Source organism: Capra hircus, chromosome 15, assembly GCF_001704415.2.
Source record: "Capra hircus breed San Clemente chromosome 15, ASM170441v1, whole genome shotgun sequence".
In the NCBI taxonomy this organism is placed as follows: domain Eukaryota; kingdom Metazoa; phylum Chordata; class Mammalia; order Artiodactyla; family Bovidae; genus Capra; species Capra hircus.
Genome location: NC_030822.1, coordinates 36,485,310 through 36,557,398, shown reverse-complemented (window position 1 = coordinate 36,557,398; position 72,089 = coordinate 36,485,310). Strand labels below are relative to the sequence as shown.

Sequence of the window (72,089 nt, the reverse complement as noted above, 5' to 3'; positions counted from 1 at the left end):
TGTTTTATTCTAAGTAACCATGAGTTCAGAATTTCATCTTGTAGGCATATCACACAGGGGTTGGAGTTGTCTTGTGAACTGTGCATAACCCTTAGCTAACCAGTTCAGCATGTCTTTAACAAGCTCTGATCTTTGCTCCATGTTCTGTATGGTTTGGACATTTACGTTGAGTAGGGTGGTTGGGTGCTCAAGTGCATCTCTTTCTCTTTACATGGATCATAGTTGCATCATTCATGTTTGATTGTTGGTATTCATATGTATCGTTATGGGTTTCATTATGGGTAATGTAAGTTGTTTTAAACAACATGCTGTACATTGGAGTACAGCAGATGGTTTTTACTTTTGGGTGAGTTGTTTTTATCAGTGTATGCAAATAAACCCTCACAAGCTATTAAAACTACTTACCAGTAAAGGCATTTCCATGTTCACATTTTTTACTGGGCAGTTTGGATAACAATTCTGGTGGGTTTGGGTGGTTAAAACTGGAGGGGACCTTTTGAGGAAAGCATATTTAAAGAACATTTTGGGGAGGAAATTAGTGGAAACTTCTCTGCTGTGTTTATTGGTACTATTATCAGGGAGAAGGAAGCATCTTCATAAAATTTATTTCACAAATTGTAGTTTGAGAGCATTGTGCTAGATAGATACTCTGCTGTATAAGTCAAAATGTCCTGGAGACACCTGGAAAGCATGGAAAACATTTGGCTGAGAGGTCTGTCAACATTTATGAGTATTCCTGAGTGTCAGGCAAAGGAATATAAACGTGAGAGATTGTCCTTATACTCATCTATTAGATTTGCATGTAAAATACAATTAACAATATTTTCTTAAATGCTTTAGCGGCAATATATGCCCAAGATATGCGTGACAAAGGCTAGTGAACTTAGCTTTGTCTATGGGAATCAGAGAGGGTTTCTAGAAGGAAAACATTAGCACTGTATTCCAGAGAATACAACTAGAGCTGAATCTTGAAAGATAAGTTGAAATTAACTTAGTATAGGGAGGAAGCTATGAGATGGAGGAATTTTAGACAGAAAAGATTGTGTAAAGATACAAGGCTTAATCATAAATTCTGCCATTTATTGTACATTTATTCAGTGTGAGTTATATTTTTCACTCAGAAAATAAAAGTAATTTTATAAGAGCTTTTAATTCTCCCTGAGAAATCATTCATCACCAAATAGATCAGATAATTTCCATTTAAGTTGATTTCAATATTTTTTTTTGTTATGTTTTATTATCTTTGCTCATTATTCCTTTCCTAGGAACTATTTTAATCTCTGTGTTAAACATTATTTTTTAAAATTTACTTATTTTATATAACTCTTTTCAAGTTATACCTTTATATTTTAGAGAAGTAATATGCAAATTTTTTAACTTCTTGATATTTTGGATTCATACTGAGATTGAAACTCTTAGTCTGATACTTAAATAGTTGTGACAATGGAATAAGTTACTTGCTTTTTTTGAAACAAGTATCCTATTTTAAAAATTGTGATGAAACCAGAGAGGAATAACTGATACTGTATTTTAAAATGTATAACTCATATTGGCCTATCAATAAATGTTAGCTGTTTAATTCACCCTGCTTCTTGGGAGGAGATAGCATTTATTAGATTTCTCATGTTACAATTATAGCAAACATCCTTGAGAATTCTATACAACCCATCCTCCACTTTGAATCGAAAGAGATACTATAGAAAGATCAAACAGTTCCCAGAATGGGAGTAATTGGCTCATGTAATTTAAATTCTATTATATATCAAAATACATTAAATCTGGTTATGCATATGTTATATTATTATATTGCATCCCATTTACAGATTATTAAATATAAGGATAGATATTTAAAGCTGTTCAGTAGCAGGCACAGGATTTGAATACAGGTTTTTTAACTTCTAAATTGTTGAAGAGAATGAAAAAAGACTATGCTTAGAAAAACTAGAAATGCATGATATAAGGAAAAAGAAAATTGACCAGTGTGACAACTGTTGATATGCACTCAACTGTTGGAGTATGGAAAGATGGAGACTGGAAAGATAAGCTTGAGCTGGGTTACACATAGGCTAAGAACATGTTAAGAACATACTTTCATTCTGCAGATGAGGGTGAATTGTAAGGATTTAGGACATCATTTTAATGGATCATTACATGCATATTTAGAAAGAACTCCAGAGACGGTGAGAAGGATGAATGAGAGTGGAGCCTATATAGAAGTCTTTATAGTATGACTGGCTTCCCAGGTGGCACTAGTGGTAAAGAACCCGCCTCCCAATGCAGGAGACACAAGAGACATGGGTTTGATCCTGGGTTAGGAAGATTCCCTGGAGGAGAGAATTCTACTATTCTTGCCTGAAAGTTCCCGTAGACAGAGGAGCCTGGTGAGATACAGTCCATAGGGCTGCACAGAGTCGGACACGACTAAAGCAACTTAGCACACACACTTAGTATGACCAAAGGCTGGGAGACCAGTTAGGAGGCCAGTTATTACTAGTAATAATTCTCATGGGAGATATAAGCCAATACTCAAGTTTCATTGCCACAAGAGTGATATATTGAAATCTTGACAATGGTGGAATCTCTAAGAAATAGTACACAAGAAAAATAGAAGAGGACCAACTACTGAACTCCCAGGACAGGTACAGTTTAAATGAACTTGGTAAATAGTACAAAGAATCTCCACTTAGACATGTAGGGAGATAGCGAAGGAATCCATGATTATGTACGGCAAGATGATAAAAAGTTTCAAGAGCAAAATTCCTTTTACCCAAGCATCAAAGAAAATCTGAGGAGCATTTGATTTCCATAAGAATCTCTAGAGACCAAGAGCTGGGACCAAGTCTGGGATTACTGGGTTCTGTTGGAACTCCTCCCACCCTCTGTCCAGACCTCAGTTTGCAGAATCATAGTCACTGAGAGCTCAAAGGGACCCTGGAGACCCATGGGTAAAAGCTTGGAATCTCTGCTAAAAGGAAGTTAATTCTCTCTCCCTATCCTCAGCTCTCTATAGGCTGAGCTCTGTTCTCACTGGCTTCTATCTTCAGTCTCTTCCACCCCTGGGGCTGCAGACTAACCAGCCAATTAATGAGCAGTCACAGGCTGTGCCCTCATTAAAAAGTTGTTAATGAGACATACTGCTGTTCAGGGAGTACAGCTGAGGGAGGCTCCCAGGGGCCTCTCTGGGGGCCTGAAGGGAGAGCTTAGATGAAGAGAGAGGATCAGATCTGGGGAGAGGGTAATGAACTCAGGCTGCACATTCACACCTAATGAAATCCTGCTGTAAGCAGGCCAACTCTGAAGCTCAAGCCCCTGATAGCCTGCAGGCTTACAGGACTGGGTGGGATCCAGAGGAGCAGTGATTTCCCTCTTATCAGTCAGGTCTGCTTAATGCTTCCTCTGCTGACCCATTTTGAGGGAGGGCTTCAAAATCTGAGATTAAGAAGTAATTTTGTGTTGCCCTGAGTTTATGGCTCATTGACAATTGTATCTGTCTCACAGGCTTTGTTTCTTTGCCACTTATTCTCCACAACCAGGGCAGTCTTTCCAAACACATAGCTGATTGTTACTTCGTGCTCAAAATTTTTTAGGGAGATGGTTCACAGAGTGAGATTCACAGTCCTAGCAAAGAAAACTTGAATATTTGGTCCCTGTCTATCTCCCCACCCCAATCTTCTCTAGACTTCTCTCCCATCTTATCATTTTCATTGTTATTACCGCTGTTATCACCATCATCATTGTCAGGATTATACCAGCATACTTAACATTTCCATAGCACTTTTTAGTCTTCAACAGTGTTTTATACGTATTAATTCATTTAAATCTCACAGCAACGTAAGGCAATAGGTGCCGTGATTATCTGCATTTTTTAGATCAAATTGCCAACATCCATTGGCTCATAGAAAAAGCAAGAAAATTACATAAAACGTTTACTTTTGCCTCATTGATTATGCTGAAGCCTTTGACTATGTGGATCACAAAAAACTGTGGGAAAATCTTAAGGAGATAGGAATACCAGACCACCTTACCTGCTTCCTGAGAAACCTGTATACAGGTCAAGAAGCAACAGTTAGAACCAGACATGGAACAACAGACTAGTTAAAAATTGGGGAAGGAGTACATCAAGGCTGTGTATTGTTACCCTGCTTATTTAACTTACACACAGAGTACCTCATGTGAAATGCCATGTTGGATGAGGCACAAGCTGGAATCATGAATGCTAGGAGAAATATCAACAACCTCAGATATGCAGATGACACACCACCCTTATGGTGGAAAGTGAAGAGGAACTAAAGAGCCTCTTGAAGGTGAAAGAGGAAAGTGAAAAAGCTGGCTTAAAACTCAACATTCAAGAAACATGGCATCTGGTTCCATCACTTCATGGCAAATAGATGGGGAAACAATGGAAACAGTGAGAGACTTTATTTTCTTGGGTTCCAAAATCACTGCAGATGGTGACTGCATCCATGAAATTAAGATACTTGCTTCCTGGAAGAAAAGTTATGACCAACCTAGACAGCATATTAAAAAGCAGAGACGTTACTTTGCCCAGAAAGATCAATCTAGTCAGAGCTTTTTCCTGTAGTCATGTATGGATGTAAGAGTTGGACTATAAAGAAATCTGAGACCCAAAGAATTGATGCTTTCGAAATGTGGTGTTAGAGAAGACTCTTGAGAGTCCCTTGGACTGCAATGAGATCCAACCTGTCAATCTTAAAGGAAATCAGTCCTGAATATTCATTGGACTATTCATTGGATGCTAAAGCTCCAATACTTTGGCCACCTAATGCGATGAGCCGACTCATTAGAAAAGACACTGATGCTGGGAAAGATTGAAGGCAGGAGAAGAAGGGGACAACAGAGAATGAGATGGTCAGATGGCATCACAGACTCGATGGACATGAGCAAGCTCCGGGAGCTGGTGATGGACAGGGAAGCCTGGCATGCTGCCATCCATGGGGTCGCAAAGGGTTGGACACAAAAGCGACTGAACAGCAACAGTAGATAACGTGGAGTCAAGATATGCTGTGCAACTTGTCCAGTATCTTACAGCTACTCAGGAAGAGAGGCAGGATTACAATCCAGGCATTTAGGCCTCTGAGTTTATGCTTTTACACACTAGGAATACTTGCTTCTGTTACCTTTTACACTTACTACTCATTTGTCTTGGAATGCTTATCTCACATACAATTTTAAACCTTGACTCCTTCTCACACTTCTTACATTGGTACTACTTCTAATCATTACGCATGTGTTATTATCTATTGTCCTAATGTTTATATGTCAGCCTGCTCCCCTTTGGACTGAAAGTTCTTGCACTTGGATTGAGCTGGGCTCAGTAATCATTACTGGGAAAATGTTAGTCGCTAGGTCGTGTCCGTTTTGACCCCATGGACTGTAGCCTGCCAGGCTCCTCTTGAAATTCTCCAGGCAAGAATACTGGAGTGGGTTGTCATTTCCTTCTCCAGGGGATTTTCCCAACCCGAGGATGGAACCCAGGTCTCCTGTATTACAGGCAAATTCTTTACCATCTGGGTCACCAAGGAAGCCAAACATTACTGTGGTCTTAAGTGAATCTTTGAGTATTTATTATATTATTTTAAACACATACTATATTGTATTCTCTCTGAGAAATTATAAACTAAATTCTTGACCTCTCTCCCACAGCCATGTCCCTATAGCCATCCGCATATGCTCTTTCTCCTTACTTTCCCATTTCAATAAAAAGTATCTCTATCAATATGATTCATTATGTAAGAAATTTGAGTATAGACATTGGCACCTTCCCAATACTAAATCATTATCAGCTCTGATCTACTGCCATTTCATACTAGTCTCTTTCCTTACATTCTTGCCACCTACAATAAATTCTTCACCCAAGAGACATAGTTATCTTTTTTAAATAATTGCCTCTTGCTTAATATGCTTCAATGGTGGTCTATGTAATTTAGATTAACATTTAAACTCTATAACATGATCAAAAAGAAGTTCTGAATGGTCTGACCTTTTCTTGCTTGTATAGGTAATTTTTACTTCTCTTGTCCTTATTCAGAAGCAGATTTTTTTTTTTTTTCCTTCTGGTTTTGGTGTCAGGGTAACACTGACCTTACATAATGAGTTGGGATATGTTCCCTCCTCATATATTTTGGAAGAGGCTGAGGAGGATTGCTATTGATTCTTTTTTAAATGTTTGGTAGAATTGACCAGTGAAGCTGTCTGGTCCTGAACTTTTGTTTTTTGAGATTTTTCATTAATGATTCAAGCTCCTAGCTAGAAACTGGTCTGTTCAGATTTTCTGTAACTTCATTACTCAATCTTGGAAAATTGTATGTTTCTGGAAATTTTTCTATTTCTTCTAGGTTGTCCAGTTTGTTGACATGTGATTATTTGTAGTAATCCCTTATGAGCCTTTATATTTCTGTAATATCAGTTGCAATGTGTTATGCCCAAGGTCCCAATCCCCAGAACTGAGAGAACAAGACATCCACAGCAATGCAAACGCAAAAAGGGAATTTATTTCTAGCTCGAGCCAGGACCCAAGTTTCATCCAATGCAATGGAGTGGAACAAGGGCCCCGAGCCCAGAATTACAGCAGTGTTTATAGAGTTAAAACAAAGACAGGGAGTTGACAGGGGCGGATTGGTTGCAAGGGTTCCTTAGCATTTGCTAATTGGCTAGATTTTCACGTGCACGGGCTTTCTCAGGGGAGGTTTCGTCCTTGTCCTGATAAGCTTGAACCAGGCTACAGGGAGTATACTGATTGGTCGAGTCCTGGCGCCTGCAGAGGATGATCTCAGCTCCTCCTTGGCAATAACTCAGCCCCTCTGTAAAGGAGACTTAGGCCTACCTTGGCCCCCTGAAGCCTGTCATGGCACCTGTTTGGTCCTAACATTCCCCCCTGTGTTTTGATCCTTGAGAGGAATCTTCTTCTCCATTCTGAGACAGTGCCTGATATTGTTGCCTCAGTACCATTACCTGAACGGTACTGATTTGTTCTCTTACAAAGATTATCAATTTATTTAAAATACATGGGCCAAAAGTTAGAATGAGTAGGAGTATAATGAGCGGTCCGAGTAGGGTAGAAATTAGTGTTGTTAGCCAAGGAGACTGATGGAACCAAGACTCGAACCACCCCTGCTGGGCTTCTTGCTCTCTCTTCTGCTGTGCTAATCTTTTTCTTACTTTTGCCATAGACTTTCTCTCCACCCCAGTGTGGTCTGCATAAAAGCAACATTCTTCTCCCAAAGTCACACATAATCCGCCTTGGTGTAGGGAGATCAAGTCTAGGCCCCTTCTGTTTTGTAAAACTACTTCTGACAGTGAAGTTAGGGATTATTCAAGGTGGCTGATTGACTGTTCTATACGGGTAATGTCTTTATCTATTGCCGCTCGTAGGGAAGTGAATCCCTGATTTTGCATAGTCAGGGATGTTATTCTTGTCCCTGCCCCGGCAATCCCGAGACCGAACATGTTCACTAGTGTGATGGTTGTGATAGGCTCTCTCTTAACTCTGTTTTTCCCCAACTGATCTATAGTCTCCTTGGCCCAATAGTCATACATAGCTTCTTCTGGGTGATATAAGATTTTGGGCATCACAGTCACTAATACATAAAACTCTCTATTTGGATTAAAGACCGGTGCATATAGACATGGAGTCAGCCCGGTATGTGAGCAGACCCACCATCCCCCTGCCTCAGGCACAATCCATTTTATTTGGTCCAGTTCTGTGAGATTGACTGTTCAGGCGCACAAGGGAGTCTTTTCAAGTGGAACTTTACCTAAGCAAAGTCCTCTTCCCCAAACTTCTTTCATAGTGAGAACGACCCTATGTTTTCTCCAGTGACATTGAGGTGGATCTGAGCTGGTGGACAGACTGTAAGAAACATCTAAGCCTATTGCTTCATAAAAGGGAGGGTAAAGAGTGTAGCAGAGCCAACAAGATTGAGTTGCTCTGGGGTTAGAATGGTTTAAGGCTTTAAAGGCTGCTTTAGCTAGATCCCATAACGGGTCCAACGTTTCAAGGTTGGAGGTGGAGGACAAGGGGTTGAGAGCCTCTGCTATATTAGGCTGGCCTCCTGGTCAAGAAACGGAGGGCGTAGGGCTCAGAATTGTAGTCCTCTGAGTTGGATCTGCCTTAAACACCCTTTGTGGGCCCGGATTTTCAATCTGATTGGGGCCTACACTTTGGGTTTGGATAGGTTCTATGATCTGACTCACAATCAAGATTCCCCCAGGGTTTACACTGAACCCATCGGCCTGTAGCTGGAAGCCCCAAGATAATCCAGACACCCAAGACTTTTCCTGCATAGCCAACTTCTGGTTGAAAGTTAATTTTACCTGAGCAATCTCATCTTTAGGTATGTCATCTTCCTGATTATAGAATTCATAGAATTCCTCTCTTGACGCAGGCTGAGTGAAGGAGAAGTTGACTAAATCTCGGTTGCTAATTTTCCATCTCCCTACCCCAGCATTTGAAGTCACACAGCTCCATGACCTACAGAAATAAAGTTGTATACTCCCACAAGTTTCCTCGTCACTTTTATGACCAGGACATGCCCCAAAACCTCTAAATCGGACCAAAAGCCCTGACCAAGGGGTGTCCACTAAGTCCTTAAAGTCAAAATATAAGTCAGGCCACCAGGTGGTGTTCGGAGGATGTATCTCAGTGGTTGTATTGAGTACCTCTCGCGTCAGCCCATTTTGAAGTCTCCAGGTAATCTTGACAGGTTGATGTGGGTCAGTGCTGGCAGTTTCGGGGTCGAGGAGGACAGCCATCATCAGGAGAGTCAGAGTGATCCGTCTGAGATCTGCTGTCGGACGAGCTTCAATTTTAAGGGATTGGAGGGATGCAGTGTTGACTTCCATCCTCTTTGAGCCCTCTCTTGTTCCTCTGGAGTGGCGTGTCGCATGTGGTTGCAATGTACCCAGGGTCCAATTCCGTCTACCTTGAGGGCAGTAGGGGTGGTAAGAAGAACAACATAAGGGCCCTTCCATCTTGGTTCTAAGGTCCTTGACTGGTGTCTTTTAACCCAGACCCAATCTCCCAGGCCTATATTATGAGACGGGATTGTTCCTTCATTTTGGCCCTCATGAATTTCCCGTACCAATGACCAGATATGTTTCTGCACCTTACTCAAAGCTAGCATCTCCTGTTGGAAAGCACGTAGCGAGAGAGGTGGTTTGGTCTTTTCCTCAAATGCTGGACAAACGGGGGGCAGACTTCCATATACAATTTCAAAGGGAGTCAAACCCAGTTTATAGGGGGTGTTTTGTGCCTGAAAAAGCGCGAAGGGAAGGAGGGTAACCCAGTCCCCGTCAGTCTCTATTGCCAGTTTTGTTAAAGTTTCTTTTAGGGTCCGATTCATTCTTTCTACCTGTCCTGAGCTCTGGGGACTGTATTCGCAATGTAACTTCCATTTGGTCCCCAGGGCTGAGGCCAGTCCCTGAACAATTTTACCCACAAATGCAGGTCCATTATCAGAGCCGATAGATGCCAGCAGCCCAAACCTAGGTATAATCTCTTCTAGGAGCTTCTTAGCTACTACTATCGCTGTCTCCTTCTTAGTAGGGTAAGCTTCTACCCACCCAGAAAACGTATCAACCAAAACTAACAGGTAACGGTACCCATACTTGCCTGGCCTTACCTCAGTGAAATCTATCTCCCAATGATGTCCTGGCCTTTCCCCCCGATATCTTACACCTGTGTGCTGTCCTTTTCCCGGTCTCATCATCTGGCAGGCCTTGCAGGTGAGGACTATATCCTGGATAGTTTTCTTCTGTTGGGGAAAGCGCAGCTGCGCTGTTTGTAGGAGTGTCAAAGTCTTTTTCTCTCCCAAATGGGTAGTTTGATGTAAATGGGTACAGAGATGCCTGCCCAGATCAGCAGGAAGCAACAAGTTGTCATCTTGGTCCCGATACCATCCGTTTTTGCCAGCAGGACGGGTGGTATTATCTTGCACCCAGCTCAAATCAGAGGGGGAGTATACGGGGCTTGGGGGAAGTGTTCCCATCCCACAGTCAGTATATGGGCTTCGTGGTCTCCAGCAGCTGCCTCACGGGCTGCTGCATCGGCAGCACGGTTGCCTCGGGCTCTGGCATCCTCTCCTTTCTGGTGTCCCGGGACAGGCACTATGGATACTGCCCGGGGCAAGTGGACCGCTGCCAAGAGTCTGCATATCTCAGGCACATTTTTAATCTCTTTTCCCTCCGCCGTCGAGAGCCCCCGCTCTTTATATATGGGGCCTTGAATGTGCACAGTGCCGAAAGCATATCGGCTGTCAGTGTAAATACTGATTCTTTTTCCTTTTGCCCTCTCTAGTGCTGGTATCATAGCTATCAGTTCTGCTTTTTGGGCTGAAGTTCCAGGGGGCAAGGCCTCAGCCCAGATGATCCTTCCAGTGTCATCTACTATGGCTGCCCCCACTTTTCTCTGTCCATCCTTTATATAACTGCTCCCGTCCGTGAACCATACCAGCTCACTGTTTTCTAATGGCAAGTCGCTGAGGTCTTTTCGTATGGCGGTTACCTCAGCTAACACTTCAACACAGTCATGGAGGGGCCCATCCTTCTCCGGGATGGGTAGCAAAGTGGCAGGGTTCAGAAAACAAGGTGTTTGAAAGTGTATCCAGGGAGCATCCAGCAGCAGGGCCTGGTAATGGGTTAAGCCAGCATTAGAAATCCACTTACCAGGTGGCTGTTTGAGGATTCCCTCTATGGCATGAGGAGTGTAGACCAGGAGACGCTGTCCATAAGTCAGCTTGTCAGCATCATGGACAAGGAGAGCAGTGGCCACGATGATATGGAGACAGGGTGGCCATCCCACAGCTACTGGGTCCAGTTGTTTAGAGAGATATGCCACAGGCCATCTCCACGGTCCCCATTGCTGCGTCAGGACTCCCTTCCCTACTTCCTGCTTTTCATCCACAAACAGTTGAAACGGCTTAGCTGGGTCCGGAAGAGCAAGGGCTGGGGCTTCCAGTAACGCCTGTCGAAGTTCCTGAAATGCCCGCCTCACTGGCTCAGTCCAAGTCCAGTCTCTATTTTCTCTGCTTCCTTCATATAGAGGTCAGGCCTTTTCAGCAAACCCCATAATCCATAGCCTGCAGTACCCAACCGTCCCTAGAAACTCCCTCACCTGCCGGGGAGTTGAAGGCTCAGGGATCTGTAGAATAGTCTCTTTCATAGCCTGAGTCAACCATCTTTGTCCCTGTTTTATTTTATATCCCAAATAAATGACTTCCTGTCTAGCAGTTTGGGCCTTCTTCACACTTGCCCGGTACCCCAATGTCCCCAAAGTCTGGAGGAGATCGCCTGTGGCCTTCAGGCATACCCCCCTAGTCGTAGCGGCCAGCATTAGGTCATCTACATACTGCAACAGAACGACTTCGGGGTGGCTGGTTCGATACTCACAGAGATCTTCGCCCAGAGCCTCATTGAACAATGTTGGCGAGTTTTTGAACCCCTGTGGGAGGCGAGTCCAGGTCAGCTGCCCCACAGTTTGGCCATCCTTGTCAGCCCATTCAAATGCGAAGATTTCCTGGCTCTGGGGTGCCAAAGGCAAGCTGAAAAAGGCATCTTTCAAGTCTAAAATTGTATACCAGACATAGTCTGGTGGCAAGCTGCTCAGGAGGGTGTATGGGATAGGGACAGTGGGATGAATGTCACTCACCCATTTGTTGACTTCACGAAGATCTTGGACTGGTCTAAAGTCTGCTCCCCCGGGCTTTTTCACAGGCAACAGGGGAGTATTCCATAGGGACTGGCACTTTTTGAGAATTCCTGCCTTTAGGAGGCGCTGGATGTGTGGCATGATTCCTTGCTGGGCCTCCTGGCTCATGGGATACTGTTTCACCCTCACAGGAATAGCATTTGCTTTTAATTCAACAACAATGGGAGGTCTTTGTTTAGCCAGTCCTACTCCTGCTATTTCTGCCCAGGCCAGAGGGTATTTCTGAATCAACTGTTGCATAGCAGGATCCACCGCTGCAGGGGGATTTGGTGAATATAGTCTATATTCATCTCTCAGTGCCAGGGATAGAACATGAATTGGTTGTCCAAGCCCATCTGTGACTGATATCCCCCCAGAGTCAAAGTGAATTTGCGCATTGACTTTGGCCAATAGGTCTCTTCCTAATAAAGGGGCCGGACATTCTGGGATCACCAGAAATGAGTGGGACACCCGTTGGGCTCCCAAGTCCACTTTCTGTTTAGTAGTCCAGTAATATCTCTTTGTCCTGATGGCTCCCTGGACCAAGCTAGTCTTTTTGGACATCGGCCCAAAGTTTTGGTTGAAAACTGAGTATTGGGCTCCCGTATCCACCATGAAGCCGACCGGTTTCCCCTCCACATTAATAGTTACCCAGGACTCGGGGAGAGGTGCCGGGCCCTGACCCCCCTAATCACTATCTTCCCCTGCATATAAGACGCGGGTCCCCGAGGAAGATTTTTCCTGTCTTACAGTCTTTTTCTTCAGCTCTCTCTTGGGGCACTCATTTTCCCAGTGTCCCTGCTCTTTGCAGTACGCGCACTGGTCTCTCTTTAGGGCAGGTCTAGCTGGTTTTTCCTTTCCTCCCGACTGGGTGTCTTTAGTTCTTGGGGCTTCAGGCCCCTTTCTCGTCCCCGCAAAAAGGATCTGAGCTAGCTCTTTCTGATTTCTCCGGTTTTCTTTGGCCCTATATTCCCTTTCCTCCTGTCTAATCCGTTCCTCATATTCTCTTTCTTCCCGTCTAATCCGTTCCGCCCTCTCCTCAGGGGTCTCTCTGTTATTAAACACTTTCTCAGCTGCCCTTACCAGATCCTGTATTGACAATTCCCCCAGCCTTTCTATCTTCTGTAACTTTCTCCTGATATCTGGAGCTGCCTGGTTCAAGAAAGCTAACAGAACTGCTGAGCGTGACTCATCAGCCTGGGGGTCCATGGGCGTATGCTGCCTAAAGGCTTCCATTAACCTCTCTAAGAAGGCTGCCGGGCTCTCCTTTGGCTCCTGTCTTATCAGATTCACCTTAGATAAATTTGTTGGTTTTCTGGCTGCTGCCCGGAGGCCGGCCATTGGAGTCTGACGAAAGACGCGTAGACGCTCCCTACCGTCCACACGCTCAAAGTCCCAGTTCAGCTGCATGGAAGGGAACCCTTCTTCCACTAGATGGGGCTGCACGGTCGGCCTCCCATCAGCTCCGGAACGTGTTTCCACGCTTGGACAACACCTGAGGTACCTGCGGGAGCAAGGGTGGCGGGATATACGGGCGAGGCGAGATTTCAGTGTCTAAATCAATCAGACTAGGGTATAGGGAAGATTCTTGGAGTATTGGTTTCTTCCGGCTCTCCCGTGCCTCCCGGTTTTCTTCTGTAGAGGTCTCCATGACCAGGACCTGTGGAACAGAAGCACTGGGGGGGGGGGGGGTTGTGAACAAAGGGTTTCAGCCAGACGGGAGGGTCTTCTACTAGATTTTTCCAGACCAGAATGTAAGGAGCTTGGTCCGGATGGCCCCGAGGGTCAGGAGCCATTATCTTTTCTTTAACAGCCTGGATGACCGGCAGCCCGAAAGTTCCCTCCAGCGGCCAGCCGACCTGAAATGTCAGCCACTCAGATGAGCATAGGGTTTTTAGCTTGCTCTTCTTTACTAGCAGGGATGGATTCCGAGCCTTGGACTTAAAATCGGAAAAATGGTCAGTCATTACAGATAGCGGTGTAGAATAACTTTGACCCATGGCGGCAACCATCCACAATAAATGCACAAACAGCAAGCACGGCGCCGGCACACAGAGACAAGCGACAGACAGAAGACGAACAAATATCGGCCGAAAATACTGAACTAGGTTTATCCTGGGTTACTGTTGTCCTGTTCCCCAAAGTTACCTTACCGAAGGGTGACCAGACTCAGGATCGGGAGAAACGTTTTCCCCCATTCCTTTACAGAACGGCTCACAGAACCAGCTGCCTTCCAGCTCGAATGCTGGGCCCCGGACTTAAGCTGGCTGGGTGACTCTCTCGCCCCCTGACCTGACGCCGGCGTCCTAATATACTTCCTCCTAGTTAGGCTTCCCTTATGCCTGGAAAGTGTTGTTGTTCTCAGTCAGGGGATCCCAGATGAGCCCCCAAATGTTATGCCTGAGGTCCCAATCCCCAGAACTGAGAGAACAAGACATCCACAGCAATGCAAATGCAAAAAGGGAATTTATTTCTAGCTCGAGCCAGGACCCAAGTTTCATCCAATGCAATGGAGTGGAACAAGGGCCCCGAGCCCAGAATTACAGCAGTGTTTATAGGGTTAAAACAAAGACAGGGAGTTGACAGGGGCGGGTGGTTGCAAGGGTTCCTTAGCATTTGCTAATTGGCTAGATTTTCCTGCACACGGGCTTTCTCGGGGGAGGTTTTCGTCCTTGTCCTGATAAGCTTGAACCAGGCTACAGGGAGTATACTGATTGGTCGAGTCCTGGCGCCTGCAGAGGATGATCTCAGCTCCTCCTTGGCAATAACTCAGCCCCTCTGTAAAGGAGACTTAGGCCTACCTTGGCCCCCTGAAGCCTGTCATGGGGCCTGTTTGGCCCTAACACAATGTTTCCTCTTTCATTTCTGATTTTATTTGAGTCTCTTTTTTCCCTTTGGTTCTTTAAAGATTTACTTAGAGTAAATCTTTACTTTAAAGATTTACTACTTTCAAGAAGACAGCTCATAGTTTTTTTTTTTTTAATCTTTTCTATTGTCTTTTTGTCTCTATTTCATTTATTTCTACTCAGATCTTTGTTATTTTCTTACTTCTACTAACTCTGTGCTTCATTTATTTTTATTTTTCTGGTTTCTTGAGATTTAAAGTTAGGTTAGATTTAAAGTTAGGTTATTTATCTCAAATAAATAACTTAGGTCAATAAGAAGTCTTTCTCTTTTTTTTTTATTATCACTATTTATTGCTATGAACTTCCCACTTAGAGCTCCTTTTGCTGCATTTCATAAGTTTTTTTATGTTGTATTTCCATTTCCATTTGTATCAAGGTGTTTTTTTTCCCTTTATATTTCTTTTTTGACCCATTCAGTAGGATGATGTTTGTTTAATCTTCATATATTTGTGAATTTTCCAGTTTTCTTCATGTAGTTGGTTTCTAGTTTCATCCTATTGCGGTCAGAAAAGATGTTTGATATAATCTCAATCTTATATTTATTAAGACTTGTTTTGTGCCCTAGCCTATGAAGTATCCTGGAGAACGTTCCGTGTGCACTTAAGAAGTCTGTGTATTTTGTCCTTTTTGGATAGAATGTTCTCTATATGTTTGTTAAGGCAATCTGCTCTATCATGTTATTTAAGGGCAATGTTTCTTATTGATTTTTCTGAGTGATATATCCATTGATGAAATTGTGGTATTAAAGTCCCTTAGTATTATTGTATAGCTATTTATTTCTCTCTTAAGGTCTTTAAAGTTTTGCTTTATATATTCTGGTGGTCCTATTTGAGTATATAAATATTTACAAATGCTATTGGATTTGACGCTTTTATCATCATATGATAACTTTTTAAATGTCTCATTATATTCATACCTCTTTCTCTCTCTCCTGGGGGATTCCTTTAATGTAAATGTTATTCTGTTCGATGTGTCCTTTAAGTTCCTTAAGCTATCTCCATTCTTTCCCATTCTCTTTTCTTTTTGCTGCTGTAATTAGATGAGTTCCACTAACCTATCTTTGAGCCTACTGACCCTTTTTACAGTTCATCTAGTCTGTTTTTGAAACTCTCTAGTATATTTTTCACTTCAGTTATTGTATTCCTCAGTTCTGTGACTTTTGTTTGTTACTTTTGTATATTGTCTCTTTATTAAAATTCTCACTTTGCTCATCCTTTGTTCTCCTGAACTTAGTGAGCATCTTTACGACTATTATTTTTAACTTCATTAGGTAAATAACATCTCATTTCATAAGTTTTTTTTTTTTTTCTGAGGTTTTAGCTTGCTCTTCATTTGGAACATATCCCTCTGTTTCATTTTCCTTGACTCTGCGTGGGTTTTTTTAACGCTAGATAAAATAGCCACCTTGCTCAGTCTTGAAGGAGTGGCCCCATATATGAGATAAAACTTCTTGTTCAATGTTGCCCTAGCCCTTGGTTGTCTCTCAAACTTGTGATTGTCCAAGCAACCTGATTTATTGTTAGTGGGCTCCCAGTAGTTGAGGGTATGCCAAGAGTTATCAGTGTCCCAAAGGGGAAGATCCCTGTTAGAACCTATATTCAGGTTAATTGGAAGTCAGACCCATAGGCAGCAAGGTTTGAAGTATTCAAATATACCTCTTTCAGGAGACGACTGGGAAAGAACATTTCTATCTGTTCCTTCTGCACTAAGTTTGGGGCTATAACCAATTCACAGCTATTTTTGTTTACTACCATCCCATGAACCCATGTATACAAATCTCACTGGCCACCAGAGCAAGGTTATCAAGGGTGGCAGTCACAATGTCAATGTATGAGCTTTATACACAAGTTCTTTTCTTGGAGACACTGATACCTGGGAGAGGGACAAAGGGAGAAGGCAAAGATGGCACCCACTAGCTTCCTTAATCTCTGGACAGAATTATATATATTTCAATATATATTTAGTTAGAATCTTGTCCCTTAAGCCACAGCTATGAAAATAAGTTTATTGGTCTCTTTCCCAGAAAGACAGAGGTATATTTCAGCCTGCTATCTTTACTCTATGTTCTGGGGGCAATATCTAGTTAAACAATGTTTCTCTATTTGTATAGTCCTAGGGAACTCATGAACATAAGAACTATTAGCCACCAGATCCAGGCAATCCAGGGGCATTCCCTGGGTGGCAGCCAGAGCAACTGGGTGGGACACGACTTTCACAGGCTCCTGTCAATTTGAAAAAACACTAAAAGTTGAGCGCTATGTTTTATTTGGTGGGACTTCAAGCCCAGGAGATAGCATCTGAAATGACCCTGATAGAAGGGCAGGGTAAGGGAGGAGCCAGGTTATATAGAAGTTTTGCAACAAAGGCAGGTTGTCTGCACATCAAAAGATTATTGTTAGTGAAAGAAAACCAGATATCCCAAGTTATGGAATTTAGCACTTTTCTATGTATGGAAAGGTATAAGAGTCTGGGCTCAGTGAAATCATTCCTTTCATACGCATCTCAGCTATCCTGGGCCAGTATCCTGTGTTTTTTTTCACATTCTGAGCTTCCTTGGAGCTCATCCTAGGGAGTGACTAGTATGACAGTCTAATGGGTATTAGATAGCAGGTATTCTTCTCCTTCTTGAGTGCCCTGATGGTTCTGGAGCTCACATTGGAAGGCTGCAATCTCTGATGGCTGTGACATCCTTGTTTGCTGATATGGCAGGAAGTAGTCCATTTCTCAGTCCTTTCTGGGAGATACTGGCCATCTGGAATGTGGTGGATGGAGAGTGTGAAGATAGTGCTTGCCCTCGAAGGTCTCTGAAGAGATCATAGTTGGCCCTTAAATTTGTATTTCATTAGAAGCTGGCCCTTTAGGTGAAAGCGTTGTGCTATGCTGTGCTTAGTCTCTCAGTTGTGTCTGACTCTGCGACCCCATGGACTGTAGCCTGCCAGTCTCCTCTGTCCATAGGGATTCTCTTTCTCCAGGAAAGAATCCTGGAGAAGGTTGCCATGCCCTCATCCAGGGCATCTTACCTACCCAGGGATCAGACCCAGGTCTCCTGCGTTGCAGGCAGATTCTTTACTGTCCTTAAAGATAAGCTAGTAAGAAAGCTGAGCTCTGAAGAATTGATGCTTTTGAACTGTGGTGTTGGAGAAGACACTTGAGAGTCCCTTGGATGGCAAGGAGATCCAACCAGTCCATTCTAAAGGAGATCAGTCCTGGGTGTTCTTTGGAAGGACTGATGCTAAAGCTGAAACTCCAATACTTTGGCTACCTCATGTGAAGAGTTGACTCATTGGAAAAGACTCTGATGCTGGGAGGGATTGGGGGCAGGAGGAGAAGGGGACGACAGAGGATGAGATGGCTGGATGGCATCACCGACTCGATGGACATGGGTTTGGGTGAACTCTGGGAGTTGGTGATGGACAGGGAGGCCTGGCATGCTGCGATTCATGGGGTCGCAAAGAGTCGGACACGGCTGAGCGACTGAACTGAACTGAACTGAACTGAATAGGCTTCTTTCACAGAAAGGCTGGGTGTCATAGTCTGTTGACTTTTTTCTGCCGTTCCCTAAGGTGCAGCTGGTTAAGAACTATTTCTCTGTTTGTTATGGTCCTATGGGGCCCATGAAACTAAGCCCCATTGGTCACTGTGTAATCGAGGAGCATCCACTGGGCATTAGTCACAAAAACCAGGGCGGTGGACATGCGCCCTCCTTTCTGGGAGATGCCGGCAATCCAGGGCGGTGGACATGCGCCCTCCTTCCTGGGAGATGCTGGCAATGGGCAGTCCAGCAGAGGGAGAGCTTGAAGAGAGTGCCTACCCTCTGAGGTCTCTGGAGAGGGTCCCAGGGGGCCTTTAGATGTGCGTTTAATATGAAGCCTGCCCCCAAGGGTGCACCTATGAAGATAAGCTAGTAGGTCTCTTTTACAGAAAGACTGGGCGCCTTAGTCTATTGCTTTTCTGCTGTGCCTTGGGATGTGGCCAGTGGAGAACTCTTTCTCTATTACAGTCCTACGGGACCTGAGAATATAAACCTAGCTGGCCACCAGAACCAGGTGACCAAGAGGTGTCCCCTGGATGACACCCACACAAATCGGGGTACCAGACAAACACACAAGCTCCTTCTCAAGAGATACTTAGGAGCTGGAGCGAGGCAGAGTGAGAGTGCAAAGAGTGCCCACTGGCCTCCATCTTTGGAGAGTATTTCAGGAAGTCTCTAGATGTGTGTTAAATTAGATGCTTGCCCCTCAGGCTGATGTTTTAAGATAAGCAAATAGGTCTACCTCATGGAAAGTCTGAGCACTTTTCAGTTGGCTGCCTCTGCTGAGCCCTGGGGCCCTGGGGTGGGAGGTTCTGTGTGAGCCATTTAAGAACTGTTTCTCAGGTTGCTATAGCCTTGTGGGCTTCATGGACACAAGTTCTGTTGGCATTTGCAGCTATATGTTTTGAGGGCTTGTCTCATAGGTGCAAGTTTTAAAATTGGGGTACCATGTATAGAGTTTAAACTCTTCACTCCTCAGGGAAGTGAAGGATTGTGAGTTCCCTCCCAACTGTGGCCATAGTGCTGGGGTTGGGTTATGATAAGATTGTGTCTCAGTCTCTCCTAGCTGGTTTTCTGTTTTTACCTCATTATTCCAATGTGTGGGGATCATGCATCTAATTTGGGGTTTCTTTCAGAGGAAACTTCCACATGTGGCTGTAGAGTTAGTGCATCTGTGGGAGGACGTGAGTTCAGGATCCTGTCTATGTGGCCATCTTGAGCCAGAGCACCCATGCGTCTCTTTCTTTAGATTCAACTGGAAGTATTGCTCATGGTCATCTATCGAAGACTTGCATCTGTGTTATTTTCCCCCTGAGACATTTTGTCCCAAAGGAGAGAATTTTCAGAGTATTTGTTATGGAAGCATCAACTGAAAAGAAAATGTACAACCTAAAAGTTTAGAATTATGCTTTGCTCAGTACCTTACTGAGGACTATAGCCCAGGATGCAGCCTCACAGATACCTCTGAGGAACTGTTCCAAAGAGGTAAGGGAGGAGCTAGGAAATACAGGAGTGTTTGGTGGAAAAAAACACCAAACAAACAATAACAAAAGAACCCACCATGTAGTTGAAGATCAAGATTACCGCTAATCATAAGAAATAGACATTTCAAGTTAATGATTTTAGTGTTTTTCTGTGTATGAGAAGATGCAAGAGTCTGGGCTCATTGAAATTATTCCTTTGATATGCATTTACCAGCTGAGCTCTGAGGGAAGCTCATCAAAGACTGATATCCTGCTTTTCTCCCCCCTGAACTCTCCTCACTGTCCGGTTTGGCTGGAGTGGCTGGTGGCTTGATAGGAGGCAACGTCTTTTGTTGACTGAAGTGGCAGGCAACATTTTTGTCCATAAGAGTATCTGTCACCTAGCTGTAAGTCAGGATAGTAGTGATAGCATAGGTTGTGATGTACTTCATCCATTAAAATCTCAGTGACTTTCATCAACATTAACTTATATTCTACTGATGCTACCTTTTCAGTGTGGGTTTACTGCAGTGTCTTACTCCATTTTCTTTTCACAGGAGGATCTGTGGGAATGGAGCATTCCCTATCTCAAATATTGTTTCATGGCTGAGGAAGAATACAGAGTTGGTAAACCACAAAATAACTGTTAAAAGTTTCAGCTCTGAAAGGACACACTTCAAATCCACATTCACAAAACAAAGGCGGTCACATGGGCAAAATTTAGCAGAGAGAGATGTAAAATTCTTGCACAGAGGAGAGGTACAGCAAGTCACATGGTCAAGATGGACCCTTGCAGTGCAGGAATATATAAATGGTCTACAGAGAAAAGAACTGTACATTGTAACGTAATATGTACTACTCTCTGTATTGTCTTCTAGAAAGTTAAAATTTCTTGATTGAAATGGTATTTTTCAACAAATGTCTTATTGTTGAATATATGGATAGTATAGTCATGTAACTAGATTGGCAGAAAGTACATTCATTTGTAATAGATTTCTGAGTTTGTTTCACTTGTCTTTATTGTTGCATCAGTATGATTTTACTGAGAGGTAGGAAGTACTTTTACCGCAATGATATATTTGTGCTACATTCATTGAAACTAAGAGCTCTGTTTTTCTTTGCCTTTTTTTAACATTGCACCTATTTTCTCTAAAAATATATTTGATAAGCCAATAGCTTTTCATTTTCTCCTGTAAATATTTTTTTTTCAAGTACTGATACTTTACTAAAATTTATATCTAACATCTGGAAATAAATTTAACCTCTTAGTAGTTTATATCTGAAGTTATACATGTTCAAATAATGTACATGTGACAAATCACAAATTGTAACAAAAATTGTTTTTTTTTACTGACATAATATTACAAAAATTAATTATTATCTCATAATTAGGGAATCATTGTGTAATATCTTCATGTCTACAAAATTTACTCTGTGGATTATTGATGATAAATGAATGATAGTATGATATGATGCCTATCAAGATAAAAATACTTGTAGATTAAAGTTGGGAACTCAGAAATTCTATTCTTAAACAGAAGAAAAATAATATGAACTATAACATGAAATGTTAAATTTGACTGGCCAAGCAATGATAATAGAGATTTAGATTTTTTATTTTGTCATACTCATTTATTTCTATACAGAAAAAGTCACATTATGCTCAAATCTTTTGTGTCCTTACTGAGTTTTTCTAGCTACTATAACAATTACTGAGAGAGAATTAGACAAATTTCCTCCTAGGATTCTAAGAATTTTCTATTTATCTTGTAAATTCTGTCATTTTGGATTCGTGTATCTTGAAGCTGTGATTATAGAGGCACTCAAATTTAGGGTTGTTCGTCAGACAGTTCAGTTGCTCAGTAGTGTCCCACTCTTTGGAACCCCATGTGAGTCAGTGATGCCATCCAACCATCTCATCCTCTGTCATCCCCTTCTACTGCTTTCAATCTTTCCCAGCATCTGAATCTTTTCTAATGAGTCAGTTCTTCCCATCAGGTGGCCAAAGTATTGGAGCTTCAGCTTCAGCATCAGTCCTTCCAGTTGATATTCAGGACTGATTTCCTTTAGGATGGACTGGTTGGATCTCCTTGAAGTCCAAGGGACTCTCAAGAGTCTTCTCCAACACCACAGTTCAAAAGCATCAATTTTTCAGCACTCAACCTTCCTTGTAACCCAACTGTCACATCCATACATGACTATTGGAAAAACCATAGCCTTGACTAGACAGATCTCTGTTGGCAAAGTAATGTCTCTGGTTTTTAATAAGCTGTCTAGGTTGGTCATAACTTTCCTTCCAAGGAGCAAACCCCTTTTAATTTCACAGCTGCAGTCACCATCTTCAGTGATTGTGGAACCCAAGAAAATAAAGTCTGCCACTGTTTCCACTGTTTCCCCATCTATTTGCCATGAAGTGATAGGACCAGATGCCATGATCTTAGTTTTCTGAATGCTGAATTTTAAGCCAACCCTTTCACTCTCCTCTTTCACTTTTCATCCATAGGCTCTTTAGTTCTTCTTCACTTTCTGCCATAAGGGTGTCATCCCCATATCTGAGAATATTGATATTTCTCCTGGCAATCCTGATTCCAGCTTATGCTTCATCCAGTACAGCATTTCTCATGATATACTCTGCATATAAGTTAAATAAGCAGGGTAACAATATACAACCTTGACTTCCTCCTTTCCCAATTTGCAACCAGTATGTTGTTTTATGACCAGTTCTAACTGTTGGTTCTTGACCTGCATACAGATTTCTCAAGAGGCAGGTAAGGCGGTTTGGTATTCCCATCTCTTCAAGAATTTTCCAGAGTTTGTTGTGATCCACACAGGCAAAGGCTTTGACATGGTAAATAAAGCAGAAATAGATGTTTTTCTGGATCTCTCTTTCTTTTTCGAGGATCCAACGGATGTTGGCAATTTGATCTCTGATTCCTCTGCCTTTTTTAAACACAGCTTGAACATCTGGAAGTTCACAGTTCATGTACTGCTGAAGCCTGGCATGGAGAATTCTGAGCATTATTTTGCTAGCCTGTGAGATGAGTACAATTGTGAGGTAGTTTGTATATTCTTTGCATTGCCTTTCTTTGGGATTGGAATGAAAACTGACCTTTTTCAGTCCTATGGCCACTGCTGAGTTTTCCAAATTTTCTGGCATATTGAGTGCAGCACTTTCAAAGCATCATCTTTTAGGATTTGAAATAGCTCAACTGGAAGTCCATCACCTCCACCAGCTTTGTTCATAGTGGTGGTTCCTAAGGCCCACTTGACTTTCCATTCCTGAATGCCTGGCTCTAGGTGAGTGATCACACCATCATGATTATCTGGGTCATGAAGATCCTTTTTGTATAGTTCTATGTATTCTTGCCACCTCTTAATATCTTTTGCTTCTGTTAGGTCCTACTATTTCTGTCCTTTATTGTGCCCATCTTTGCATGAAAAGTTCCCTTGGTATCTCTAATTTTCTTGAAGAGATCTCTAGTCTTTCCCACTTTATTGTTTTCCTCTATTTCTTTGCACTGATCACCGAGGACGGCTTTCTTCTCTCTCCTTGCTATTCTTTGGAACTCTGCATTCAGATGGTAATATCTTTCCTTTTCTCCTTTGCCTTTCTCTTCTCTTCTTTTTCATAACTGTTTGTAAGGCTTCCTTAGACAAGCATTTTGCCTTTTTGGATTTTTTTTTTCTTGGGCATGGTCTTGTTCACTGCATCCTGTACAATGTCATCAACCTCCATCCATAGTTCTTCAGGCACTCTGTCTTTCAGATCTAATCCCTTGAATCTATTTCCCACTTTCACTGTATAGTTGTAAGGGATTTGATTGAGGTCATACCTGAATGGTCTAGTGGTTTCCCCTACTTTCTTTACCTTAAGTCTGAATTTGGCAGTAAGAAGTTCATGATCCAAGCCACAGTCAGCTTCTGGTCTGCTCCAGCTCCAGCTGGAGCGGTGGCTGGATGGTGCTGGAGCGACTTTGAGTAGATACCCCATGTCCAGGGGCAAAGGAGAAGCCCCAGCAAGACAGTAGGTAAAGTCGCATTTAGAATCAAACCCCATACCCACCAGAGATGCCCAGAGGGCTCAAACATAGCTTGTGCGCACCAGGACCCAGAGACCCCTCAGAGACTGAGACAGAACTGTGTTTGGGTGTCTCCTGAGGAGGTACTGGTCAGCAGTGGACTGCTGTGGGGGCAGGGGCTCTGGGTGCAGCAGACCTGGGTATGGCATAAGCCCTCTTGAAGGAGGCCACCATTAACCCACTATAGAGCTGGAAAAACCATATCTTTGACTATATGGAACTTTGTGGGTAAAGTAATGTCTCTGGTTTTTAATATGCTGTCTAGGTTGGTCATAGATTGTCTTCCCAGGAGCAAACAAGCATTTTTTAATTTCATGGCTGCAGTCACCATCTGCTGTGATTTTGGAGCCCAAGAAAATAAATTCTGTCACTGTTTCCATTGTTTCCCCATCTATTTGCCATGAACTGATGGGAGCATATGCCATGATCTTAGTTTTTTTAATGTTGATTGAAGCCAGCTTTTTCATTTTTTTCTTTCACTTCCATCAAGAAGCTCTTTAGTTCCTCTTTGCCTTCTCCCATAACGGTTGCTGTGTCAATGTAATCAGGGCTTTACTGGTGGCTCTGACGGTAAAGAATCTGCCTGCAATCGAACCTTGGTTAGATCCCTGTGTCGGAAGATCCCCTGAAGAGGGAATGGCTACCCACTCCAGTATTCATGCCTAGAGAATTCCACTCACAGGGGAACCTGCAAGGCTATGGGATCACAAAGATTTGGACACTACTGAGGGACTTTAACTTTACCCCTTTTTTCACACACAAAAGCCCCAGCCAAAATGTGCTCTCTCTAGCCAAACGACCCAGAAAGGGTGCAACTTAGTAAGACAGAAATGTTTTAGATGATAACTACTCTACTTATTCCAAACGCAATAGGAAAAACTGGTCAAAGGCAGGGGAGACTACTTTCATCCTCACCATGGTGGGTAGGAGCCAGGAATTTCATCCCCCTGCCACCAGGTGTCAGTAGAGAGCCCAGACTTCCATACCCATTGAGCAGTCACAAGGTAACCTTTCTCTTTTATGAACTTCCCTAGTGGCTCAATGAAGGCAATGGCAGCCCACTCCAGCGCTCTTGCCTGGAAAATCCCATGGACGGCGGAGCCTGGAAGGCTGCAGTCCATGGGGTAGTTGAGGGTCAGACACGACTGAGCGACTTCACTTTCACTTTTCACTTTCACGAATTGGAGAAGGAAAAGGCAACCCGCTCTGGTATTCTTGCCTGGAGGATCCCAGGGACAGGGGAGCCTGGTGGGCTGCCGTCTATGGGGTCGCACAGAGTCGGACACGACTGAAGCGACTTAGCAGCAGCAGTGGCTCAATAGCCAATCCACCTGCCAATGCAGGAGATGCGTGTTCCAGCCCTGGGTTGGGAAGATCCCCTGAAGAAGGAAATGGCAACACACTCCACTAATCTTGCTTGGGAAATCCCACACTAACTTTGTGTCAGAAAATGCAGAGACTCAAGACTCCGAAATCAGAATAAACAAAAAAGCTTAGAACTAGAAGTGGGCTCAAAAAGACCATAGGATACAAAATAGACATATAAAAATTAAGTGTGGGGACTTCCCTGGTGGTTCAACGTTAAGACTCTGAGCTCCCAATGGAGGGAGGGAGCATGGGTTCAAGCCCTGGTTGGGGAACTAAGATCCCACATACTGTGTGTCCAATAAATAAATAAAATAAAATATTTTAAAAAGTCAACTGAAAAAAAAAATCAAGTGTATTTCTATGCAATTGCAATGAACACATAGACATTGAAATTAATAACAATATTTATAAATATTTAAGTCATATAAATATAAAAACATTTATGAGACTTTTGTGCTGAAAAGTATAAAATACTGATGAAGGAAATGAATGAAGATCTAAATAAAAGGAGAAACATACTGTGTTCATGGACTGGGATATTAAAGTAGTATGATGCTCAATTCTCCCCAAATTGATATGCAAGTTTAATGCTATTTATCTCAAAATCAGAATAAAATTATTGTCCCATAAAAACTTCTACATAAATGTTTTTAGCAGCCTTATTCATAATAACATAAATTGGAAACAACCCAGATATCTTCAACTGCTGCATGTTTAAACAAACTGAAGTATATACAGCATATAGCACTACTCAGCAATTAAGAAAAAAAAGAATGAACTACGAATACACACAACTGAATGAATCTCCAGAGAATTATGCTCAGGAAAAAAGTTCATTTCAAATAATTATATAATATATGAATCCATTTATATGATATTTATGAAATGGTAAATTATAGAAATGGAGAACTGATAGCAGTTACCAGGGCTTAAGGAAGGAGTAGAGGTCAGAAGAGAAATGGGTCTGCCTGCAAAGGGCAATAGGAAGACTCTTGTGATGAAGATATTCTGTATCCTACTTACAGTCAAAGCTATGGTTTTTCCAGTAGTCATGTATGGATGTGAGAGTTGGACCATAAAGAAGGCTGAATGCCAAAGAATTGATGCTTTCATATTGTGGTGCTGGAGAAGACTCCTGAGAGTCCCTTGGAGTGCAAGGAGATCAAACCAGTCAATCCTAAGGGAAATCAGTCCTGAATACTAACTGGAAGGACTGATGCTGAAGCTGAAGCTCCAATACTCTGGTTACCTGATGTGAAAAGCCAACTCATTGGAAAAGACCCTGATGCTGGGAAAGATTGAAGGCAGGAGGAGAAGGGGACGATAGAGGTCGAAATGATTGGATGGCATCACTGACTCAATGAGCATGAGTTTGAGCAAGCTCCGGGAGTTAGTGAAGGACAGGGAAGCCTGGCATGCTGCAGTCCATGGGGTCACATAGAGCTGGACATGACTGAACGACTGAACAATGACAACAACCCTACATATTACCATGTGGATACCCTGTTTGTGATAATGTACTATAGTTTCAAACGAGAAAATAGGCAAAGGGTACACGGAATCTTTCGGTAGTATTTCTTACAATTATTTAATAGTTTTTCGTTAAGTACTCTTATTTTTCTTAAGTATAATCATACATGCAAATAATATTTTATATCTATCTTTTCAATATTTATCATTCACTTTTTTCAGGTTATATTTTATTACAAAAATTGCCAAAGCAACATGAAATAATGGGGAATAAGAATATTTCTGCCATCTTATTTTTTCATAAGAACATACCTGGCATTTTTCCACTTGGCACATACATTTGATTATAAATAGGGATAGATTCCATAAGCCTTTATCTGCAATTCAAAAATCCAAGCAGCTTTGAAACTGAGCAGTTTTTCCTGTTTGGGGTCTTAAGATACTGGATTAAAAAATCTGTTATAAACTGATTATTTATTTATGTAATTCACATTGTATAGTCATATATTTTGCAGTAGATATATTGAAGTGAAGTAAAGTGAAAGTCACTCAGTCATGTCTGACTCTTTGTGACCCCATGGACTGTATAATCCATGGAATTCTCCAGGCCAGAATACTGGAGTTGGTAGCTGTTCTCTTCTCTAGATCTTCCCAACCCAGGGATCGAATCCAGGTCTCCCGCATTGCAGGCAGATTCTCTACCGGCTGAGCCACTAGCTGCTGCTGCCGCTGCTGCTAAGTTGCTTTAGTCGTGTCTGACTCTGTGCGACCCCATAGACGGCAGCCCACCAGGTTCCTCCATCCCTGGGATTCTCCAGGCAAGAACGCTGGAGTGGGTTGCCATTTCCTTCTCCAATGCATGAAAGTGAAAATTGAAAGTGAAGTTGCTCAGTCCTGTCCACCAGGGAAGTATAGGTACATTGATGCATTTGATTATAGAACTCTTTGAAAGTGATAGGAAACATATGGTCTTCAGTTCAGGTCAGTTCAGTCGCTCAGTTGTGTCTGACTCTTACGACCCCATGAATCGCAGCACGCCAGGCCTCCCTGTCCATCACCAACTCCCAGAGTTCACTCAGATTCACGTCCATCGAGTCAGTGATGCCATCCAGCCATCTCATCCTCTGCCATCCCCTTCTTCTCCTGCCCTCAATCCCTCCCAGCATCAGAGTCTTTTCCAATGAGTCAACTCTTCACATGAGGTGGCCAAAGTACTGGAGTTTCAGCTTTAGTATAATTCCTGCCAAAGAAATCCCAGGGTTGATCTCCTTCAGAAAGGACTGGTTGGATCTCCTTGCAGTCCAAGGGACTCTCAAGAGTCTTCTCCAACACCACAGTTCAAAAGCATCAATTCTTCGGCGCTCAGCCTTCTTCACAGTCCAACTCTCACATCCATACATGACTAGTGGAAAAACCACAGCCTTGACTAGACGGGCCTTAGTAGGCAAAGTACTGTCTCTGCTTTTGAATATGTTATCTAGGTTGATAACATAACGTATGACCTTAAGAAAAGGTCATAACATATGACCTTAAGAAAAGGTCATAACATATGACCTTAAGAAAAGGTCATAACTTTTCTTCCAAGGAGTAATCGTCTTTTAATTTCATGGCTGCAATCAACATCTGCAGTGATTTTGGAGCCCCCCAAAATAAAGTCTGACTCTGTTTCCACTGTTTCTCCATCTATTTCCTATGGAGTGATGGGACCAGATGCCATGATCTTATGCAGCATATTGTCTTTCTAAAACCTGAAAAGTTCAAGAGCCCCATTTGTTTTGAATGAAGAAATTTAAACCTGTACCTTTCTTTTTTTAATCTTAAAGATGTATGCCCTGTATCCTCATGAGTGTTTATCAAATGGATTTCGCAGTAAATATATATTGGGACTTCCCTGGTGGCTCAGAGGTAGAGAATCTACTTGCCAGTGCAGGAGACATGAGTTTGATCCCTGATCCGGGAAGATTCCACTGGCCACAGAGCAACTAAGCCCCTGCACCACAACTATGGAGCCCACGCTCTGGAACCTGTGCTCCTCTATGAGAGAAGCCCCTGTGGCGAGAAGCCTGTGCAGTACAACTAGAGAGTAGCTCCCACTCACTGCAACTAGAAGTCCACACAGCAATGAAGACCCAACACAGTCAAAAATAAATAAGTAAATAAAATTATTTTTTAAAATAGTACATATATTGAAATGATTATGGCTGTTTTATTTAACCTATTGGTGTGGTCTGTTGGCTGATAATAATCACCAAAGGCAAACTGACATCAACTTCTAAATCTTAATGAGGTTTGCAAACATTCCTCATTTAAATAATACTACCATATCAACCAAATTAATGCTAATTCAAGCAGCTGTTGGTTTTGACAGTTTCTCGACTAACAGCATGGCAATAATATTTATGTGCATACATATTTTCCTTTATGCAAAATGGGGTTTAATACAATGTCTATGGCACTCAAAAGTAGGTTTTCATTTTAAGAGTATCTGTAGATGTTCTTTCTCTCCTCTCTGCTGCATCACGTTCTTGTGATGACTTCCTCTTGACTTTCTCAGCATTTTTTCTGTTCCTGGAGAATGAGTCTTGTTCCTATCATGGAGTTAGTCAGGCTTATGGATGGCACACAGACAATGATAAGTGTCCAATCATATTTATTTTGTCCTGATTATTCAAACATTGGGAACTGCTTCCTCCCGATTACTCAAAAGAATCTCTCAAACTCAGAATCTCAAAGACCCTTTTCTTAATCTCAAATGTTCCCACTAATAATTCTTCAGGCTGAAATTCAACAAATATTTCTTGAACCCTAGCTAACATTTTTTTTTGAGGAAAAACTATGTTCCAGGTGTTGTTCTAAGAAACTCCCATCCATATATTTAATCATCACAATTCTGTGAGATGGATGTTAGAATCATTTCCATTTTACAGGTATGGAAAAAGAGGCAGAGAGATGTGAAATAATTTTTTCAAGTCACATAGTTGAAAACAAGCAGTTTGATGATAGAGACCACATTATTAATCTCTACTTACACTGTTTCCTAGAGACTGAGATTGTGACAAACCTTTTCACAAATTTTGTTTTATTTAATCCTCAAAACATCTGTAAAATATGTTATTATCATTTTATGGCAAATCAACTGATGTATAACAAAATCCTAATTAAACAGAATATAAATTACAAACATTGAACTAAAACCCAGAAACTCTCAATTCAGTGCTCATTGTATGACATCGTGGAGTTATTAATAAGAGATGTCACCCACATGAGTTCAGAAGATAAAGGAAGAAATTTTGTGACATTATTGAGACCCTATCATGTTCCAAGCATTGTCTATATATCATGACATTTATTTCTCTTAACAACTTTTTGAGATGTATTATTCTCATTTTTTAGGTTAGGAATCTAAGGCTCACAAAGTTTAAGTAAATTGCCCAAGATTACATACTTGAGCTAGGATATAAGCCCAGACTGGCCTGGCCTAAAGCCAAAGCAGGAAAGTGGCAGGATACAAAGAAGGAAGGAGAGGGCAAGGGGAGAAGCTATGAGGTGGTAAGAGTACTGTGAACACCGCCTGCTATTCTGATGAACTTCTATTTCTTGTTTCTTAAACACACCCTTTTCCTGTCTTCTATCCCAGTCTCTCTCTCTTTCACATTTTTTTCCCCCTTGTATCTCTGCTGGTCTCTTGGGGTCTGGCTTTAAAGTCATCCTAAACATCAGAAGGAGGAGGGCAAAATGGAGACTACAGGAGGGAGGTGCAAGATAAAAGAGCCTTTCCTGGTGTGGCAGTGCTCTCTGACCACGGGAGGAAGAGAAGGTGGAGTCTCTGCAGCATCTTTCTTTGTTCTGATGCTTTAATTTTCCATCATATATGCTGTTTAAGTGGTTTCCTAGCCAGCTGGTCATCTTGGGAAGACACTGAGTCAAAGACATCTGGATAAAGTAAGTGGATTTTGTTATCTCCTGATTCCTCTTTAGTGGTCAGGTTGCCCATGTTTTCTTTCTACTCAATATATCCATCTTCCTAGTTGTCTCTACATCTAATAAAACCCAAACCCTTATCAGCATTTCTCACATCTGGTCCATTCTGATACTTAGACCAATGTAATTCTCTTTATCTTTTCCACACATAGCCTTTGTATTTATTCACACTCTGCCTAGCCTCCCTATAACTTTTGTGATCTCTCATTCCTAATTCTTTTTATATTATACTTATCTTCACCTAATCTTCTCTCATTGGATCTCTTATCTATATAGCACATTTATTTTACTTAAATACCACCCTTTTTATCAACAGAAGGTCCAAGTTTTCTGCTGTTAATCTAGCTTCCTTATATTCTATCTTGTCTCTGTAGATCTACTCATTCTTCTATATTCAATGTCTGTTTTCATTACATGTTATTCCAATTTTGTCAAAGTTTCTGGTAATTCATTTAAATTCTCTATTCAATCATTTCCATCCATTTTGTTTCTTTATATTTGATTCCTATCATTTCCAATTCATCTGTTCTATCCATATCTTTCCTTTCTTCATTTTCCTCTCTATCCATGCGTCCATACAACCATTATAATACCTTTACTATTTAGTTCTTAAGCAGACCCTAAAATAAGAATCACTGTCAAAAGAAGAGACAAAAATACCTGTAAATAATCTTTATTTGTAGAAATATGGGTAGTTTTGGAAGATGACAATTGAGAAACTAAAACGTGAAAAGTAAATAATGCCTAAGAACAGTTTATTTTTTCTTTCTTTCTTTTTTGTTCCTGGGAGCAATTTTGACAGAGAAGAATATATGCAAATCACAGAATCTTTGCTATACCATTAAGGCTATATGCGGCCACTTTGGCATGGGGTTCCTCTTTTATTTCATATCTACCTAAGCAGCAGCAGCACTGACACAACTAGTAAAAGTGATATGTGGGCTTTCCCAGGCTCTGATATTAGAGAAAGAGTGATGGGAGGGACCTGAACAAATCAGTGAAAAAGAACAGGAAGAAAGGACAACTAACGGTTCTATGAGGAGATGCCACATGAGTCAATATTTGAAAGTTAAGTAGAAATTAGGTGATACATTAGGTGCTGGATGCCCAGAGCTGCAGGGTATAAAAAATAGTGCAGGCTGTGACAAGAGATAACACCTTGTTTGGTGACACCTTGTTAAATAGCTTGAACTTGATTGTGTAGACAGTGTGGCACCATGGAAGGTTTTAAGCAGGGGAATGAAATGCTCAGATTTAAGCTTTAGGGGAGAGACTATAGGCAGTAAGGTCAATTAGGAGCCTAATCTTTTAAATTTATTTGCTTATTTTCAAATGTGCAGAGCATCAAAGGTGAAGGCAGAAGAGATTAACAGATACACAGGAATATCTAAGGCCAAAGGGGTCAAATGCACAGTTAATCGCACATGAGGTGGGTATTGAGAATGAAGGATCAGAGTTAAGGTTCTGATGACAGCTATAATTTAGAAGTCCCCATTTAAGAAGCTAGTAAAGAATAGGTGTGGCAGATTAAACTTTCAGGAATGAGAAGATGAAGACATGTCTCTACCACCAGATTACGAGCTCCTTGCAGACTAGGTACATGTCTCATTTACCTTTCCTCTACCACAACTCAGCCTATAGTCTGGAATGTATTTGATCCACAAATTCTTTTGAAATAAATACATGGTGGGTGTGGATGGTAAGAATGGGAGTGATGGGAAATGTGAACCAGAGATATGACATTTTGTAACTGCATTAAAGCACTCATCCCAGTATTCTTGCCTGGAAAGCTCCATGGACAGAGGAGCCTGATACTGAGAAATGCTCAAGCACTGCTCTCAAAGCATAAAGAAAAGAGAAACTCAGGTATAAACTTCTTAGCAGTTTGGATGTTTTCAGATTCCATATAAAACAGAGACACACAGTATTTGTCTTTCTCTCTCTGGTTTATTTTACTTATCATAATGCCTTTAAGATATAAATTATTTCTTCAAAACAAGTCATGATGCAGCTCATAGACAAATTCTCACTTCAGAGCAGCTAAGACTCTTAATATTTTTGGTTTTGATCTATATTTTTCAGGGACCAACTGATGCTTATCAATCCATGCTTCTCCAAGGGCCGGAATACACTCTCATCCTATTCCAATACAAGGTAGTTTATTTTTGTCTACTTTTGTCTTAGCTCATTTCCAGATTACAGAAGAAAACAATGGCTTCAGTTCAGTGATGAAGGACATGCATACTCGCATTGCCTTCTGCCACTATAATCCCAGCGGGAGGAAGACTGAGTTTCTGCTGCTGCCTCCTGAACACACTCTATTCTCCCCTGAAAAGCAAGGGGCATGACCGACACCATGGAGAGGAAGAACCAGAGTGGGAGAGTGAGTGAGTTTGTGTTGCTGGGCTTCCCAGCTCCAGTACCACTGCGGGCACTATTATTTGCCCTTTCTCTGTTAGCCTATGTGTTGGTGCTGACTGAGAACATACTCATCATTGTGGCAATCAGGAACTACCCCAGCCTCCACAAACCCATGTATTTCTTTCTGGCTAATATGTCCTTCCTGGAGATTTGGTACGTGACAGTCACTATTCCCAAGATGCTGGCTGGCTTTATTGGGTCCAGACAGGGCCATGGACAGCTAATCTCCTTTGAGGGCTGCATGACACAGCTCTACTTTTTCCTGGGCCTGGGCTGCACTGAGTGTGTTCTCCTTGCAGTTATGGCTTATGATCGCTATGTGGCCATCTGTATTGTCAGTGGCCAGCTGTGTGTGCAGCTGGCAGCTGGCTCCTGGGCTGGAGGTTTTGGCATTTCCATGGTCAAAGTTTTTCTCATTTCTCGCCTCTCTTACTGTGGCCCCAACATCATCAACCACTTTTTCTGTGATGTCTCTCCATTGCTCAACCTTTCATGCACTGACATGTCCACAGCAGAGCTTACAGACTTTGTCCTGGCCATTTTTATCCTACTGGGGCCACTCTCTGTCACTGGAGCCTCCTACATGGCCATCACCAGTGCTGTGATGCGCATTCCCTCCGCTGCTGGGCGCCATAAAGCCTTTTCCACCTGTGCCTCTCACCTTACCGTGGTGGTCATCTTCTATGCAGCCAGTATCTTCATCTATGCCCGCCCAAAGGCACTCTCAGCTTTTGACACCAACAAGCTGGTGTCTGTGCTTTATGCTGTCATTGTACCACTGCTCAACCCCATCATTTACTGCCTGCGCAACCAAGAAGTAAAGAGAGCCTTACGCCATACTCTACACCTGCACCAGGGTCATGACGCTAACTAAGCCTGGGAAAGCTAGCACAAGTAGAAGGGAGGTATTAAATCTTAGAGAAATAACTAGGTTTCCCTGGTGGTTCAGTGGTAAAAGTTCCACCTACAATGCAGGAGACCACTGGCAGGGTAGGAGAAGTGGTTTGATCCCTGGGTTGGGAAGATCCCCTGGAGGAGGAAATGGCAACCTCTTCCAGTATTCTGCCTGGAGAATCCCATGGACAGAGAAGACTGGTGGGCTACGGTCCATGGGTTCACAAGAGGGAGACACGACTTAGTGACTAAACTACCACCACCAGTGCTCTTAAACTTAGGATCTATGTCTTCTAAGAAGTGCAGAGGAGCTCTTAGAGCCTAAATTAGGGACTAGAGTTTTTCAAGGCACCACCAAGGAACTAATTCAGGACAAGGAAGAGAGGTGAATTACAAGCTGGAAGTTGGATTTCTTCAAGACAAGGTCTTAGCATACAGGCTAGAACTTGATCTCATGTTGTCTGTTCTACTGTAATTTACATAGAACAGGTCCATGAAGCATATATCCTGGTGGGGTGGAAAGGGGTGACTATGAGCATAAAACATGACTGAACTCCAATATTTAAGGCAAAAAGAAAATGCAGAGCTATTATCTAAGTGGCTCTTCCTGGATTTGATACTGAATTTTAGTTCTGAGACAGAAGATACAAAAAAGGGAAGCAGAAGGAGAAAAGCCATTCAAGGAAGCATAGGCTTCATTATGGAAAAGCATCAGGAGACTTCTGGATGAGACCTCTTCTAGTTGGAGGATACCAATTGTAGCTCATGAAATAGTGGGACCGTAACTGATCATGCTAGTGTGAATTATAAGGCAGGGAGACAGAAAACTGTGAATTTTTATATTGGCAATATATCACCCCTTGGGCTATGGGGGTTCAGAGCTTCATTTCCTGACTTATCAAGGTCAGTGCCCACATTGAACTAGCGACTGGGTGCAGTTGTTTATTTAATACTCAGTCTCCCTAATTAGACTATAAGCTCCAAGGAACCAGAGATCACATTTGTTTGTTCATTTTATTAGCAGGACTCAGAATATTGTTTAGCACATGATAGCTATAAAGAAATATAGTAAAGGAATACAATTTGGAGCCATGTAGGCAAAGGATCTGTGTAACATCTATAGGTAGTTTTCGCAGGTTTCAGAAACTAAACCTTGTACATCTTGCTAGGATACAAGTGGGTACAAAGTTGCACAGCTTGCTAGAAGAAAAGTTGGCAGTATGTATCATAAATGCTAAAAATATTGAAAACATTTGAAACACAAATATTTGATTAAGAAATATCAAACTTCTTAATAGTGAATACAGACATTTGTATTTACTGTAAGAAAAATATGGAAATATATTAAACTTCCACAGAAGACTGATTAATTAATTTTTAGTCTATACATTAAGTGAAATATCATGCCGACATTAAAATGCTATACTTTAAATAGAGGTAATGACAGAAAAATATTCTTAATATAATAAATGCAAATATTAGGTTATGAACGTATCAAAATACTACACTGTACAAAATAGCATCGGTCTTACTTGTTCATTTATTTAAAGATGACCAGAAGGAATTTGACTGAAATCTTAGCAGTATTATGCAATGAACCCCTTTTTCTTATAAACTGCATTCTGGGCAAAGGTATTACCAGCATATTTATTTAAATAAACATTTCTTGGCCAATAAAATACGCAACTTTATTCATCTGGACAGAGAGATGGTTAGAGGGTATGTCAGTGTGATTTTTGGAAATGTAACTCCTTACAGTCAACCAAGACTCAGAACAATAGGCTACTTCTCTTTGCAAGTGTAGGGGCCTTGTGTTGTTGCAATTTACTTTCCTATATATGTCTACAGCTTAATAAAGCATATGAAAAGCTATAATCTATATAAAAATATTGAATCACTCTATTGTATACCTGAAACAAATATAATATTGTAAATCAACTATATTTTGATTTTAAAAAAGTATATGAAAAGTTATTAGCAATGTTATCATTAGGCATTATTAGCTAGTCTCTATTTATTAAAAATTTTAATATAATATTCATATCTATTTGTGCCAAAACAGTTACATAAACTTATAAGTATCTTACCATGACAATTGATAAATGACTGGATATGCAGTTCACCAAAAATCTATCTTCTGCCTCTGTCATCGAATAAGTATCTGAAATTGGGTAGTGGTCTGGGAAGGGAATGTCCTCTTCTGGGCATCAGTAGTGTAGCTATTTTATGAGCCTCCTTATCAGTGAACTCCAATTAGCAGAAAGTAAACACCTGTCACTAAAAAGCCTCTTGATGAAAGTGAAAGAGGAGAGTGAAAAAGTTGGCTTAAAGCTCAACATTCAGAAAACGAAGATCATGGCATCCGGTCCCATCACTTCAAGGGAAATAGATGGGGAAACAGTGGAAATAGTGTCAGACTTTATTTTTTTGGGCTCCAAAATCACTGCAGATGGTGATTGCAGCCATGAAATTAAAAGACGCTTACTCCTTGGAAGGAAAGTTATGACCAACCTAGATAGCATATTCAAAAGCAGAGACATTACTTTGCCAACAAAGGTCCGTCTAGTCAAGGCTATGGTTTTTCCTGTGGTCATGTATGGATGTGAAAGTTAGACTGTGAAGAAAGCTGAGTGTCAAAGAATTGATGCTTTTGAACTGTGGTGTTGGAGAAGACTCTTGAGAGTCCCTTGGACTGCAAGGAGATCCATCCAGTCCATTCTAAAGGAGATCAGTCCTGGGTGCTCTTTGGAAGGAATGATGCTAAAGCTGAAACTCCAATACTCTGGCCACCTCATGTGAAGAGTTGACTCACTGGATGCTGGGGAGGATTGGGGGCAGGAGGAGAAGGGGACGACAGAGGATGAGATGGCTGGATGGCTGGATGGCATCACCGACTTGATGGATGTGAGTCTGAGTGAACTCCGGGAGTTGGTGATGGACAGGGAGGCTTGGCATGCTGCAATTCATGGGGTCACAGAGTCGGACATGACTGAGCAACTGAACTGAACTGAACTGAAACACCTGTGATGTTAATTTCCTTTATTGTGCTTTTCTTTCCCCTCCAAGCTTTTTACAATAAAGTGTGTGTGTGTTTTTAATTTTTTTAGTTAAAAAAAATCCTCCAATTCTGACTTCAAAATTTGAAACCAAATACTTCAGGTGTAGGAAACAAGTTTAGCATAATCTCCTGCACTTATTTATCTTTTGATTATAAAACTGAGATGTTTGAGTGAGTCAATGTTAACTCTGCTGGGATTGACACATCTCCTGACTTGGATGACATGTTCACAGTCATATTATCCTCAGACTCATGTTGAATTTGATATTCCAAACCTAAGATTTTCAAATGAACTATTAATCATCAGATAAGTATTCTTCATCATCCATTGATGTAATTATTTGTCCATAAAATTAGATAGAAGACTTTAAAAAATTCTTATTACATTTGATCCTATTTATATCAAATCATCTTTATAATTGCAAAATTTTCAAAACATTGATAAATGATGTGGCTCTTTTGTGATTTCCTTTGGCCAGGGTATTGTCTGGGGGAAGTCTCCAGTCTCCTTCATCATTATAGGAAATAGGAGTACTGGATCCAGACAGGATCTTTCAGACAGGAGAGAGATTGAGAGTGGCCAGAGGCAACAAATATCTACACAGCATGTGAGGATCAACGTAGACAGCTTTTGTCCTCAAAAATGTCTACTGGTTATCATTACCATCTTTTACAGGGAGGAAGGAGGGAGGGGGGTTCAGGATGGGGAACACGTGTATACCTGTGGCGGATTCATGTTGATGTATGGCAAAACCAATACAATATTGTAATTAACCTCCAATTAAAATAAATAAATTTATATTTTAAAAAATGTCGAGAGTCTCTCTGAATACTAGCATGAAGGTAAGACTTCTAGGCCTCACCTCCTTGGGAAGGTGCAGCATCATTGCTGAGAAGACCCCCCCCGCCCCCCAGGCTGGCCTGCCCTCCCCCACCAGGACACACACAACCTCCTCCTCCAAGATGAGGACAGATGCACCAAAGAGAGAGAAGAAACCCAGCTCCACCCACCAAAACTCCAACACAAGCCTCCCTAACCAGGAAACCTTGACAAGCCACTGATAGAACCCCACCCAAAGTGAGGAAGCTCCATAATAAAGAGAACTCCACAAATTTCCAGAATATAAAAAGGCCACCCCAAACGCAGCAATATAACCAAGATGAAGAGACAGAGGAATACTTAGCAGGTAAAGGAACAGGAGAGTTGCCCACCAAACCAAACAAAAGAGGAAGAAGTAGGGAATCTACCTGAGAAGGAATTCCGAATATTGATAGTGAAAATGATCCAAAATCTTGAAATCAAAATGGAAACACAGATAAATAGCCTAGAGACAAGGATTGAGAAGATGTAAGAAAGGTTTAACAAGGACCTAGAAGAAATAAAAAAGAGTCAAAATATAATGAATAACGCAATAAATGAGATCAGAAACACTCTGGAGGCAACACATAGTAGAATAACGGAGGCAGAAGATAGGATTAGTGAAATAGAAGATAGAATGGTAGAAATAAATGAATCAGAGAGGAAACAAGAAAAACGAATTAAAAGAAACGAGGACAATCTCAGAGACCTCCAGGACAATATGAAACGCTCCAACATTCGAATTATAGGAGTCCCAGAAGAAGAAGACAGAAAGAAAGATCATGAGAAAATCCTTGAGGAGATAATAGTTGAAAACTTCCCTAAAATGGGGAAGGAAATAATCACCCAAGTCCAAGAAACACAGAGAGTTCCAAATAGGATAAACCCAAGGCGAAACACCCCAAGACACATATTAATCAAATTAACAAAGATCAAACACAAAGAACAAATATTAAAAGCAGCAAGGGAAAAACAACAAATAACACACAAGGGGATCCCCATAAGGATAACAGCTGATCTTTCAATAGAAACTCTTCAGGCCAGGAGGGAATGGCAAGACATACTTAAAGTGATGAAAGACAATAACCTACAGCCCAGATTACTGTATCCAGCAAGGATCTCATTCAAATACGAAGGAGAAATCAAAAGCTTTACAGACAAGCAAAAGCTGAGAGAATTCAGCACCACCAAACCAGCTCTCCAACAAATTCTAAAGGATATCCTCTAGACAGGAAACATGAAAAGGGTGTATAAACCCGAACCCAAAACAATAAAGTAAATGGTAATGGGATCATACTTATCAATAATCACCTTAAACATAAATGGGTTGAACGCCCCAACCAAAAGACAAAGACTGGCCGAATGGATACAAAAACAAGACCCCTCTATATGCTGCTTACAAGAGACCCACCTCAAAACAAGGGACACATACAGACTGAAAGTGAAGGGCTGGAAAAAGATATACCACGCAAACAGAGACCAAAAGAAAGCAGGAGTGGCAATACTCATATCCGATAAAATAGACTTTAAAACAAAGGCTGTGAAAAGAGACAAAGAAGGCCACTACATAATGATCAAAGGAACAATCCAAGAAGAAGATATAACAATTATAAATATATATGCACCCAATATAGGAGCACCACAATATGTAAGAGAAATGATAACAAGTATGAAAGGGGAAATCAACAATAACACAATAATAGTGGGAGACTTTAATACCCCACTCACACCTATGGACAGATCAACTAAACAGAAAATTAACAAAGAAACGCAAACTTTAAATGATACATTAGATCAGTTAGACCTAGTTGATATCTGTAGGACATTTCACCCCAAAACAATGAATTTCACCTTTTTTTCAAGTGCTCATGGAACCTTCTCCAGGATAGATCACATCCTGGGCCATAAATCTAAACTTGATAAATTCAAAAAAATCGAAATCATTCCAAGCATCTTTTCTGACCATAATGCATTAAGATTAGATCTCAATTACAGGAGGAAAACTATTAAAAATTCCAACATATGGAGGTTGAACAACACACTTCTGAATAACCAACAAATCACAGAAGAAATCAAAAAAGAAATCAAAATATGCATAGAAACTAATGAAAATGAAAACACAACAACCCAAAACCTGTGGGACACTATAAAAGCAGTGCTAAGAGGAAAGTTCATAGTAATACAGGCATACCTCAAGAAACAAGAAAAAAGTCAAATAAATAACCTAACTCTACAACTAAAGCAACTAGAAAAGGAAGAGTTGGAGAACCCCAGAGTTAGTAGAAGGAAAGAAATCTTAAAAATTAGGGCAGAAATAAATGCAAAAGAAACAAAAGAGACCATAGCAAAAATCAACAAAGCCAAAAGCTGGTTCTTTGAAAGGATAAATAAAATTGACAAACCATTAGCCAGACTCATCAAGAAGCAAAGAGAGAAAAATCAAATCAATAAAATTAGAAATGAAAATGGAGGGATCACAACAGACAACACAGAAATACAAAGGATCATAAGAGACTACTATCAGCAATTGTATGCCAATAAAATGGACAACGTGGAAGAAATGGACAAATTCTTAGAAAAGCACAATTTTCCAAAACTGAACCAGGAAGAAATAGAAAATCTTAACAGACCCATCACAAGCACGGAAATTGAAACGGTAATCAGAAATCTTCCAGCAAACAAAAGCCCAGGTCCAGACGGCTTCACAGCTGAATTCTACCAAAAATTTCGAGAGGAGCTAACACCTATCCTCCTCAAACTCTTCCAGAAAATTGCAGAGGAAGGTAAACTTCCAAACTCATTCTATGAGGCCACCATCACCCTAATACCAAAACCTGACAAAGATGTCACAAAAAAAGAAAACTACAGGCCAATATCACTGATGAACATAGATGCAAAAATCCTCAACAAAATTCTAGCAATCAGAATCCAACAACACATTAAAAAGATCATACACCATGATCAAGTGGGCTTTATCCCAGGGATGCAAGGATTCTTCAATATCCGCAAATCAATCAATGTAATTCACCACATTAACAAACTGAAAAATAAAAACCATATGATTATCTCAATAGATGCAGAGAAGGCCTTTGACAAAATTCAACATCCATTTATGATAAAAACTCTCCAGAAAGCAGGAATAGAAGGAACATACCTCAACATAATAAAAGCTATCTATGACAAACCCACAGCAAACATTATCCTCAATGGTGAAAAATTGAAAGCATTTCCCCTAAAGTCAGGAACAAGACAAGGGTGTCCACTTTCACCGCTACTATTCAACATAGTTCTGGACGTTTTGGCCACAGCAATTAGAGCAGAAAAAGAAATAAAAGGAATCCAAATTGGAAAAGAAGAAGTAAAACTCTCACTGTTTGCAGATGACATGATCCTCTACATGGAAAACCCTAAAGACTCCACCAGAAAATTACTAGAGCTAATCAATGAATATAGTAAAGTTGCAGGATATAAAATCAACACACAGAAATCCCTTGCATTCCTATACACGAATAATGAGAAAGTAGAAAAAGAAATTAAGGAAACAATTCCATTCACCATTGCAACAAAAAGATTAAAATACTTAGGAATATATCTACCTAAAGAAACTAAAGACCTATATATAGAAAACTATAAAACACTGATGAAAGAAATCAAAGAGGACACTAATAGATGGAGAAATATACCATGTTCATGGATCGGAAGAATCAATATAGTGAAAATGAGTATACTACCCAAAGCAATTTACAAATTCAATGCAATCCCTATCAAGCTACCAGCCACATTTTTCACAGAACTAGAACAAATAATTTCAAGATTTGTATGGAAATACAAAAAACCTCGAATAGCCAAAGCAATCTTGAGAAAGAAGAATGGAACTGGAGGAATCAACTTGCCTGACTTCAGGCTCTACTACAAAGCCACAGTCATCAAGACAGTATGGTACTGGCACAAAGACAGACATATAGATCAATGGAACAAAATAGAAAGCCCAGAGATAAATCCACACACATATGGACACCTTATCTTTGACAAAGGAGGCAAGAATATACAATGGAGTAAAGACAATCTCTTTAACAAGTGGTGCTGGGAAAACTGGTCAACCACTTGTAAAAGAATGAAACTAGATCACTTTCTAACACCACACACAAAAATAAACTCAAAATGGATTAAAGATCTAAATGTAAGACCAGAAACTATAAAACTCCTAGAGGAGAACATAGGCAAAACACTCTCAGACATAAATCACAGCAGGATCCTCTATGATCCACCTCTCAGAATTCTGGAAATAAAAGCAAAAATAAACAAATGGGATCTAATTAAAATTAAAAGCTTCTGCACAACAAAGGAAAATATAAGCAAGGTGAAAAGACAGCCTTCAGAATGGGAGAAAATAATAGCAAATGAAGCAACTGACAAACAACTAATCTCAAAAATATACAAACAACTTCTGTAGCTCAATTCCAGAAAAATAAATGACCCAATCAAAAAATGGGCAAAAGAACTAAATAGACATTTCTCCAAAGAAGACATACGGATGGCTAACAAACACATGAAAAGATGCTCAACATCACTCATTATTAGAGAAATGCAAATCAAAACCACAATGAGGTACCACTTCACACCAGTCAGAATGGCTGCGATCCAAAAATCTGCAAGCAATAAATGCTGGAGAGGGTGTGGAGAAAAGGGAACCCTCCTACACTGTTGGTGGGAATGCAAACTAGTACAGCCACTATGGAGAACAGTGTGGAGATTCCTTAAAAAATTGCAAATAGAACTACCTTATGACCCAGCAATCCCACTGCTGGGCATACACACCGAGCAAACCAGAATTGAAAGAGACACATGTACCCCAATGTTCATTGCAGCACTGTTTATAATAGCCAGGACATGGAAACAACCTAGATGTCCATCAGCAGATGAATGGATAAGAAAGCTGTGGTACATATACACAATGGAGTATTACTCAGCCATTAAAAAGAATTCATTTGAATCAGTTCTGATGAGATGGATGAAACTGGAGCCGATTATACAGAGTGAAGTAAGCCAGAAAGAAAAACACCAATACAGTATACTAACACATATATATGGAATTTAGGAAGATGGCAATGATGACCCTGTATGCAAGACAGGGAAAGAGACACAGATGTGTATAATGGACTTTTGGACTCAGAGGGAGAGGGAGAGGGTGGGATGATTTGGGAGAATGACATTCTAACATGTATACTATCATGTAAGAATTGAATCGCCAGTCTATGTCTGATGCAGGATACAGCATGCCTGGAGCTGGTGCATGGGGATGACCCAGAGAGATGTTATGGGGAGGGAGGTGGGAGGGGGGTTCATGTTTGGGAACGCATGTAAGAATTAAAGATTTTAAAATTTAAAAAAAAAAATAAAAAATAAAACATTTTAAATCTTAAAAAAAAAAAAAAATGTCTACTGGTTCCCATCAATTTTGAATAAACTCCTTCTATAGTACTAAATACCCTATCCTGCTACATTAAGAATCCCTTACAGTTGTGAAATTCAAGTAAAGACTAAAACTATCAAATCCTGGGGACTAAGAGATAGGACACCTAAAAGGAATGTGATATTCATTGGAATTCAAGTAAAGACTAAAACTATCAAATTCTGGGGGCTAAGAGACAGGACACCTAAAAGGAATGTGATATCTCATTGGATCCTGGAATGTAAAAAGAATATGGGAAACCTGGTAAAGTATGAATAAAACCTGGAGTTTAGTAACCAAAAAAATGTACAAATCTTGCTTTCTTAGTTTTGAAAGTGTACACTGTAAGGTCAGGGGATAATATTAGGAGAAACAAACTAGTAAAATATGAGAAGTCTCTTTAAAACGTTTCTGCAAATCCAACATTATTCCAAAATAAAAAAGTTTACTTAAAAAGGAATACATTATCAGTCTTTTTATACTAAATAATTGAATAGGATTCAGTTGATTTCAGTGACTCCATATTAACTTTTTCACAATTTTCTGGATTTTCAATTCTTATGAAATTCATGCATTGATGCTGGTTTAATTTAGGAAGGAAGAGTTAAGGACTGATAAGGAAGAGTTAAAGTATAAATGACACTGTTTTTGCTTTATATATTTAGCAACTCTAACTAATAACACTGGCTCTTTTAGGTGTTACTATTTGCAGCAGGCAAGCAGAGACGAGAGAGGGCTTACAGCACAGATGTTTTCATTTTCTCTTACAGTCATTCCTTAGGGGGATAATACCTTCCTGATTTTCATGTTCCATAGTCTCATTTCTTGAACACCAGTGATCTAGATTTCTAGAATAGTGCCAACTCACCACATGGACAAAGAATATGAATGGATGGAGTATGGGAAGGGCTAGGCCCAGCCTTAGTTTTTTTAAAGAACAAAACAGGTATGTTTCTATTGGACTTCCTGATATAGAAGGTAGTGTGTTATGAGTAGATAGTATAAATGATAAATAATAAAAATAATTTTTATTTTAAATAAAATGCTGACACTGCTCAGTGAATCGTTTAGAAACAAACTCTTGTCTGACTGTGTTACTGGACAAAAACAAAGTTAGACTACAAACATCCATCATTTTTGACTTGTATTTGGAGATAGGTAGGAAAACACTCTGGAGTAGGAAACAGCAACTGCCTCCAGTGTTGTCTGGAAAATCCCATGGACAGAGAGTCTGGCAGCCTGTGGCCCATGGGGCTGCAAACAGTCAGATGCGACTGAGCAGTTGGGCACAGGAAGACCCTACTGCACTTGGTTTGTACGTGAGGGAAATTGATTTCCCCTCAAGGCCTCGATACAGAAGTGTTCCGTTCAGTTCAGTTCAGTGGCTCAGTCGTGTCCGACTCTTTGCGACCCCATGAATCGCAGCACGCCAGGCCTCTCTGTCCATCACCAACTCCCGGAGTTCACTCAAACACGTCAGTCGAGTTGGTGATGCCATCCAGCCATCTCATCCTCTGTTGTCCCCTTCTCCTCCTGCCCTCAATCCCTCCCAGCATCAGAATCTTTCCCAATGAGTCAACTCTTCGCATGAGGTGGCCAAAGTACTGGAGATTCAGCTTTAGCATCATTCCTTCCAAAGAAATCCCAGGGCTGATCTCCTTCAGAATGGACTGGTTGTATCTCCTTGCAGTCCAAGGAACTCTCAAGAGTCTTCTTCAACACCACAGTTCAAAAGCATCAATTCTTCGGCGCTCAGCCTTCTTCACAGTCCAACTCTCACATCCACACATGACCACAGGAAAAACTATAGCCTTGACTAGACGGACCTTAGTCGGCAAAGTAATGTCTCTGCTTTTGAATATGCTATCTAAGTTGGTCATAACTTTTCTTCCAAAGAGTAAGCGTCTTTTAATTTCACGGCTGCAATCACCATCTGCAGTGATTTTGGAGCCTAAAAAATAAAGTCTGACACTGTTTCCACTGTTTCCCCATCTATTTCCCATGGAGTGATGGGACCGGATGCCGTGATCTTCATTATCTGAATGTTACAGAAGTGTAAACAATGTAAATGAATCCACCACTGCTAGTTGTCACATCGTATCTATGTTATCTGTGTATTCTGAGATCACACATATACCTGCCAATATACCTAGGAAGGGTTGCTATATTACAGATCTATTTGAATTCTTCTCAGGCAGGATGGAAAAGAGTAGTTTGGAACAAGTTGTATATCCTATTTAGAACAAATCACTAGTATTACCTTAAATGATAATAAGTTACAATAGACAGATGCTGCCTAGATGTTATCCTCTAGGATCTTTAGGAGTTTATTTCTCTAGAACTTCTCATTTTTTCAGGTCACTGTTTCACTGCCTTCATCCACCTATTCACAGACATACAAATGTATCTCCTGGGCCTTTGTTCTTGCAAAACTTCTAGCACTTGATTTTCAATTTTACGGTTAAAGTAAAGTCGCTCAGTTGTGTCCGACTGTTTGTGACCCCATGGATTGTAGTCTTCCAGGCTTCTCCATCCACAGGGTTTCCCAGGCAAGAATACTTGAGTGGGTTGCTATTTCCTTCTCCAGGGAATCTTCTCCACTACTAAGGCACAATTAAGAGCAGAGATTCTGTGGGCTCACTCTTCTGTGGATAACTTGACAGACAAAATTGAAAGTGAAAGTCACCCAGTCATGTCCAACTCTTCATGACCCCTTGGACTATACAGTCCATGGAATTCTCCAGGCCAGAATACTGGAGTGGGTAGCCTTTTTCTTCTCCAGGGATCTTCCCAACCCAGGGATCGAACCCAGGTCTCCCTCATGGCTGGTGGACTCTTCACCGGTGAGCCACAAGGGAGGCCCTGACAGACAAAAGGGGTTGTCATTTTGCACTGTTCTTAACACACAGTACATACTTCTCAAATGCTCGTTGAATGACTGAGTGCTTCCTGCAGTCCAAGGCAGAGGACTCTATAGTCACCTGTCTACTTTCTGCCATCATTACGCTGCATTCTCTTGTGCTTGTCTCTCTACACTGAAAGCTTTCTCACATCATTTCTTCTGATCAAATCGTGGCTATGGTTCATATTCCAACATAGGTAATATTTACATTTGTATACTTATCCCAAAGCAGTTTTAGAGCTGTTTTCATGTACATACTCATATTCATATTACTTCTGAAACTAACATTAATAATATGATAGTGACAAGGGAATTATTATTACCATGTTTTGTGGGATAAAATCCTGAGGAATAAAGATAATTTTTCAAGGTCAAATGTCTTTAAAATGATAGAATCTACATTAAAACTAGATCTTCTGACTGATGTACCAAAATTATTTCTCATTGCATTATTTTCATGCTACCTTCCTGCAATGAGTCTGGAATGACACTTTTTTGATGAAACCTTTTCTAGATTCCTGTGTTAGAAACCATTTCTCTCTCATTGGTGTACCTAGAGCACTTTGTTTGCACCTCTCTTTTGTCACGCATTATATACTATACTCATTACTGTATGTACTTCTAACTTCAATTAGAATATTAGAAGTTCCTAACGGGCAGAAGCCATGATCTACATAATTTTACTCCAAAAAATGTATAGCACATTGACTTGTACATAAAAAGTGCACAATAAAAGGAGGATGTGATTTTTGTAATGAATAAACAAATAAATGTATTAATTACCTTATTAACTAACTCCGAGTTCTTATTCTGATTTTTGAGTAATTTGGTGCTGCACTACTTTGCATATAGTAGTAAGAAAAAAGGGCCACACTCTCTCTACAGGCATAGCTAAATATTTTCGAGTATGAAGAAGAATAGATAGGTGGATGGAGAGTCAACCTCCCTGTCCAAGTTCCCTGGACATAATCTTGGCAGCACACAGAGTTTCCCTGGAGCCAAGAGAGACTATGGGAGTGAGTCCTGTGGGAGGAAGAGAGGGTGAGTGTTAAACATATTCTGCCTCAGCTCTAGTCTTCTGGTCTCAGTGCTGCAATACTGATCAGGCAGCCTGAGCAGAGACCAGACATGGATATCCAGGAAGTACAAAAAATATGCAAGCCAGCCTGCTTTCTCAAGATTAGTGCGAATGTCTGCAGAATTTTTCACTCTTGAAGATAGGGAAGGTGGATCCTGGTGAGAAGTTGAAGGTACCAGGTGAGATTTGTTGATCCCTGAAGAAAGTTCCAGGGAAGATGAGGAGCTGCTGCTGCTGCTAAGTTGCTTCAGTCGTGTCCGACTCTGTGCGACCACACAGGTGGCAGCCCACCAGGTTCCCCCATCCCTGGGATTCTCTAGGCAAGAACACAAGAGTAGGTTGCCATTTCCTTCTCCAAAGCATGAAAGTGAAAAGTGAAAGTGAAGTCACTTAGTCGTGTCCGACTCTTTGCGACCCCATGGACTGCAGCCTACCAGGCTCCTCCATCCATGGGATTTTCCAGGCAAGGGTACTGGGGTGGGGTGCTATTGCCTTCTCCGAAGATGAGGATAGGCTTAGGGAAATGACTGCAGGCATCATTTTTGGATGGGGGGAATGAGTGGGGAAATGAAGATCCAGTACACATTTACCCAAGGTTGGGGAAATTTGGGCAGCTGAGAGATTGTTTGGATGTTGGACCAGGGCAAAAAAGATGTTTCCTGTTCCAGGAAAAAGTCTGTTGGTGTCTGTGTTTTCTCTTGAGAATGAGCATACAAAAGACTAAAAACAAATCCTATACTTTAATGAAAGGATTTTTTTCTTCAGGTACCACAGAGATTCTAGAGCTCAGGGCTATTAGTTCTGAAAATAAGGAAAATAGAATTCTGCATTTCTCTATGAAACAAAATAAAGTCTGCTGAGAGGTGCATTTGTGGCAAATACATGGAGGAGAATATGGAGTAACAGTGATATGATTAAGTATGTGAAAGCAACATAGGATAAGAAAAGAAAGGAGGCATGAGTGATCTGCAACTCAGAGCTTTTCAAAGATGCTATAATCCTATTCCCTAGGAAACTGGCTTACCTCATTCCCCCAGAATAAAACAAAAAAAAAAGCAAGTAAGAATGAAAGTGAAAATGAAAAGGCTGCATGTTTAAACAAACATACGTGAGTAGCATGTATGGGTCTGGTGCCTTATCCATGCATTATCACATTTATCCTCACAACAAACCAGTAAGGTAGGCATTATTAACATTATGTTATTTTACAACAGTGGGTGTTGAAGTACCTGACTGTTAAATATTCTGTTTAGGATGACATACCTGGTAGCCGTATTCTGACTCTAAAGTCAGTGATGATAACTCATCTGCAAAGGGAAGCGTGGGAAATTATGTGGCATATAGTGAAAATGAAGACTGTTACACTAACACACGCCCTGAAGGAAAGTCTCTACATACTGAAGAATGTGGGAAATATCACTCCTTTCTGCTATCAGATCCAGTTGTTTTTCCCAAAGAAAAACACTAGGTCAAAGGCATTGAGAGACAGGCTGAGAACTGCTTACAAATGAACTACATCACTCGTGACAGGTGCTGATTGGAGGCCCTGGGGTGAGACACAATCCCTTTCTATCCAGCAAGCAGTGCAGAGGTCTGCTGACATGTGCTGCTGTGGAAAGGCGGCAGTGGCAAAACTGATATGTATTTTGGCCTCTCATCTTTCTGTCCCTTGCCATGAGCCATGGCCAGAAGATCTCTATCCAAAGGTTATCAAGATGATCCTTGATTGATCTCCCACCCTCTGTGTGCTAAGTGGACAGTAGGGTGGACAAATTGTTTAGCCAAAAGAGTGAACGATATTCTGAAGGTGGGACCTAAACTCAGTCTTTATGGATGAATGTGATATTTAGTGGAGATATATATTCATTTACATACTTTTCAAGAGATAAACCTGTGGTAACCTCTTTCCTTAGCCACAGATTAAAGTAATTGGGCTACTTCATGAACGATTCTTCCTTCCAGCCTTGCAAGGTGGCCTATCCTTGTATTGTATTCATGTATGCTCTGGCCTCCCTTATCCTTACCCCTCTAGGTAGAGCTTGCCACAATGGCTGACAGAGACTCTGACCTACCACGTGACCTGATACAAAGGATCATATCCAGTGTTCTCAGATAGGGTGGATATATTTAACACGAAAGTACCCTGGGTATGTGGGCTTCCCTGGTGGCTCAGATGGTAAAGAATCTGCCTGCAAGGTGGGAGACCTGGGTTTGTTCCCTGGGTTGGGAAGATCCCTTGGAAGAAGGCATGGCAACCCACTCCAGTATGCATGCCTGGAGAATCCTCAGGGACAGAGGAGCCTGGTGGGCTACAGTCCATGGGGTCGCAAAGAGTTGGACACAACTGACTGACTAAGCACAGCACACACCCTCGGTATGCAAGATGGACATAGGTCCAAAGATGTGTAGCCTGATAGGTACGTGCCCCCTGCTTAAAGGGATTAATTCACTTGTTAATACATACTTGATAATATTTATGTTTTCCAGTCACTATTCTAGGCATTGGGTTCATAGTCTTGAAGGACAGTCTTTTTTTCCCAGTTCTTTTGAGATATAATCAACATATAACATTGTGTAATATTAAGCAGTATAATTGATGACTTCATACACATATACATTATGAAAAACTTACCACAATAAGATTAGTTAACACCTCTATTATGTAACATAATTTTGATTTCTTTGTGTGTGATGAGAATATATAAGATCTATTCTTTTGGCAACTTGCAAGTATATAATGCAGCATTAATAACAGTAGTCACCAGGCTGTACAATAGAATCCCAGAGCTTATTCATCATATAACCAGAATATTAAGCCTTTTGACCAATATCTCCCTGAGTTTTGAAAGATACAGTGTAAAGGAGAGAAATCTCAATGCATGAGAAGGTTGTGCATTGGAAGGAAATGTTGCTGAAGTATTTCACTCTGCTTTGGTGGGGTTATCTCCTAGATGGAATCTTCAATCAACAGATAAAAATGGGGAAAGGGCAGAAAAGGAAGAGGGATGAGTACATGTAAAATGCAAGAGTGATTACTGTGTGCTTGAGGAGCAGAACTATTTGAGTACATCTCAAGCATGGTAACAATTTAGAGGGTGCCAAGAGAGAGGCTGGAGAAATACGTAGGGGTCAAAATACGAACTTTTATCTAAGAAAAATGGAGAGTCATTAATGGATTGTCCAAGAGTTATCATCTTTTTAAATTTCCACAGACTCTACTCCGAAGAAATGGCGGTGGATCAAAGGACCACAGGCAATAGATCAGCCCAATATTAAACCCTGGAGCTTTTTCTGACGTTATCCTAAACTTTTCTTCCAGGCAGTAAGAGTGTCTTTGTGCTGTGGCTTTCTAATGAAATTGAGATTTGAAATCAGCAAGTGAGAGACCATTGGTCCATGTTCATGGACAAAGGAGTAAGGAATGACATGGAGAGGGATATTAAAATATTTCATCAGGTGAGTGAGAGTAAGGGATGGGAGTGCACTTTGATTGCAGGAGTTTTTCATAACAAACACATGACATTTTTTTTTTTTTTTTCTGATGGAAATGTATGCTTCCCATTGGAAGATTACTTCATACTGACAGAGGTTATTTTATGAGTCTCATTCTCAGGAAGACTGATTTGCTAACATACTGGTCTCCTCTCCAATGTCATAGTCACCTTCATTATTTGTGATGACTTCCTGCCTCTCAGAGCTCTTAGACATGCTGGGGAGAAACATCACTCTGGTGAGTGAGTTCATCCTGGTCGGCTTCCCCACCGCCCCCTGGCTGCAGGTCCTGCTCTTCTCCCTCTTCCTTGTGGTCTACTTGCTGGTGGTAGCAGAGAATCTTGTCATCATGCTCACTGTCTGGGTCACTGGCTCCCTCCATAAGCCCATGTACTATTTCCTGAGTAGCCTGTCCTTCCTGGAGGTCTGGTATGTGTCTGTCACAGTCCCCAAGATGCTGGATGGATTCCTCCTGCAGAGACGGCACATCTCCTTCACAGGCTGCATGACCCAGCTGTACTTCTTTATCTCGCTTGCCTGCACGGAGTGCGTACTTCTGGCAGCCATGGCCTATGACCGCTATGTGGCCATCTGCCACCCTCTCAGATACCCGGCCATCATGACCACAGGTCATTGTGTGCAGCTGGTGGCTTTCTCTTATATGACTGGTTTCATGATCACTGTGATCAAGGTCTATTTTATTTCACATGTCACTTTCTGTGGCTCCAATGTCATGAACCACTTTTTCTGTGACATCTCACCAATCCTCAAACTGGCCTGCAAAGACATGTCCACAGCTGAGCTCGTGGACTTTGCTTTGGCTATTGTCATTCTTGTCTTCCCTCTCACCACTACCATCCTCTCCTATGTCTACATTGTCTCCACCATTCTGCGTATACCCTCCACCCAGGGAAGGAGGAAGGCCTTCTCCACCTGTGCATCCCACCTCACGGTGGTCATAATTTATTACACAGCCATGATTTTCATGTATGTTCGGCCCAGAGCTATTGCTTCATTTAACTCCAACAAACTAATCTCGGCTGTGTATGCAGTCCTCACGCCCATGCTAAATCCATTCATCTACTGTCTGAGGAACCAGGAAGTCAAGAATGCTATCAAAAAGACAGTGGGTGTTGGCCAGTGCTTCCTGCTCAGCTGAGGCCTGCTGCCTTGAGGAGGAGACTGATCCAGACAGGAGGTCATTCCCATGACACGTATTGTTCTGTGTTTTTAGCTTGCTCTATAGATAAGAAATCTTTAAAAAAACGAACCACAGCAAGGCAAATGTTTCAAAATCTTAAAAGTAGAAACCACATATTTGAAATGTGTACTTTGAACAATTAGTCTGGATTCTGACTTAAAGCCTGCCACTAGATGCAGCTGTACAATTGAAGTATGTCAACTCACTTGCCACTGCAGAACCTACCACCAGATGCAGCGTAATTGTCACTTGTCACTCACTGAGAGGGTTTTGGTATGAGTCTGCAAATGATTGATTTATTATAATCTCTGTGCAGTCAAACCTCACGCTAATGATAATTTGTGTTTTCCACCACTCTCCAGACCTAGCATCACTGCCTCAGCTCTGCCTCAGATTCTCAGACGCTAGATTCTCATAAGGAGTACTTGACCTTGATTCCTCACATACATAGTTCACAGTAGAGTTTGCACTCCTGTGAGAATCTTCTGCCACTGCTGATCTGATGGGAGGTGCATATTAAAGGAATGATTTCCGTGATCCTAGACGCTTACATCTTTCCCTGCTTAGAAGAGTACCAAATTCCTTAATTTGACATATCTGGTTTCTTTAATTAACAGCAACCCCTTGCTATTGCCCACTGCCTGCCCTTTGTTGCAAAACTCCTGTATATCCTAGCTCTACCCCTCCTCTCCTCAGAGCACTATCTCAGAGCTATCTGAAATGCCGTCTCCCAGCTGCAGACCTCATTTTGCCCAAATAAAATTTGCCTCATTGGGCTTTATTGATGGTTAGTGGTAAAGAATCTGCCTGCCAGTTCAGGATACGGGCATTTGATCCCTCATCCAGCAAGATCCCACATGCCCAGAGCAACTAAGCTTGTATATCACGACTATTAAGCATTTCTTTTAACACATGCATGAGATACAGATCCAACTGTTTTTTATTTCAGACCATGGCTCATCTTACATCAGTCTTTTCCTGATCTGGTTTCCTTCTCTTTTTGAATTTTTATCTAAGTTTTTAGGTATCTATATTTCTTAAATGATCACTATAAACATAAAAGAGTCATTTGAGATAAACTTTCTAGCATTCAACCATGAATCTATGCTTTCCTATCTGGCTTTTATTTCCTTTTAAAGTTTCTCCCATTTTCCCAAGAATGGAAATTGAATATGAGTGAAAAGTCAATATTCAATAGAATATTGACTCATCAATGAGAAATTTTGAAGAGAAAGAGAGGACAATCTTGTTTAGCAAAAGAAATATCTACTGAACTTAAGGATTTCCAATCCTTGATCTCTGTTCTGAAAAATTTTTTAGAGCTAGATGCTACTCTGTGATCAAAATATAATTAAAAACTTTCAAATGTGAATTTGAAAAAAAAATAGGCTTTTAATCACCAAAAGAATTGATGCAATTTAGATAAACTCCAGAAATTATGGTACCTCCAAATTAAACTACAAGGCCATTTATAGGTACACTAAACCCATATATTGATTTAAAGACAAAGACTCACTTAAACTGAGACAATTCCATGGGGGGGAAGTAGAAATAAATGGAAAACAGGATAATAGGAAAACAATATATTTAAAGCTCATTATTATAGAGACCATCTTGACAAACTGATGCTTTTGAATTGATGCTTTTGAACTGAGATATTGGAGAAGACTCTTGAGAGTCGCTTGGACTGCAAGGAGATCCAACCAGTTCATCCTAAAGGAAATCAGTCCTGAATGTTCATTGGAAGGACTGAAGCTGAAACTGAAACTCCAATACTTGGCCACCTGATGAGAAGAATTGACCCATTTGAAAAGACCCTGATGCTGGGAAAGATCGAAGATGGGAGGAGAAGGGGATGACAGAGGATGAGATGGTTGGATGGCATCACTGACTCAATGAACATGAGTTTGAGTAAACTCTGGGAGTTGGTGATGGACAGGGAGGCCTGGCCTGCTGCAGTCCATGGAGTCACAAAGATTTGGACATGACTGACTGAACTGATCATGACAAAAAATTCTAAAGGCCAGGAAAGAAATTTTGGTTGATACAGAAATGTGTCTCTCATGCTAATACAATTTAGCATGATGCTAAGAGTAAACTTGACTAGCATCAGAAACTGAACTTGGAGGAAATACTTCAAGAGGTCCAGTCTAAAGAAGGTAATTTGCAGGTTTAGAGTATATGTTCTGAAATAGATGACCTGGATTGCATGAGGGTTTTAGCATTTGCCCCATCATGACCTTTCATTCTCCAAAGTGCCATATTTTAAAAGCAAAGTATGTGGTCACCCTAGTTTTATGGACCTGGAACTCAAGATTTGTAATGGGGTCGTCCTATGTCTACTTAGTTAAATTGAAACTACATTTTCTAGAACTTCCTTCCCTGTGTATTAATAGTTCAAGTTTAGCGTAGACCACAGAGATATTTTGTGTGAGATTTAGAAGGCAGAGTGGAAGCAGTAGCTATATCCCTTGTATTATTCTTCCATGTAGGAAGTTGATTAGGGACACTATTGCAACTTTCAAATGTTATCACTGACTCACCTTGTAGATGTGGGGCAGCGGTTCAGTTGACAACTCCATCAGCTCCCATCCTTCATCTTCTCTACCTTATGGGCCAGGAAGGAGTTTTCTATTGTAACCAAGGGCACCAGCTTCCTTTGCAGATTACTTGAATTATCAAAGTCAGGTAATTGGATGATTGGAGGCTGTTAAAGACCGAAACAGTCTTTAGCTCATCCTGATGGATTTCAGTTTATTATTATCATCCTCCATGTCATGTTCCTCTTATTCCCCCCAAGTGCCTGTCCCCATGACTTAGACCCACTGCTAATCACAGAGGAAATAGTCATATTGCTTCATGAGATCAAATGCCTATAAAATAATAAATTCTATATTCCATAGTATTCAAAATAACATTTCTGTTTCTTAGATAGAACTCTGATACAATGCTTGATAGACAAGACAATAATTCACATATGGTTGACCAGTGAAACCAAGAGGTCATTTAGAGTAAGAGAACACAGTAGGTGAGGAAGGTTGAACAACAACGCCATGATGAATTACAATATGCATGTATGCATAAGGTTTGATGAGCAGGCAAAGCCAACAGAAGTGGAGTGCACCCAGGTTTGCAAAGAAGGGAAACTAGAAAACTGCTCTGTTATGAAAGTCAGTGGTATTTTGAAGAAGCAGGAATATTGTCACAGGCTCAGTTAAAAACAAGACAACAGACCCCAGATTGATTCATTCATGCTAATCCTACACAGCAAACTGAGACTTAATTATAGTTTTGGCTTTCACAAAAATGAGTTTAATATCAGTCAATCAGGAATTGCCTGATCAGCACTGGTTAGGCAATCTGCCTGATAATTTTTGCCATTCCCTATAAGGAAAGTGACCTGTAATAACTTTTCTGCTTTTCTGCCTAGTTCAGCTTCCTTGTTCCTTTCCCCTTCTGTCCATAAAATTACTTCACTGTATAGCTCTTCAGAGATCCCTCTGTCTACTAGATTGGACTCTGACCCATACATGAATCACTGAATAAAACCTAAGGGATCTTTAAAATTTACTCAGTTGAGTTTTGTTTTTAACAATTCTGAAGTATAAGGAGAACACTAGAAAGAATTTTAAATGCCTTTTTGAGCAATATGAAAGCTACTCCTGGCCTTAACCAGAACTGTTTAAGTACACTGACACCGCCAGATATCAGCCAGGAGTGGGACCGAAAGAATAGAACGTGAGCAAGTAACGGGAATGAGCATAGATAATTCCTTCACAAAGCATCTGGGAAGCCAAGGACAAAGGGAGAGCAATAGATGAAGCGATATAAGGTTGCAAATGAGCATAGTTTTGAAAAAGAGAGAAATGTTAGCCTCTGTGTGTGTGTGTGTGTGTGTATGCGAACCCCTCCCAGTGGCAATGAAAGTACCGAGTCCTGACCACTGAACCACCAGGGAATTCCTGATATAAGCCAATAGCTTTCCAAAGAAAGATGGCAGACTGAACTCACATATTATTCCCTTTCCCTTCAGAGAGTCTGCTAAAATAATAGTAAAAAAACACAAAAACATTTTTAATGTAAATTTATAATGGCGAGAACAGAAGTTCTGTGAGAAGATGGGAGATTTTGAAAATGAATGGAAGGTGAATAATGGATAGAGTAGGTAGGGTAAGCCACAGCCCAAATTGCTCATGGGAGATGAGTAGATTCACCTCTACACAAATATGCACAAGAGAATCAACTGAGTCAGAGGCTCAATGACAACCTATACGAAGAAGAATGTGCTCCCCTACTCAGAAAGCCTGGATCCAGGAATCCTGCAATGGGAATTCTATCTCCTCCCCAACACAGACTTCTAATCTCCAAAACCCTGGGGATGGCTGAGAGTGGGAGGGATGATAGAGCAAGACAGAGAGGAGAAAATCCAGGGAACCTGATCCGGAGACAGCTCACTGTTGCAGCCTTTATGTCACCATATACTACAAATGGGAAATGTAGAATATTGGTGACTTATATATTATAGTTTATTTATTTTTTATTAAGATAAAACAGGTGACTTTTATCTGTTCAAGTGCTATAGCCTTTATCTTTCCCAATTCTAACTTGATTGAAAGACAGCTGTCACTGGATTGAAAGTTTGTTTCCTTCTCAGAGATGTTCTGAGGTTGATCAGTTGTGAAGGGAAGAACAGAGTACATCTATTCACATTCACTCAAAGCCATGTTTTAGACAAATGTTTCCTGCTCTAGCCAAAATTCCTACTAACAGTAAAAGTTGGCCTATTCCTGGAAATTGAAAAATGAAACAGAAAATCTGCAATGATTAATAAAGAAGCCAAGTAAGAAGTGTGTAAGACTCTTTTTGAATACTCCATTTAAATGATTGAGACAAAAAACATTACTTGCAAAGTCATGGTATAGATTCACTTTGGGGAAATGAGAAGCAGGGCAAAATCTGGTCTGGTCCCACTCCTGCAGCACAGAGGGACAACACAGACATATTCACAAATTGGAGCAAAATTAAGCACAAGATAGTGAAGGAAAGCCTGAAAGGCACAGAACAGGTTATGCGGTCTTTTCCTTCTGGAGGGTCATACAAGTTCAAATTACAAATAGAAGAAAAGGGATCCTATTTACCCAGATTTTATCTTCAGGATTACAATCTGGTTTGAGTATAGAATAAGAAATAGACCATAAAATAAAGGATATATATGCATTAACCAATACAGTACTGAGCCAGAGAGGTTCAATAATGAATCTAATTAAGTCTGGCTGGAAAAAAATCCTCATTTATTTTTCTTACTATGAATCTGTCACACAGAAGGAGAGGGAACAAAAAGCAAAGCTTAAATGTTTGTTAGGGCTCTGTACTAGGCCCGTTAAGCTTGCTACTCTATTTGCATCCTTTAGTGAAGCCACAGTCTGTTATTAGTCACCTCTCCACTCTGCCCCTGTATAGCTGTAGATACTTCAGTTTAGAAAAGGACAGAGAGAAGAATCATCAATTCATTCAGAAATTATCTCCTGACCACATATTATAATCCAAGAGTCCTGCAACTGAAAGCAGATTAATAAAAATTAATCAAAGAGCATCACACACTTAGTAGGAGTGACAAAGTGAAGACAGATAAATAAACATTATTAAAAGAATCACACAACCACTTACAAACTTATCAAAAAGATGAGCTCAGATCACAGGCAGAAAGAGAGGGGTCTTAAGCAGTTTCCTACAGGTGGATTGTTGGCTAGAAGGATACTAAAAATTATATTCAGAATTCATAAGAGCATTTGACCAAATAATTGTAATGATCACCCAAATGAATAATTTTATAAGAATATGCGTTAAATAACAATTAAAAGATTAAAAATACTGAGAAAATTGCTCACATTTTGTGCTATATTACACGTACTTATAGAGTAACAGAAACTAAAATGGTATGTTATTAAGCAAAAATTTAAAGAACAAAGAATTCAATGAAAAAAATAAAAACAGGCATTTGATATAAGACAAGGGTAGCACTTCATGTAAGTACAGAATGGAGGCATGTTCAACAAATATGCTGGAAAAAATGGTAATTCATTTAGAAAAATATTTTTTAAATAATTACATATACTTTACATAAAATAAAAATAGAAATGTACAAAAATCCCATAGAAGTGCAAATATTTTGAGTAACTTGTACTATTTTAGTGAGAAAGACTTTGTAATACAACCAAAATAAGACACTATTAAGGCAAATATTGACAGATCTGATTTCATATAAATTTCAAACTCTTCAGTTCAGTTCAGTTGCTCAGTCGTGTCCGACTCTTTGCGACCCCTTGAACTGCAGCACGCCAGGCCTCCCTGTCCATCATCAACTCCGGGAGTTCACTAAACTCACGTCCATCGATTCGGTGATGCCATCCAGCCATCTCATCCTCTGTCGTCCCCTTCTCCTCCTGCCTCTAATCCCTCCCAGCAGCAGAGTCTTTTCCAATGAGTCAACTCTTTGCATGAGGTGGCCACTGTTTCCATTGTTTCTCCTTCTATTTGCCAAGAATGATGGGACCAGATGCTATGATCTTCATTTTTTGAACGTTGAGTTTTAAGCCAGCTTTTTTGCTCTCCTCTTTCATTTTCATCAAGAGGCTCTTTAGTTACTCTTCGCTTTCTGCCATGAGGGTGATGTCATCTGCATATCTGAGGTTATTGATATTTCTCCTGGCAATCTTGATTCCAGCTTGTGCTTCATCCTGCCTGGCATTTCACATGATGTACTCTGCATATAAGTTAAATAAGCAGGGTGACAATATATATACAGCTTTGACATACTCCTTTCCCAATTTGGAACCACTCCATTGTTCCATGTCCAGTTCTAACTAAATAGTATGTTAGATGATGGCAAGTGTTAAGAAAATAATACAGCAAAGTAGAGGTTAAAGAGTGCTGAGCAGAAACCATTGCTATTTAATGTAGAGTCATCAGGAAAAACTTTTCCAGGTACAGTACAATATCAGCAGAATTCTGAAGAAACTGAAGGTATTTGACTGAGAAAAAAAACAATTTTTTTGCAAACAGAACATGAGCAAAGACCCCAAGATGGAAGCATGGCTGAGGGGATTGAGGACAAGCAAGGAAGCAAGTATAGTTGGAAAGCAAAGAAACAAGGGAGAGAGGGTCAGAGAGGAAACTGATTTAAGGCATTGTGAGACACTATAGGACCAAGTAGTTTTGCTAATAGTGAGATGGGAAACTCTTGGAAATTTCTAAGCAGAGGAGTGACAATTTACTCTGAATTTAAAACGGTCACTCTCCACACTGTGTGGAGAAGAGACTGAGAGACAATGGGCTAGAATGACAACACAGGGGAATAAGCTAGAAGACTATTGCAACAATCCAGGAAAGAGATAATAGCAGCTTGTATTAGGATGGTGCTTAGTGCTACACATGGTCTGTGGCCTGATTCGGGATGTATTTTGATGGCAGAACCAATAAGACTTGCTTGCCCTGGATATGTAAACCAGTTGTCTGGGAAAATCAGTTTGAAAGTTCAAAAACATTCCCCTAAAATGGTATCCCAAACTACATAAATTCCAAGTCACTACTTGACCAAACTAACAAAAATTCTGGATCAGCTTGCTCCTCAAATATGAACCCAAAAGCAAAGAGTATCTTTAACAGTAAATCACTTCTTATGCTCTAGTATTCACTAGTGACACCAGAATTCAGCTGAATCCCTTTTCAGCCCTGGATGGGCCCCTGATGGGTTATTGGCTCTTTTTAGTATCACTGCAGAGCTCTGGCTAAATTCTTTTCCCCTCAATTTATTCAGAATAAGGCTAGAATTTTTCAAAGAGAACTTAAGTTAAAAACTGGCAGTACTGAAAGAAACAAAACAGTCTGCAGAAAACGTCACAAAGAACATTCACTAATCATTTAACTGATGTTCATGTTAAAAACAAACATTTCTTGGAATTGAAAGAAAACTGATGAATGAAACCAAAAGTCTATTCTCTATAGTGGGGGTTGACCTGGAGTAACAGGACGTAGCTGTGTGTGTGTGGTGGGGGGGGGGGGGGATGAACTTGTTTGTGAATCTGATTCTGATTTGATGGAATTGCTTTAACGTCTTCATTAGTTTAGTTTACTGAAATCTTAACATACATAGGAAATGTGGTTGCACTGAGAGATTCTAAGGTGGAACAGTCACAGACTCTATCTAATCTGTAGACTCAGAGTATGACAATAGAGAAGATGCAGGCACTCCTACAAGGCCCAGTATAGGAATTCAAGCACACACACTTGCATAGAGATACTCAGAGGTACAGATTAAACACTAGAAGGAACTCTGCTGCTGAAGCCACCCCACTTGATATTTTTTATTCTGACAGATTTGATTTTCAAACAAATTATGTGCTGGGGAAATGCATTCACATGTGAATGTCTGCTTCAGGCCAAGCAATGGGTGAGATTAACCTACCTTATTTTTCTTTTAAATCTTTTTATTTATTTATTTGGTTGCACTGGGTCTTAGTTATAGCACGAGGGATCCTTAGCTGCAGCACGTGGGATCTAGTTCCCTGATCAGGGATTGAACCTGGGCCTCCTGCACTGGGAGCCCAGAGTCCCAGGCACTGAACCACTAGGGAAATCCCTAACCTACCTTATTTTATCCTCATCAATGTTGTGTGAGTAGATGGTGCTACTGGCACAAATTCTTTCCACCACTCACCTGCTTCTCTCCATGTAGGTCACCCTCTCCACACTCAAGATATAAGCAAGTACAGCTAGAAACTGTTGGAGCCTGGACTGAAACTAATGACTGACATTTAAATTTTGCTTACTAGGAAACACCTACAGTTTTATTCTAAAACTAAGGAAAGATGTCTTATTAGAAGTCCATCATGACAGCACCTCTTATACCTCCTTTGTGTCTCATGTCAACTCACTGAAATAACTACTAATATTCTCACATACAACTGGGGAAACAAACTCAGATAGATAGGTAATTAATTTCCTTATTCAAGCATTGCACATTTTGTTCATCTACATGCTTCACGCACTATGTCTGAGATATGAAGATGAATAAGACAAATCTCCCACGACTGGAAGGAACACAGAGAGGTGGGATGTATGAGGTTTGGGGGATGGGAGAAATGAGGTAGACAAGCAACAGCTACCATTGCAGCAGATTGTGCAGGAGCATTGTCAGAGCAGAGCAAGCTCTCTGAGACACCAGCACAGACAGCTCAGTATAGGTCCGTGAAGGAAGAACGTTGCCACAGTAAACAAAGGGTGTTGTGGCCCTCCAGCCAGCAGTCATTGCAGTAACCCCCAACTGTGCACCCTGAAAGGATTCAGGATGGAGAAGAGCAGGATACTGGCCCTCAGTCACTGAGGTGCTTATTAAAGGAATTATTTCAATGAGTGTAGACTCTTGGTCTTTTTTATACAAAGAAAAGCACAAAATTCACTAACTTGAGATGTCCGGTTTTTCTTGAATTAACAGTAATCTTTTGACTACATGGTCTCTGTGGAAAAAATTCCTATATAATTCTCCATCCTTACCTCTCCTGAGCATTCTCGTAGAGACTGCTCTCTAAATTTCTGAGAGACTGTGTCCTAAGCTTAAGTCCTCAGTTTTAGCCACCAAATAAAACATAACTCCCAACACTTAGGTTGTAATTTTTTTTTTCAGTCAAAAACAGCTAATTCAGGGGAGAAAAGGTCTTTTATGGGAAATAAAAATAACAAGTTTAATTAGCACTGGGAAGATGCTTCTCCCTTTTGTCCTTGAGTGACTTAGGAGCTAGAGAAATGAAGCAGTTAAACAAATACTCTACTGTGCCCTTGTCTCCTCCCAAATTCTTTCCCTTTCCTGTTCTGTTATGTTCATTTCCTAGCACTCTTCCCTGGTGGCTCAGTGGTAAAGAAACTGCCTGCCAATTCAGGAGACACAGATTCGATCCCTGAGTCCAGAAGATCCCTTGGAGAAGAAAATGGCAGCCCATTCCAGTATCCTTGCCTAGGAAATCCCATAGACAGAGGAGCTTGGAGGGCTACATTCCATGGGGTCCCAAAGGATCAGACTCAACTTAGTGACTAAACAACTACATGGCATCTCATTCCTAACACACACCCATGAACATGTTTCCGTCTCAGTAATTTTAACACTCAGGAAATGCAATATCAATAAATAAGCAAGCAAGCAGTATTTCTTTGAACCAGCAGAAAATTTCTAAAGATAAAAGCCAAAACAGTGTGGAGATTCCTTAAAAAATTGCAAATAGAGCTGCCTTATGACCCAGCAATCCCACTGCTGGGCATACACACTGAGGAAACCAGAATTGAAAGAGACACATGTACCCCAATGTTCATTGCAGCATTGTTTATAATAGCCAGGACATGGAAACAACCTGGATGTCCATCAGCAGATGAATGGATAAGAAAGCTGTGTTACATATACACAATGGAGTATTACTCAGCCATTAAAAAGAATACATTTGAATCAGTTCTAATGAGATGGATGAAACTGGAGCTGATTATACAGAATGAAGTAAGCCAGAAAGAAAAACACCAATACAGTACACTGACACATATATATGGAATTTAGAAAGATGGTAATAATGACCCTGTATGTGAGACAGCAAAAGAGACACAGGTGTATAGAACGGACTTTTGGACTCTGAGGGAGAGGGTGAGGGTGGGATGATTTAGAAGAATGGCATTGAAACATGTATACTATCATGTAAGAAACAAAGTGCCAGTCTATGTTTGATACAGGATACAGGATGCTTGGGGCTGGTGCATGGGGATGATCCAGAGAGATGATATGGGGTGGGAGGTGGGAGGGGGATTCAGGATTGGGAGCTTGTATACACCCGTGGTGGATTCATGTCAATGTATGGCAAAACCAATACAGTATTGTAAAGTAAAATAAAGTAAAAATTAAAAAAAAAAAGCCAATATAGAAGTGAAACCAGTGTTTTACTTTCTGTTTGAAGTATAAAATCAGGTCTTTTACCACAGAGGCAGCTGAAATCTAGGCTGAAGATTCAAAGAGCAAACTACCAGACTTAGGGAAGAAATCTACTCTACTTTCTCCTTAATATCATTGGAGCAAACCAAAGACAGGAGCTTGACTTCAAGGAGACAGGAGAGAAATGGGGTACACAGAGAGAAACAACAACAAACTCAGACTCTAAAATAAAAACAAAAATTGATGAAAAGAAGCATGGGAAGAACCAGAGACAAGCAGGTTAAGGTATGCTAAGAACACAAATATGAATCTAACATTCTCATTGCTGCAATCAGTTCAGTTCAGTTCAGTTCAGTTCAGTTGCTCAGTCATGTCTGACTCTGTGACCCAATGAATCACAGCACGTCAGGCCTCCCTGTCCATCACCAATTCCCAGAGTTCACTCAGACTCACGTCCATCGAGTCAGTGATGCCATTCAGCCATCTCATCCTCTGTCATCCCCTTCTCCTCCTGCCCCCAATCCCTCCCAGCATCAGAGTCTTTTCCAATGAGTCAGCTCTTCACATGAGGTGGCCAAAGTACTGGAGTTTCAGCTTCAGCATCATTCCTTCCAAAGAAATCCCAGGGCTGATCTCCTTCAGAATGGACTGGTTGGATCTCCTTGCAGTTCAAGGGACTCTCAAGAGTCTTCTCCAACACCACAGTTCAAAAGCATCAATTCTTCGGCACTCAGCCTTCTTCACAGTCCAACTCTCACATCCATACATGACTGCCGGAAAAACCATATCCTTGACTAGACGGACCTTAGTGGGCAAAGTAATGTCTCTGCTTTTGAATATGCTATCTAGGTTGGTCATAACTTTTCTTCCAAGGAGTAACCGTCTTTTAATTTCATGGCTGCAATCACCATCTGCAGTGATTTTGGAGCCCCCAAAAATAAAGTCTGACACTGTTTCCACTCTTTCCCCATCTATTTGCCATGAAGTGATGGGACCAGATGCCATGATCTTCATTTTCTGAATGTTGAGTTTTAAGCCAACTTTTTCACTCTCCTCTTTCACTTTAATCAAGAAGCTTTTTAGTTCCTCTTCACTTTCTGCCATAAGGTGGTGTCATCTGCATATCTGAGGTTATTGATATTTCTCCCGGCAATCTGATTCTAGCTTATGCTTCTTCCAGCCCAGTGTTTCTCATGATGTACTCTGCATAGAAGTTAAATAAGCAGGGAACAGCTCCAAAACTGAGGGAAAGGTAGTACATTATTGAAACAATTAAACAATTTGGCAATTTCTGTTGACAAAAAGAAGTAAATCTAGACTTGAGTAAAAAGAAACTTTATTTGAAAGAATTATAAGAATAAGGGGAAAGAGACTATTGTAAATAGAGAAAACAATCCAAACTCTGAACTGCAAGCCTCTCAAAGGTCAGGCAGAAAGAAATTTTCTTTTATGGGAAAGGGTCAATAAGAACTTAGTATTGTGGAAGTGGGATACTCAGGGAATGTTTTATTCTTAGGAGGGATCATTAAGGAAGAGTTTTATGTTGGGTCAGGAAGTGGGTGGGTCAAAGTTCAGGGACTATAGAAAGGAGAGAAGCTTAGCTAGTGTTTAGTTTCAAGCACTTTTTAATTGGTCAGTGGGGAAAAACATCTCAGAAATCTTTTGTGAGACAATGAATGGGAATTTAAAGGGTCTCTGTCTTCCCCCATTTTAAGTAAAAAAGGGAGACTTATCTACAGTGAGTCTTATCTAAGTTATGGCGGTTCTTTGAGGCAAGTTGTTTCTCAGAATACAAAAATATAAATGGATTTCTTCAACAACCCCTGCTTTCCAGGAAGAAAGGACTCAGCAAAAGTTTAACATAGCAACTCTTACATGAATCATAATAGCAATGTTAAATTTTTTCTGAGTCCTTTATTCCTGGAAAACAAGGGTTGTTAAAGAAACAACCTAGACAAACCTAGACAGTGTATTAAAAAACAGAGACATTACTTTGCCGACAAAGGTCTGTCTAGTCAAAGCTATGGTTTTTCCGGTAGTCATGTATGGATGTGAGAGTTGGACTATAAAGAAAGCTGAGCGCCAAAGAATTGATGCTTTTGAACTGTGGTGTTGGAGAAGGCTCTTGAGAGTTCCCTGGGCTGCAAGGAGATCCAACCAGTCCCTCCTAAAGGAAATCAGTCCTGAATATTCATCGGAAGGACTGATGCTGAAGCTGAAGCTCCAATACTTTGGCCAACTGATGCAAAGAACTGACTCATTTGAAAAGACCCTGATGCTGGGAAAGATTGAAGGCAAGGAGGAGAAGGGGTTGACAGTGGATGAGATGGTTGGATGGCACCCCCGACTCGATGGACATGAGTTTGAGCAAGCTCCAGGAGTCAGTGATGGACAGGGAAGCCTGGCATGCTCCAAGGAGTCGGACACAACTGAGAGACTGAACTGATACTGATGGTAAATACAGAGAAGAGGGGAACTGGAAGAATAAAGGAAAGCTTCACAAATAAGGAGAAACATGAACTGGGTTAGAAGTACAGCATATTGGAAAGCACTCATGTAATATAATATTATAAGGGAAGAAAAAATTTCCCTTCTTTCCTTCTAGATTTTTTGGCTGATCTAACAATTGAATTAATATAAGACCAAAACATGAAAGGTGCAAAAGTAGCTAGAAAATCGAGGTTTATATAAACTCCTGAGCTAATGAAGGGGTAGGGAGCTAAGGCTTCAGTGAGAAAGAAGGAAATGCACCAAAAGATGAGAAAAGCAAATGCTTGGCAAACAAATATTTTCAATGCCATGCAGATAATCTTTCTGATATAAAAAATTATCTCTGGTATGAGCTCTCTTCCTGGTAGAGGAGATCATATAAATGCATTTAGGCAGATAAAGGAGAGGTAAAAAGCTTTTCGTCAGCTGCTGAGCATTGCTTGCATTCTGTGAAAACAATCCCCAGGACAATGTGATACAGCACGCAGTGGTGTACTGTGCGCCGCCTCAAAAGACAGAGTTCAGAGAACTATGAATTTCAGGAAAGATGACAGAATGCAGTTTCTAAGGGAAGAAAGTGATCTAGCAGGCAAGAAAAAGAAAGAGTGGTTAAAAAAGGAATTACGTTGACTCTTGCCAGATAAGAGGTCTTAAACACCAGGGCCAAGTAATATGATAACATAATAAACCAATTATAACCTACATGAAAATAATACAATTTGTTACTTTGTTTAATCTTTAAACTGTTTACTCTTTATTCTAAGAGTATAACATACTCATATAACATAACATTATATTATATTATATAAGTCTTCCTGGACAGGATGGCAAAGCAGAAGGACCTTGAGCTCACCTACTCTCAGGAGAACACCAAAATCACAATGAACCGATGAACAACCATCAGTAAAAAAAGACTGGGACCTACCAAAAAAGCTATTCTTTTTTTCTTCCAAAGACATAAAGAAGGAATTCAATGAAATGGTAGGAGGGGCCCACTCATGATATAATCAAACCCCATACCTGTCTGAGTGGGCAACCCACAAACTGGGGGATAATTATATCACAGGAGTTCTCTCACAGAGTGAGAATTCTGAGCCCACATTAGCCTCCTCAGCCTCTGATTCAGATGTTGGGAGGAGAAGCCTTCAGAGCATTTGGCTTTGAGGCCAGTGGGGCTTGATTGTAAGAGTTTCACAGGACTGAGGGAACAGAGACTACATTCTTGAAGGGTGCACACAAGGTCTCATGTGTACCAGGAACAAGAACAGTGACTTCATAGGAGGCTAGGCCAGACCTACTTGCTGGTCTTGGAGTGTTGCAGAAAGGGGGTCTCCTTCCAGGGCCTAGGAGTGAGCTTTTGTCTAACACTTTGAAATGCACTGAGACACATTTGCTGGCAAAGCAAGAGACTTCATTGGGAAGAGGCACCTGGGTGGATAGCAAGAGGCTAAGGGAACCCAGGAGGACTGCTCTGCCATGTGGTCACAGGCTTAGGTTTTATGGTGATGGGATTAGTTTCTGGGTTGCCTCTGGCTAATCATTCTGACTCAAGGTCCTTCCTGGTATCCCAAGGATTACTCAGCTAAGATGGATTCCAGCAAGGAGAATTCTGGGATGTTGTTACAGCAACATGACATATAATGTTATAATACCTATATAGGTATTTCATATGTGTAATATCTAGAGCAATTATTTTAAAAACTATATGAAGTAGTATACTCAAATCCATTACAAAGTAAAATGAAACTAAAAAATTCAAGTAGCTTCCAAGAAGGTAACAGAAGATACCCAGGGTTAAAAAAGAGAGGGAACAAATAGAAAACAAAAAATAAAATGGCAAACTTATGCTCTACATATCATTAGCTGCATTAAATTTGAATAGTCTAAATAAAGCAATTAAAAGAGATTAGCAATGTGAGTTAAAACAACAGCAAGAACTATACTGTTTACAAGAAACTCATCCCAACATAACAGCAGAGGTAATTTGAAAATAAAAAAGATGAAAACAATAAATTATGTAAGAATTAAATTTTTTAAAGTAGGAATGTCTATATTAAAATAATGTAAAAAGCAGAGACATTACTTTGACGACAAAGGTCCATCTAGTCAAAGCTATAGCTTTTCCGGTAGTCATGTATGGATGTGAGAGTTGGGCTATAAAGAAAGCTGAGTGCCGAAGAATTGATGCTTTTGAACTGTGGTGTTGGAGAAGACTCTTGAGAGTCCCTTGGATAGCGAGGAGATCCAACCAGTCCATTCTAATGGAAATCAGTCCTAAATATTCATTGGAAGGACTGATGCTGAAGCTGAAGCTCCGATACTTTGGCCACCAGATGCAAAGAACTGACTCATTGGAAAAGACCCTGATGCTGGGAAAGATTGAAGGCAGGAGGAGAAGAGGGATGACAGAGGATGAGATGGTTGGATGGCATCACCGACTCAATGGACATGACTTTGAGCAAGTTCTGGGAGCTGGTGATGGACAAGGAAGCCTGGCGTGCTGCAGTCCATGGGGTTGCAAAGAGTGAGACACAACTAAGCGGCGGAACTGACTGAAACTTGAATTTAGAACAAAATTTACTATGCAACAAAGAAATTATATAAGAACTAAAGGCCAACCAAGAAGATAACAGCAATTCTAAATGTATATGCTCAAAACAGAGCATCATTTTAGAAAAAGAAGTAGAGTTGAAAGGACCAGTAGACAAATATACAATTTAGGTTGGAAAATTTCAATGGTTCTCTCTTAACTGGAAGATGCTATGTGAAATAACTAGACAGAAAATCATCAACAATATAGAATAACTCTACAACAAAATAGAATAATTTAACCAACAATATCTTATAGACATTTATAGAAGACCAAACAACAGTAGAATACCTTGTTTTCAAGCTCCAATAGAACATTTAGATAGACCATATCCCATGTCGTAAAGCAAGCTTTAAAACATTTAAAAGAATCCAAGTCATACAGCCCAAAATGGAATCAAACTAAAAATTCAATGATAGAAAGAAATCAGAAAAATATCAAAACATTTTGAAATTAAACAGTACACTTTGCAATTACTCGTGGATCAGAGGGATTCCCAGATGGCGCTAGTGGTAAAGAACCCACCTGCCAATGCAGGAGACATAAAGAGACCCAGGCTGGATCCCTGGGTCAGGAAGATCCCCTGGAGAAAGGCATGGCAACGCACTCCAGTATTCTTGCATGGAGAATCCCATGAATAGAAGAGTCTGGCTGGCTACAGTACATAGGATTACAAAGAGTTGGACATGACTGAAGCAACTTAACAGGCACAGCATGAATGCAGAGGACATCTCAGAGAAATTTTAAAAATATATAGAAGAATAAAACTGAAAACAGAATGTATACAAATTTGTAAGATACAACTAAAGCAGTTCTCAGAGGGAAATTCAAAGCACTAAATGCTCATAAAGAAAAGGGAAAATATCTAAAATAATTTATCTAACTTTTTTCCTTAAGAAACTAGAAAAAGTAAAGTAAACTAAACTTAAGCCAAGCAGAATTAAGGAAAAAATAAGAGCAAAAAACAGTGACATGTAAAAGAGTGAAACAATAGAAAATTACATTAATAAATAAAACATTTGGCTCTTTGAAAAATCAATAAAATTGATAAAATTTAACAAGATTGACAAGGATAGAAAACAGAAGACACAAATCACTAATATCAGGAATGAAATAGGATATCACAATAGATCTTGTAGCACAGGAAAGAAAAGACTTTATTATCATAAATTTGACAACTTAGAAGAAATGGACCAATTCTTCCAAAATTAAAAACTACTAAAGCTCTAAAAAGATGAACTAGAAAATCTGAATAGTTTAATAAGTTTTAAATGAATTTATAAAGCAAAATATGACAAATAAGAACCATTCAGTGAAGAATTAACAGCAATTTCACAAACTGTCTTTAGAAAATAGAAGATGAAGGAATATTTCTCATTTTATGAAGTTAATATTACCCTGATAAAATCAGAAACATACACATAAAAAGGAAACTCCATACCAATATCTTCTATTAACTTAGATGCAAAAAACTCCACAAAGTTTTAGCAAATCCAATCCAATAATGCATATAAGAGAGTAATATATCATAATGTAATCTACCATATGAATAAATCAATAAAGAAAAATTATATAATCTTATCAGTTGATATAGAAAAAACATTTGACAAATTCAATCCTCATTCATTTAAAAAAATCAATATTCTAAAAAGAGAGGGGAACTCCTCAAACTCATAAAAAGCATCTACAAAAAATCTACAGCTAACCTCATGACCAATGGTAAAAATCTGATTATATTCCTTCTAACATCAGAAACAAGATCAGGATGTTTATTCAACTTTATTCACTTTTCACTTTTATTGTTTATTCACTTTTATTCAACTGTACTAGAAGTTCTAGTCACTGGAATAAGGCAAAACAAAAAAAGAAGAAAGAAAAAACATATTAACTATAAAGGAAAAATAAAACTGTGTCTATTGTAGACAACATGATTATCTACACAAGAAATCTGAAAGAATCTACAAAAAGAAAATTCTCTTAGAATAAATGAGTTCAGAATGGTTATAGGAAATCAACAAGTAGCAATTAATTTTACGTCTATATATGTATAAGAAACAAGTATAATCTGAAATTTAAAATAAAATGTCACTTGCAATTATCCCAAAGGAAAGCAAAATACGTATTAATCTAACAAACTATGGAAAAGATATGTCTGATGAAAATTTTAAAATGCTAATGAGAGGGCTTCTTTGGTGGCTTAGTGGTAAAGAATCTGCCTGCCAGTGAGAAAGACACAGGTTCAATACCTGGTCAGGGAAGATCCCACAAACCACAGAGCAACTAAGACTGTGTGCTACAACTACTGAGCCTGTGCTCTAGAGCCCGGGAGCCACAAGCGCTGAGCCCATGTGCCACAGCTACTGAAGGCCATGTACCCTAGAGGCCATGCCCCGCAGTCAGATAAGAGAAGCCACCACCGTGAGAAGCCACTGCTCTGCAACCGAAGAGTAGCGCCCACTCTCAATAAGGAGACAAAAGCCGGCACAGCAGTGAAGACGCAGCACAACCAAAAACAAAAACAAAAAATTAAATGCTGTGAGAAAAACTCAGCGAGCAGCCACCTTCTGATTTCCTGAACTCTCAAAAAGGCCTTTGTCGCCCCTGATCTCTTTCTATAAGTATCCTTACCTCCCAATCCATCTAATTGTAACAGAAATCAGTGCAGCTCCAGCCCTTCATCTTTCTACAGGTTTCACTGACACAGCCAAACACCAGGAGAAACGCACAATTTCCTCTGTGCCAAAATAGCACCTTAACATTTTATGGTTAGCTTAAGAATAGTACTCACACAATGCATGATGATATTTTAGTTGCTATTATGTTTTTCTCTGGACTATAAGCAGCTCAGGAGAGGGACTGTATTTTGTAGTTCTTTTTAACTTCCCTAGTGGCTCACACAGTAAAGTGTCTGTCTACAATGTGAGAGACCTGGGTTCGATCCTTGGGTTGGGAAGATTCCCTGGAGAAGGAAATGGCAATCCACTCCAGTACTCTTGCCTTGAAAATCCCATGGACAGAGGAGCTTGGTGCAGGCTACTATCCATGGGGTTGCACGACTGAGCGACTTCACTTTCACTTTCTCTGTCCCAGTACCTACACTTGGCATACAGTAGAAGTAGGTAATCAGTATACTTGAATATAATTACTGGGCAAAATGTTTATTTAGAGAAAGGGAATTTCATCACACCATAATCTGTGACAGTTTGAATATTATCATTTTTCATTTTGTGTTAAACTTCAAGGGATAGTGATTGATTATATAGGGGAGTATGCATATGACCAAGAATAAGCAAAATTAAGATTTTGAGACACCTGGTTATTCATGCATGTAACCGTGGGTATTTTGTTCAATGTCTGCCAGCTTGTAAGCAATATAAATCCAATTAAATTCATAATATCTGACTATTTTTAGTGTATGTTATTATAGCACTCCCTATGTTTGACTTGATTCCTGTTATCCCAGTTGCAATTACTTATGAAATTTATTTTGTTTAATGTCAGTTTTTCCATTAGATTAAGTTTCACAAATGCAGGAACAAGTCTTTTCTGTTCACAAATTTTTTCCTATGTTTAAAGTAAGTGTTCGATGATTTAAAATAAAAATAAAATCGTATTTTTTTCACTCTTATCCACTTACTGGTATATGTTCATATCAAACAAACCTGGTATCTCTCTCTCTCTCAAAGATGAGTATTTAAGTAACTAAATTATTGCTCTTACCCACCTTTATCTTTCTACCATCAGTAGTATCAGTTGCTAGATTTCTTCGTTATCTCTATAGCCTCCAGGCAAAACTGACTCCATTTTATTCTATTTCTTCTGTATTACATTTGTTAATCTAATTTCTTTGGGATACAGAATCTCCATTTTTCAGCATCAGCATTTAGCAGGTTATATGAGTTCAAGCCATTTATTTTTTTAAGTGGCTATATAAACAGCCCCAAACTCCACAGGTAATTCGGAAAGCTGTTTCAAATCTGGCTTTCTGAGAATAATTCTGATCATCAACACCTAACCTGAAATACTTTCTTACCTAAATAAATAAATACTTTCCTACCTAAATAAATAAATAAATACTTTCCTACCTCTGTGTTCTTCTTTTGCCTATAAAACACGTTCCCTTTTAAATACCCCATAAGTGGGATCATACAGCATTTGTCCTTCTGTGACTGGCTTCTTTCACTCA

At 40.4% G+C, this 72,089-nt stretch overlaps 2 protein-coding genes and 1 pseudogene across 2 annotated transcripts; 2 read left to right on the top strand and 1 right to left on the bottom strand.

Annotated features, from left to right (window-relative positions):
- Positions 8,784–12,268, bottom strand: LOC108637614 (annotated as a pseudogene).
- On the top strand, positions 32,860–33,798 carry LOC102190534 (olfactory receptor 226). The gene has a single exon (XM_005689737.2). It carries the CDS (start codon positions 32,860–32,862, stop codon positions 33,796–33,798), a length of 939 nt encoding a protein of 312 aa, XP_005689794.2.
- LOC102172739 (olfactory receptor 6-like) lies at positions 50,874–51,818 on the top strand. Its single transcript, XM_005689753.2, has one exon. It carries the CDS (start codon positions 50,874–50,876, stop codon positions 51,816–51,818), a length of 945 nt encoding a protein of 314 aa, XP_005689810.2.

Coding starts and splice junctions, on each gene's coding strand:
- LOC102190534 (XM_005689737.2), top strand. CDS start 32,860: ATGGAGAGGAAGAACCAGAGTGGGAGAGTGAGTGAGTTTGTGTTGCTG.
- LOC102172739 (XM_005689753.2), top strand. CDS start 50,874: ATGCTGGGGAGAAACATCACTCTGGTGAGTGAGTTCATCCTGGTCGGC.